We start from the raw sequence: 72,089 nt of genomic DNA on the forward strand, positions 1-72,089 counted from the left end.
GTGTATATATATGAATGCATGACTGATTCTTCAACCTTCATACTCAGAAAAATGAGATATTATATCCCATATGATTCAAATGTATGATATGTCAAGGTCATTGTACTGTCATGTGTAACTAATTAAAAATTTATTAATTTAAACAATAAAAATAAAGTAGGTAAAGATTTCAATGAATAACGAAGAATGCTCATTTTCTTCCCTAGTCTGATGTAATATATATTTCACAGCTATGCGCTAGTCAAGCAAGTATGAGCTACATGTATCTTAAGATGATAATGATAATAATAGTCATCATTGTTTCAGTTAACATCACTGACAAGTATTTTCTAGATGCTGAACTCAATGTTACATGTATCATCTTATGATCACTCATTAAGCATATATTTATCCCTTTTCATATTGGGAAACTATTTAGTGATAAGTAATGTTTCTAAGTTGACACACTTTGCAACATGGATATCTATAAAAGCAACCAAGTCATGCATAAATCCAAAGTCTCTTTTCTCATTATCAGATACACATGGCCTTTCTTCATTAAAGGCAATGTTTATTCCAGTAAACCTTTTTTTCTTCCTTTCTCCCATGCCAATTAAAAACTAAAGCATTGGGCTAGGGTTGTAGCTTAGTGGTAGAGTGCTTGACTAGTATGTGTGAGGCACTGGGTTCAATTCTCAGCACCACATAAAATAAATAAAGGTCCAACAACAACTAATAAAATATAAAAATCAAACAAACAAAAAAACAAAAACACCACAAAAAAGTAAGCATCAGGTAGACACTGCTGTTGCAGGCACAACTACCGAGACTGGAGATCTCTTCTCTGGGCACAGCCTCTGTAGCCTTGGTTACTTCAGATGTTACTTACAATGTTACTTTGGTGGTCTCTGTCTCTGAACCAAAAGTTTCCTGTCAATCAGCTGCCACCTGTTCCTCTACCACCATTGCTGCTGCCTCTGATTCTGCAAACTGGGGTCGCCTAGAGGTCTTCTTTCTGGGTTCTGCTATCACAGAAGTCATCTCTGCCATGGATGCAACTGAAGCCGACACTGCTGCTGACCCTGGGAGAATGCCTAGTGAGGTGTCCCCCACAGCTGCAGTGGTGACCCCCACAACTGCACCTGCTGCCAATAACTGCTGCCACTACCACTGCTACCAGGGCCTCAGGACTGCTTCGTGGGAGACTCCAGGTTTGGTTGCAGAGGGCTACACCCATTTTGGGACACCATCCAGGACCTGGGGACCTGGGCGCCAGCAGGTTTACTATCAAAAAAGCCTCAGTCTGGGGACTCCAGCTGGGACCTGCAGGTCCAGTGTGGGGGTGCTTACAGGTTTGGAGGTGCCTGGGGTCTTCCTGCTGAGACTGCTGATAGCCCTTGTCTTGCTGCTGCATCTTGGGGTTGCTCCTCTGGATGAGTGTATCTCTAGTGGTGTCTGCAATAGGAGCAGCATTGAGAACTTGAGACTGCAGCATGGCCAAGCCTGAAGTAGCTGAAGCCCAGATGGATGGGATAGAGACTGGGTTTGTGAGGGCTGATCTGGGTTTGGTGATCCCAAGAGATGTCAGAGACGGGGCTGAGAAACTGTTGAACACTGACACAGACAGTTTGACTTTCTAGCTACACGTATTTTATTTTTCAATTCTCTAATCTCTCTACCATATTTGGAACAGGATTTATTTATTGAATTTATAATTTGGTTTACTGATTCCTTCATATTGAGCACTTCTGCTTAGTTTTTTTCACAATCTCTTTAATGAAGTGGTCTTTCACTTTCTGTGTGGAGGATAATGATATATGAGTCAAATTTTTCATTTTTCTTGTATTCTTATGTCTTTAACTTTTTCTCTTTGTCTATATTCTTTCTCTCTCTTATCTACTTTCTTGGATTTTCTTTCCAACTTTTCTCCAATGAATAGCCAATCTCTGTCAGCTCCTCTTCCACTCTTCCTGTGAATTTTTACTTCTAGCTTCCCTCTTCCTCCCTCGTGAAAATGGAAAACCACATATTATATTACCTCTGTCTCTCATACATCATTTGAAATTATAAACTGTTTTAACAAATTTTCTGTTTGTACTATAGTTATTAAACTTATCATTTTGGTTTTATATGAGAAAGCAGTAGCTGCCTTAGTGTATTCTATTAGGTTTAAGGCTATATAGTGTACACTGGGTGCTGTTGATATTGGTCTCAGTATTAAAAGCAAAGTGCTGGAAACCTTCAGGGACACTATAGGTCTACAGGGTCGAATTTATGCTCCCTTAGATCCATCCATACTTCTAGATGGAAAAACACACTAACAACATAAAAAAAAAACAAGGAAATAAAGTACCCAAACAAACCAAGATGCTTCAACAACAGAAGCCACTGATCACACAGTAGAAGAAATGTTCAAGAAGGAGTTCAGATTATACATAGTTAAATTGAAATGTGAAGTAAGGGATAGTATAAAGAGTAAAGTCAAAGGAAAAATACAGGAAGTGAAAGACCACTTCAATAAAGAGTTAGAGATCATGAAAAAAAATAAGAAGAAATCCTTGAAATGAAGAAATCAATAAACCATATTATAAATTCAACAGAGAGCATCACCAACAGACTATACCACTTGGAATAAAGAACCTCAGACAATGAAGACAAAATATATAGGCTTGAACACAGAGTTGACCATGCAGAGAAAATGGTAAGAAACCATGAATAGAATATCCAAGAATTATGGAATAACATGAAAAAAAACCAAATTGAAGGATTATCAGAATAGATGAAGGAGGAAAGATACAAACCAAAGGAATGCACACTCTTTTCAATGATATAATAGCAGAAACTACACCAAACCTATAGAATGGAAAATCAAAAACAAGAGGTTTATAGGACCTCATGTGTACAAAATTACAGCTACCCCACACCAAGACACATGATAATGAGAAAGACTAAAACAGAGAATAAAGATAAGATCTTAAAGGCTGTGAGAGAAAAAAAATCAAATACTTATGTATAAGGGGAAACCAATTCACACCTCAACTGATTTATCAAACCAGATCCCCAAAGCTAGGAGGTCCTGGAATAACATATTTCAAGCTCTGAAAGAAAATGGATGCCAATCAAGAATTTTATATCCAGAAAAAAATGAGCTTCAGATTTGAAGATGAAATTAAAACAATAGTTAAACTATGGAACCAACCTAGGTGTCCCTCAATAGATGAATGGATAAATAAAATGTGGTATATATACATAATGGAATATTACTCAGTTGTAAAGAAGAGTGGAATCATGGCATTCACCAATAAATAGATGGTGTTGAAGAATATCATGCTAAGTGAGATAAGCCAATACTACAAAACCAAAGGTCAATATTTTTCTCCAATATGTAGATGCTAATTCACAATAAGGCAGTTGGAACTAGAGAAAAATAGCCTTACCTTAGATTAGGTAGAGGGAAGTGATGGGAAGGGAGAGGAAGGGATGTGGGGATAGAAAAGATAGTAAAAGGAAACAGACAAACGTTATTTCTGTATGTATAAATGTGGCTGCATGACTAATATGATTTTGCACATGTACACTCAGAAAAACGAGAAACTATATCTCATCTATGTATGATATGTCAAAATGTAGAAATGCATTCTACTTTCATGTGTAACTAATTAAAACAAGTAAAAAATTACTTAAAAAACTAAGGAATCAAAATACTTTAGAAAAAGTACAGCATCTGGCAATTGCAATTAATTTTCATTTAGGAATAATATAATATAAATTACTTCAAAGAAAGTAATTTAAAGCAAATAATCACCTAAATTAAAAAATGATTTTCAATGTGTATTTTTTGCTTAATATAGCAATTTCAAAGGGAAAGTGTTAAAAAGCTGAAGCTAAAAACACAAGAGAAAGGTTAAGGAGTTCAGTTTTGGATCAAAAATAAACTAAGTTTACACTTTAAAATCTTACATGAAAACCCTTTGGATAACACAAAATCATGTGATCCATAAAATCCCTTAAAAATAAAAAATACAGATAATATTGTAAAGGAATAAATCATACCATCTATCTATCTATCTATCTATCTATCTATCTATCTATCTATATCCCAGTCCAAGTAATCACATTTCTATCTAACAAGTGATTTGTACTTATATTTCTCACTCAATAAATATAAGTTATCATTCTTCTTCCAATTAATTTAATATTTCTGATTTGAGTGACTATCACCGCATCATTAAGGCTTTTTTTTTTAAATAAGATACCTTTTCTTCTGATCAACAGCATGTATATTTGCTTTCATCTGAATTCAAAATTTTGCCATCTGCTGTTTGTTTTTCTATTCAGCAATTAAAAGTGGCATGTGGCCTTTCTGGAAAACAAAACCAATTTATTAACAAAATTGCTCAGTTGAACTGAAAATCTGATAACAGACCATATGAACAGGAACATATGATATATAAAGAAGATGAAGAGCAGCCTCTTCCTTCTATGGCCTGTACTTACAGATGGGCTGCTCTTTCACTTTACAAAGCCCTCCTCTGCCTAGAGTGGCCACATGAACTCCAGTCATCTCCAAAACTTGCTTCAACTGTTTACTCCTCTCAGGAATCTTTGCCTCTGTCATAGCCTTTATCATGGTGTTTTGGAGTTACATAACTTTTTCCCCTTTCTAAAACTAAAACTAAAACTTTCTTGAGGACAAGGACTGACACTTTATTCTCAATAACACCTAAAGCTAAAACACTGTAGTAAGAGGATTTAAGAATCTTATTGAAGTTATGAGCTAAACTTTCATCTCTAGAGCAGGGATTATCAATCTATATTCCAAATAATGCCAACATTTCCAGAAATACCAAGGCTCATCAGAAAAATTCCTTGATTAACTGTCAGAAAAATATTATAAAACTGCATTATATGTTCAAATTTTTTAAATTGGTTTTATTTTTTAACTACATGACAGTGGAATGCATTACAATTCTTATTATACATATAGAGCAAATTTTAAGTATGCAATACAGTATTGTTTGCTAAAGGTGACTTGACTTCTTTTAAAATGCAAGTAATATTGCAAAAGACTTAAGACTATAGTCATGTGTCAGCAATGGTCCAATATTAAATCTCTTCACCAATGCTAACACCTATTTGATAATACTTTTTCATAGCAAACATTCACATTTGAGGAATTACAATAGCAGGGAGATAGCTTTGGGAGCTTTCCAATAATATGCAAGTTTTCTTCATGCTACACAAACCTATTTATAGTGTCACCATATGTGTCACTGGGGAAATGGGCTCTGTGTTAAAAGACAGGGACTTCAAATAAACTTTGATTGCTTATTACAATTATTGTTTTTTCCCCTGTGATATGTGTTAGAAAGCTCAATACCAATGTGTTCTCACTTAAAATGATAATCCTGGAACCCTAATTCATATCTCCTTTTCCAAATTCTTTTTTATATGGTTCCATTTATAATTGCTAAAATTATTTATAATTTTATGTAAAATTATGAAATTTTGTGTTTCAACAAATATTTTATACTGATACACATGGATTAATGTTAGCATCATGAAAAAAGTAGAAATCACTTGCATTTTAAGGGGCAATGCTGAAATAAAAGATACAATATTGCTTACAATGTGTATATGCTGTCCACCTCTAACCATGAGTAAACTAACAAAGTTTATGGAAATTCCAATGGGAATATCACTTATTGTACACAGAATGAAAAATATCAATTTCTAAATTCTAAAATCCAAGTTCATTTCAAAGAGATTAATATATTCCATAGCCCATATTCTTGTAAATGAGTAAAATTACCATGAAAACCATGAAATTTTAGTCAAAATATGTTATAAAACAAGAGTCATAAACTCCTCTATACAGGCAAAGTACAGGATTCTGAGTGAAAGCAACAGTGCACCAGCAGAAAACTGGGAGACATACATGCCCAGTATGAAGGGGGCACCCTGTGCACCACACAGTAGTGGTCTTAAAGGAGACCCCATGTGGTTCTTCAAGAGAACCTTGAAATCCATATTTCTGCATGAGTCTCCTTAAATTTTAATATTGACTCAATTTCTATGAACTAAATATATCTATGAGATTAGAAAACATGCTTCCGGCTGGGGTTGTAGCTCAGTGGTAGAGCGCTTGCCTCTCACTCTGAGGCATTGGGTTTGATCCTCAGCACCACATAAAAAATACACAGAGGTATTGTGTCCATCTAGTTTGCTATTAAATCAAATGTATTTCAAATATTTTGGAAATAAAGGTGGTTGATGAGACTTGAAATAAAGAAAACTAAATGTATTCATGAATATGCAACATGAAACCCACCATTATTTATAACTGACTCACATGTGCTAGACAAGTGCTCTACCATGGGCCACAACTCCAGCCCCTAAAATAAGGTCTTTTGAAAGGAATAATAAAATTGATATCATCCTAGCCAGACAGGACTAATGAAAACAGAAAGAGAGTTGAAATAACAAAAAGGGGAACATTATAGCATAATTAATAGCTAGCAAAAAATAAAGGACTATAATAAATACTTTTATGCCTAGATGAACTAGACAGATTGTTTTTCACGATATTTGAAAAATGCAACTTACTGATTAGGACCCATGGAGTAACAAAAATCTGTGCAGTTCAACCTCTGTTAAAGAAATTAAATTTGTCATTAAAAGCCAGGCTATAAAGAAATATTTGGGAAAACAAAAATTACTTAGGAACTGCAACATTTAGAGAAAAAAATAATAACAATCTTACAAAGACCTTTCAATTAAAAAAAACCTGACTTTTTAATAAAATAAACAGACTATTGGCACTGAAACCTCAGGAGATAGAGGAATTATTACCATTCCTGATGAGCCTACATGGAAAAAAAATCAAAACTTAAAAGAATTAGCAAATATAATCCAGTTGTTCCTTCAAACTTAACAATGTGTCTGTCTCCTCTTACAAGAGCACAGCAAAAGGGGCAGGAATACACTGGGCTTCTGGAGAACTGCGCTGCATCATGACCTTGGTGTTCTAAAGAACGGTCTTTCATGCTTCATGTGTTGAGTGTAAGAGAGCTTTAGCCACTGCACAAGTCCGTAGGAATAAGAAATTTGGCCTGTGGTTTTAACCGGCTTAAAGCATAGTTGTTAGATGTTTTCCAGTGGGTTCCGGTTTCTCTTCTGCAAAGGGTCACCCAGGAAGCCTGCGGCAACAGTTCCTTCTGAACCACACGGTGGCGCTGTCAGGGCGCTGCCGCTACACCTTGAGGAATTAGCCACAGGTGTGCTGGGCGCTGGAAGTGGGGAGACTGCGTGGAACCGAAGTACCGACGGAAGGAAGAAGGAAGCTGTATTTTCCCTGGGAAGAGAAGATAATTTCCTTGTTGAAATCGCACATACAAGTCTTCAGGAAACCAAAGCCACTACTGGGACAAAGGCCCGCAGAGAGAAACGTCACCGCCAGCACCCCACCTGATCGCTACCAGCAAAATTTGGGAATAAGTGCTTACCTCTCCTCCAGCGAGCCTGGAGTTCACCGCCAGAGTCTGGAGTCCACCGAAAAAGCAGAGGGTATGGGGTGTCCCGTGTGCTTCTGCCTTAAATGCTATAATCAAGAGGCAGATGAGGACCCTGTCCAGTGTGGGCAGAAACAAAAGTACAACAGGAAGAGCAAGCCCCCTCCAAAAAAAAAAAAAATCTCTTCCCTTTGTGAGCGAAGGGACTGTTAAAAAAGTCCCTTCCACCGGGAGCAGACAAGCTTCTCTAAGGACTTACAGGCAGGTCTGCACTGCTGAGCTCACACAGTGGGCGCCTGTTCTGGCCCAGAGCTTTCCCAGGGCGAGCTGCTTGTTCCTGGCTGTTCCTCCATTGAGAGTGACTGAGCCTGGAGAAAACTGATGGTGCAGGTGCAGAGGAGTGGATCCGCAAAAGCCCAACATCAGCTCCTTGTAACTGCAGCGTTTCTGTGGTGGTGAGCTATCTGAACTGAGCCACAGCTGCTGGAAGAGGGCTCTGACCCCACGTAGTGAACTTCCAGGAGGGGTAGAGGACACTGTCATAAACATTTCATGTACCAGAAATCTTCAACTTGATGTGTAACATTATGTGAAAATCAAATGAGATCAAAAACAGCAAGAGCACGTGAGTACTCAGCCTATTTCAATTCTTCACGGAATTTAGGAAATAAGAATGTGGAGTGAAAATATGGCTGAATTGGAAATTTTTGCATGACGTAATTTTAAATTCTGGGTTCTTTCTTGTAAAAGACATCTTGGCAGATTTTCACTAACTTACTGGTAGTGATTTACAAGGATGTTCAAACTAGAGCAAAAATCAAGTTTTCCAGAAAGATTTGTGTTGAAGCCTTTGTAATCAATCCAGTCTTCCTTGTCACTGACCTGTCATTAATGAAGATGGGAGTCAGGTGAAAATCTGTAGACCAATTTGACATTACCAGGTCATCCAGGTGTGATGAGGGTGTCTGATGATTCAGGTTACCCTTGTTAAGCTGGGTGACTCCCTCTTCTGAACTGCCAAAGTCTCCCAGATCTTATGCTAGCAAGTAGTCAGGTGCAGTTGGACAAGGTTCACAGTGGGGTGTGTTTGAAGGTTGGTTCTGCAACTGAAACCTCTCATCTCTATGAGGAATTTCACTTTTAAAAAATGTGTGTCATTCAAAACATTCCACAGTATGTGAAAACTTCTGAGGAACACTGAAGCAATTACTGATCTATATCCATTATTTTAAATACATATTCAAAACACTTTTATTTTTTATTACCAGATTACCAATGGCAATAATGTCATACATTTGAATTTTAAAAATTTAATATCTTACATGTTATTTGTTAAAAGCAATGCATTTGATCTCAGTAGTTTGAATCATTATCTACTGTACAATAAATATGCATAGAAATAGTTGTATATTAATTGAATAAAGGAACTGTGAACTAGAAGAACTTCAAGAAAGGTATATTTAGACATGGAAAACAAATAAAATTGTTGTGCCTTGTACTGCAGACTTAAATTCTCATTAGATATGTGTTGCATACAAACACACACACACACACACACACACAAATAATATGCTTAAAGTTTTAGCATCCAAGCAGTATAAAAAGATTCTTGACAATGTTTCCTACTAATCAAAGTAATGCTTTTAATATTTATTTTTCCTTCAAAAATTATTGAATAAATACTCAGAAGTAAATGATGGTAAAGATCTAGCAATCTGCTATATTGTCATATAATTAAACATTTATAATACTGATGAACATATATGTGAATGTACATTCTACCTTTATATAAATACACATTTGAATATTAAAGGTATATTTATTAAGTGTGCCACTTCAGAATAAACACTGAACAGTTTATTTGTTGGGAATTATACATGTATAAGTAATACCAAAAGGACATCACATTGATTCAATTAAGCTGAAAATAGTTTTTCAGATATTGTTAGTTTTTAAATTAAAATCCACTCTGGTAGGGAAATCTTTAGATTATTACCAATATGATCCTAATTCTTCAGATGAAAAGAAGAGAACAAGAAACCATTGAGGTGGAGAAAGTTATTTTGTTTTTAAATATTTTTTATAACATGTATACTATTTGTTTTTATACCAAACTGAATAATTCTTCCTATTAAGAAACATATAAGAAAAGTGTGCTTCTCAGCAAAACTAGATTGATCTAAAAAAATGGAAGAAAAGAAAAGATGTACACCTATACAACTGAGATGAGCTAGGGCTGACATTGACAAATGAATGAATGAATAAATAAATAAATACTCAGAACCACTCAAGTTAATTGCTTGATCACAATCATTAATGCCCCTCTGATTATAATATTCTGGGGGATGTATGTATGCCCTGAGATAAGTATTATAACATGCTGTTTTTTCCTCTTTTAGAGTTTCGTCATTGTAAGAGCATAGTGATTTGCTAGTATTCAGATGTTATCCATTCTTTCACCAGCTCATTCCCACTGTTATTAAGAATTATTAGAGCATTTTCTCAAATTTAATCTTCTGAAATTTCCTATGTCTGTCTTTGAAATAAAAGTAACTATTTGGAAAGTTGAAAGCGCAGAAGCATTGAAAATACATTTGCTTGATTCATTTGCACTGGAAAGTGATGAACTAAAATTTATTTGCAGCAGATTAAAACACACATCCACAAATTGACTGACTATAATGCCACCTGCAAATAGAATGAGGCAGAATAAATAGTAAGTTATACAGTATACAATGATACACACCAGATAAACATTCATCATGTGAAATTCGGGGATCTTATATGCTAAGTCAGTTGGAGTTAGTTCCTAGGTAATGAGAAATACTAATTTAGAAGTCCTTTAAATACTGTGCCAAAAATTCCTTATGAATCAGTGCTTGCCATTCTTCTGTAAAATATATTGACTAATGCCCTTAGCAAGCTTAATAGTGTTGTGGGGCAGTTGCTCAGAAAACACACCAAGTCCTAGTTTTGTCCAAATTGAACAGAATATTGTCTGATGGGCAGAGACTGCTTCTTACTGGACCAAGTTATCTCTGCAGGAAACAGCCCCCAGCTTCAACATTTTAGGGTATTTAAAGGCAGAAACAAAAACAAAAACAACAAAACACATCCAGGTTATGTGTCCTGTTGCAGGGGAAAGAAGCCCTAATGAAGAAGATAGAAGAAGCCCAAGTTGGGGAAACTTGTGCTGAGGCAGAAGAAAGAAAAGTTTGTTACTTTGAAGAAGTGAGAAAACAAAAGCACATGTAGGGGAAACAGTGCCCCAGGAAGGAGGCAAGGGAAGTTTTCTGGGAGGTAAGGGAGAGTGAAGAGGGGAGACAGAAAAGTAACAGGACTTTGGAGTCTAGCAGACTTTAGGTCACAGGGAGGAATCTTGAGGCTCATCCCACAGGTCACCCCAAAAGAATAAATACTGTACAGTGTGTCAGATGATCAGAGCTGACGCTATACTCCTTATCATAGGGACATTCAATGACAAGATTATAGATACCCTGGGTTTCAAGTTCTCTTGGTTAATAAGCTTGTTGACTTTTCCAAACATGTCTTAATCGTCCCGGCATTTATCTCACTTCCAGGCTCCCGAAGACCTAAACATGGAGTCCCATCCTGCTTTTGTGATTTTCCCAAAACATCCCTCTAAAAGCTGCAAGTTGTTTTTTGAGATCATTAAAGATGCCCAGGTGAGTAGGCACTGGGGTCATAGTCCAGAGCCTGAGTGTCCCTCAAACTACTGTGGAGGAAACAAATAACAGGGCAGCCAGAACCTGCCCTCTTTAGAAAGGCTTACCTGTAAGACAGGCCTTTGATTGGAGTCTCAGAACTTGGATTTCTTGAGTTCCCATCCATCCCCATGTTATGGTTTGGATGTGGGGTGTTCCCCAAAAGAAAGCTCACGCATGAGAAAATGCAAGAAGGTTCAGAGAAGAAAGGATTGGGTTATGAGTGTCTTAACCCAGTCAGCAAATCAATCACCTGATGGGATTAATTGAGTGGTAGCTGGAGGAGTTGGGGCATTGGGGCTATAACTTTGGGGTATACATTTGTATCAGGTGAATGGAGTCGCTCTCTCTGCTTTTGGATTTTCATAGGAGCTGTTTCTCTCCACCACATTCTTCCACTCTGATTTGCTGCCTTACCTTGAGCCACAAGGAGTGGAACCTGCTGTCTATGTACTGAGACCTCTGAAACCAACAGTGAGCCTCCAGGTATACTTTTCCTCCTCTACAGTTGTAGAGGAGGAAATTGCTGGTTGAGTTTTTTACTCACCGCCATGAAAAAGCTGATTAAACTATCCCAGAACGTCTCAGAGTGGCTCACTGTGCCTGAAGCATTGTATAAACAGTACTGTTTAGTCTAAACATCTATTTTACATCCAGAAGCCTGGAATTGCAGTATATTCTAGACAGAAACTGCCTACTTTACCAGCACCCAATAAATAAACCTGAATACTAACAAATAATCCTGAATACTAACAAATAATCCTGAATACTAAGTTTCTAATGAACTTCCTCAGTATGCCTTATAATACATGTGTTGTCACAGTTTCTTACTAGAGGCATTAAGCACATCCTTTGTGACGCCATCAGGAGAGGACCCTTGGAAGCTTGCACCTGGCCTTCTCCAGATTTCACCTTATGTGTTTCTTCGTTTCTTAATGTTTTCTGATTTGCTTTGTATCCTTTCACTAGGCTTAACCATGGCTGAGTGCTACCATATCCTGAGTCCAATGGTGACTCCTCCTAGTGACTCATGGAAACAGGGTGGGAGTAGTAACATAATGTGTGCCAACTACAAGTGTTGTGAAAATTAAGTGAGATATTGCCTACAAAGTAATCATCACACTGAGGCATATATCAGGTGCTTAATAAATGCCTCTTCTTTCTCCCTCCCTTTAATCTTTCTAAACAATTGAATTTTTCCTCTCATTAAAATTCTTATTACTGATTTCTTCATTATCAAATGCTTAACATGGTCTCTTCACAGCAGTTTGCAAGATACAGGTGAACACAGTGAATCAGATCCTCTCTCCTGACTTCGTAGTCTAGTGTCTGAAGTTGTCTGTCCCAATTTCTTTTTGTGTGTGTGGGCTGGCTCAATACCTCAGGGTCAAGAAAGCCCTAACCTCTCTTCAAGAGATATACATGAGCCCCTGATCCTTCAAGGACAAACCACCCTTCTATGGATCTCTAAAGAGGGGAGTCAACTTGGGGCAAATATTCCTGGGTCAGACACTCCTTTTTCTAGGCCTCTGTGTCTATCCTGTCTCAGTAAGCAATCCTTTTCTTTCACTGTTTTTTTCTGAGGGAGCAGGGGGATCACTCAACCTTAGGATACATTTTTAGTTGCTAATTACTCTCCTAAGTTCATTTTATGAGTAAATAACAGATTTTTCCAGGTGAGGGCCCTTGTCTACGTGGCTCTGCTCAGGTAGGGATGGAGCAGAATCATATGTGTGCACCTCTCTTGTCCCTAACACCATTCCACTGACTTGGCCTGGTTTCTGGGCATCCAGCTGATTGGGTGGAGCAATTGTTATAAAGCCAAGCCCTTTGGAACCAGCCTCCTCTCAGCATTTTTGCCAGAGAACACCTTCCTTAAGATTATGCTTCCCAAATTTGCTACTCGGTCATTCTTTTGCATGATCTCTACCTTTCCATCCTTGAAATCCTCCCCTAAATTCTCACCTTCCTACTACTGAGGGTGGTTGTGGGTGGTTGGCTGAGATTTCCAGACCTAAGTGGTTCTCTTAATGTTGAACTGGGCTGGGAGCCAGTTGGTTGTGCCTGGAAGGAAAGAAAGAAAGAGGAAAGCCAGAGGGGACCTCTGAGCCCAGAACCAGCCACGCCCACCCCTCCTCCTTCCTTGCCTGCTCAGCCTCTCCTATGCAACCCAGCTTGAGGAATCCTTGTTGTCCTTTCTGCACACAGAGGGCACACTCGGTGCACATATGGACTTGCTATGCACACAGACATGAGGGTGCACATACATGAAGATACACAGACACACCTATCTGCCAATTATCAGGGGACTCTGGGCTACAAATTTACCCTTCAATTTATGCTCTTGATCAAGGAGAGAATCCCTTTAAGTGTTTTTCAAGTGGGCACAGTGACAAGCTTTTCAACAGATGGTGCTAGAGAGATGTCACAAGAACAAGGGCTTCCTGCAGATTCTGGATGTGCCTCAGTAGGTTTGCTTTCTGAGCCAGAGCCTGCACCCTAGGGAGTCAGAGATATTAGAGCAGCTACCTGGCCTCAACTCACCCTTCCTGCAGTCCTAGAAACAGGGAAAGAGCCTGGGATTTCCCACCCACCCTGCCTGTGATTTCCTCTGCTTGTACCCTTCCCCCAGGTCTCCCATGGTCCACGCAGTGTTCCAGGCCTCCTACTGCACCTGCACCCCACTGCCACTGGGCAGCCATTAGGGCCACAAGTTTCAGTTTGCTTGACCTGCCCTGGTCTGCAGGGCTGATTCCTGACTACCCCATGATTGCAGAGCTACTCTGGCTCAGCAAACAAGTACAGTTCTTGGCCACTCAGTGGGTTCAACAACAACTTTTCCACTGGGGTCTGAACCACAGGAAATTGCTAATATCCTATTATTATCTTTTTAATCATAGCTTAATAATTCTATGCTTTAAACTTCCCCTCTTTAGATTACTTTGTGATCTCTGTCTCCTAAATAGCTCCAGAGTGTTGAATCACTTCAGAGTTCAAAATCCCAGGTGTGCGGTATGATCATAGGTGGGGCCACACAATTTATAAAAAGGCTTAGACTCACATACAGAAATCCCCCACACAAGTATATATATAAGTACATGTATTCGTACATACCTGGATACATAGAGTGTGAATTTTTTTCCCAAGTGCACAGTGTGGGATTTTGGACAATTAAATTGATGATGCAATTAGTTCGTTATTGAAAGAGCTGAACTTGCTGTCTCTGGTCCCAGGAAGATAACATAGGAGCTAAGAGAATATCAGGGAAGACATATTATGATGTTTTCTTGAGACTTTCATAATTTTTTTCTTCCAAGGGGTCCCCTTGTTCTTGGTTGAATCAAAGTGTGGCTATTAAATGAAGTTGGGTTTAGCAATCAAAGTGAGACAAAAACTGGGATGACAGAGGTATTTACGCCCAACTCCTTAAATTTCTGAACTTCCACTATATGCTTGCCAGTTGGGGTTGTCTGCCAGTATGACTATAGGGACAGATGAATTCCCTGATACAGTTGCAAATGGTATGTGTATTGTTGTATAATTGTCTTTGTTGAAAAGAAGGCCCATGATGTCTTTGGATTTGCTCAGGGTTTGTAAGAAGCAAGAAAAAAATACTCTAAGTGGAAACACAGGACAGTACAGGATGGAGAGTGTACAGGAGGGAGAGTATAAGAGGGAGAACATTCGAGCCACAAGGGGCACTGCTGACAGAGATAGCTGCTGTCATTTGTCTCTCAGACCACATTGTGGGATTCCCCGCCTACCATAAACAATTCCACCGGAGGCCAACTTAAAATAAAACCTCTCTGTATGAAATATGAAATCACTCCAAAATGTCTCTACACTTAGAGAAAAGAGACGCTCTGTGAACCACAAAAGTGGAAAACATGTCCTTCTCCTACTTAACATGAATATTAGCTACTCCTTTTCAAAGTATAGCTTTGCCTCACTCTACTCCACTCATCTCATAAAATTAAGATACCCAATTAGATTTGCCCAGCTTCCTGACAGTTTCTTAAACTTCCCCTCAAATTACCCAACACAAAACCAAATCCCATGAAAAAGTCTGGTGGACTGTTGTGTACAATTACCCTCCTGCAAAAGATAGAAAAAGCAAACTCAAATCTGAAAATAAAATAAAATAATTGACTATGACTGTGTTTTCCTGATAGCCTTGAGGGTAAAGACACTCCCACATATTGCCTCTGTGATGCTTGCAGCATCCTGTGGAAAAGGGAATGGGCTCAAAATCTTATTTTATACAGGTCAAGACCAACGTTGAGCCAGTATGTGGTTTGTCTAAACTCACAATCATGAGTCAAAACCAAGACTTCTGATTCTATACCCACCCTTTGCCTCCCAGATGGGACTGTGCAAGAACACAAGCTAAGAAAACTATGGCCCATCATCCTGCAGGTGAAGGCCTGTCAGAAGCAGACTGCCTTGGGGAGCTGTGCCATGCACTCTTGGAGTGGACCCCACAAGTGTGCAACAATGCACAGCCAAGGCAGTATGCCCTCTTTCACACAACAGGGAACTGAGGCCACAAAGGCATTAGAATCTGGCCAAGTTAGACAGACAGGAAGTGGCGGAGCTCAGATTCCACCCAGGCTACCAAAGGAGATGGGAGGAAGACACCTTCCTACAGGTCAGGGAGGCAATCATCTCTGCAGCCTCTTGGGGTGAGGGAGATTTCCAGAGGAGCTCTCAGAAGGGAGGCAGTATTGGGAAGTCCCTGAAATCCTGAAGAAAGTGGGCTTTTATGTGGGGTGAAGAGCAGAGTGTGTAATCAGAGGCTGATGCATGTAGAGAGAGGCATCTCATGGTGCAGAAGCTCTGCTGGAGATTGGAGAGCACGAAGGTGCTCATAAATGAGTGGTGCTCAAATCTGTGGGTCAAATGTCAGACTGACTTCCCACCCAGATGCACTCCCAACCCAGCCCAATCCTGGGAAATGTCATGTTTGGGCAATGCAGTTTCTTGGCCTTGGAACTTAGTACACAGTGAAGGCAAACACTGTGGTTCAAGTGAGTATCTCCAGGGTGACCTAATGTCAATGACCTCACTTACCTCCTGCACTGGAGCAGAAGGCAGCAGCTCTGGATAGTAAAGAGTAGCGATGAGAGATAAACAAGATGCCTGCTGAACCTCTGGGCCCCAAACTAATAGCCATCCTCTGCTTTGGCCATGTGACTCTCTACCAACATGGGCTTATCTGCAGGCACAGGGTCAGCAGGAAGTAAGGAAACCAGGCCCTTCACAAACCAAAGAATGGTCCATTGGGAGGGACCCTGGAGGGCATCTGGCTCACACACTTGTGGTATTTAGAGGCTCCTATAAGGCCGCCCATATGGGCCTGAGGCCTTGTGTGATGCTCATATTATGGGGTCGCTCAATGCCCCAAGCTAACGTGACATTTTCATGACAGCTGCTATTGTTTTAATCTAGAATATCCCCCAAAGGTCCATGTTTTAAAGGCTTGGTGCTCAGGCCACAGCACTTTAGGAAAGTTGTGGAAACTTTAGGAGGTGGGGCCCAATGGGAGGTTTTGGGTCACTGAATGCTTGCCCCTAAATGGGATTGTGCAGTGCTGAGTTCTTTCTCTCTCTCATCCCTGGCCATGGGGTGAACATACTTTCTCTACCATAATCTTCCACCATGATGCTTTGCCTCACTACAAGTACAGAAGCATGCACAAAAGCAACTGGAACAAGCAGCCACAGACTTCAAAACTGTGAACCACAATAAACCTTTCCTTTTTCATATGTTGATTTTTTTCAGGGATTTTGTTATAGTAATAGGAAACTGACTAACCCAGAAGAAGAGCTAGAAGAAATTTAGTTCAGAATTGAGTGAATTATGCTTCATAATATATATTGTTCCATCCCTTCTACACTATCCCAGTCGATTACTTGAACATGCTCATTTATCTACAAGATACCCATCCTCTTCCCAGATTTTCTCATCTTTTTTCCCACCCATGTCCCACAAAAGTGGTGGAAAAACAGAATTCCTCTGCTTGGAGTGACTGGCTGCAAAATAAAGCTAAGGGAAAAAATAAAGGTGGTGAAAAAACACCACAAGACACAACATCGAAAGTGATTTTGAAAGGTGAGGGCAGGACGGCTCTATAAACTTAGGAATTGAGCTTCAACACTGTAAAAAGAGAAAGTGAGAGCCCATGTTTGGTTTATTCATATAGGGGGAACACCAAAGATTTTTCAATAGAATGTTCTTTTGCCAAATAAGGTAGGAGGTGAGCTGTCCAGGCCCAAGGGGTTACACCCAATTCCAGAGCTAGGAGAGCAGATTTCCTAGCCCAGCAAAGACTGAGGTCACAGCATTGTGTAATCCATTAAGTGGGAGGAGCCATAAAATGACTTGCAATGCCAAACCGAAATCTCCTTTGCTCAAGTCCCAAGAAGATGCTAAATAGCTCAGGAGTGGCTTCCCACAACTTTGTCTTGGTTTTTATTTTAATTGTATGGTGCTTATGTATTTAAAATGGAAACTTGTGTGCCTTTGAAAATGGGACTGGGGATGTAGCTCAGTAGTTAAGTGGCCCGGGTTGAATTCCAGGTACCAAAAATTCTCTTTGAGTTAATTAGAAAATGTTTCAGGCAGCAAAACAGTTTCAACATAATGTTTAATTGTAAAGCACAGTGTCCTTCAGCTATTACAGTAGAATCAAAAGATTATGCTACTTTATTGTAGGAATGTTTTAGCCTTGCCATTTTAAAAGATAAATCATCATTAGATTTTATGACACAATAAAAATATATCCAATAAGATTGAAATAATTAAAAGAAGAGAAAATGAAATATTATAATACAATTTTATTGTATTTATCTTTCAAAAGTATTCTTTTTACTAAAAAATATATAGGAAAAAAAATCTATGTGAACTTGTATATGATGATGAATTTTCAAATACAACATCAAGGACATGATCTATGCAAGAAATAATTGACAAGCTAGACTCCATTAAAATTAAAATCTTCACAGTGATAATTAATATAAGAATCATGAGAAGAAGAACTATCGACTGGGAGAAAATATATGTAAAAGATACATCAGATAAAAGTTTATTATCCAAAATACCACCCAGGAACTCTCAAACTCAATAGTAATAAAACAACACAATTGAAGAATGTGCCAAAAGCCTTAACAAGACACCTCAACAAACAAGATATACAGATGAAAAATTAACATATGAAAAGATATCTCACATTACATCAGTGAATTATGAATTAAAATACTGATATCACTAATCAACTATTAGAATCTAGGCCAATATCTGGAACACTAACAGTACCAGATGCTGGTTAAGATGTGGAAAAATGGAACACATTCCTTGCTAATGCAATGCAAAACTACATAGCCACGTCAAACTGGTGTTTACAGGAAGTTGAAAACTTAAAAACAAAAAATCAGTACCCGAATATATAGAGGAGCTAATTGCCAAATTTAAGACTAAAACCAAGACATCCTCCTGTAGGTGAATGGGTAAACTGTAGTGTGTAAATCCAGGCAGTGAAATATTATTCCACACTACAATAACTGAGCCATCAAATCATGAAGACATCCAGGAAACATAAATGCAAATTATTAGGTGAAACAAACCAATCTGAAAAGGATACATACATTTAATTCCATCTGACAATCATGGAGAAGGCAAAACTTGGGAAACAGGGTAAAAGACCAGTGTTCCTAGGGGCTGGGTGGTAGTGGGGATCATGGAGGATTTTTATAGCAGTGAAAATGCTTTTCATTATAGTATAATGATGACTACATGTCCTTATGCATTTTTTTGATGTCATAAAGAACCAATAACAAGTGTGAACCCTAATGTAAATTATGGTCTTCAGGTAATAATAAGTCATCACAGTTTTATCAGTTGTAACAAATGTACCACTCTGCAGAGGAATATTGGTAATGGGAGAAGCTAGGCATATACCAGATATGTGGTATATGTGGGTTAAGAAGTATATAGTATATTGTTGTACCTTCCTCTTAATTTGGCTGTGAACCTAAAACTTCCCTTAAAATAATCTTTTAAATATAAAAAATGCCACAAATTCATTGTATATATTACATTGTATATATAAATGGTCATGATTCATTTTATTTATGCACAAGAAATCTTGTACTCATTCCTGCTGAATAAAAAATATTGAGGTAAATTTGCATAAGATAAAGCACAAGAAATCAAAATTTTAGTTACATGAGTTTTGACAATTACCTACCCCTGTGTAGATGCTATCCCCAGCACATAACAAACATTTTCATCAGTTTGGAAAGTATAATTCTCTTCTTCAGTCATTATTTATTTATTTGCCCATTGTTATCTTCACCACCATCATAATAATAATATTTAGAAACATGTAAGTTACGCATCCTTGTTGATATCCAGTCTCTTTTTTTTAACATTTTTTTTTAACTTATAGCCACAGTGCTCTAATTAGAGAAAAACTGGTTATGGCTACTCTCTAGAGAGGCCAGCTGGCCATTTAGGTCAAGCTTCAGTAGGTACAAGCACCTAGCTGGGGAAAGGAAGGTCCCGAGGCTGGTCCACAGATCTGGAAACACAGGTCTTTGGCAGCAAATCTGGATGTGACTGAACTCAGGAGGAAAGATCACAATAACCAAAACCATGTATGGCAACCGCTTGACAAAATGCAAATGTGTTTATGTATAAAAAGAAATGTAATTGGCAAAGAGACTGGAATGTATGAATTTGATAGACAATAATGTTTTCTACCTGCAGGTACACAGAAATTGGAAGCCAAGCTTCAATTCAAAAAGTACAATCAGGATTAAACTAAATAAAAGGAATTAATGGATGGTAATGGTTTGGGTCCCACCAGTTTTCCTAGACACATGATTCCATTTAGGTAGCAGGAATGGGTGGCTGAAGTGTTTGATTTAAAGCACCCTTTCCTTTGGCAGTGCTGAAGAGAAAGCAGCATATTCTTTCTCTCCAATTTTCATGGTTCACTTTCCCCTAAAAATGGGCATATTTCTTAATACATAATATCATATTTTCTAAATGTTGTAGACATTAATGAATGGCCATAATGTTGAAATCAACAATTTATAGAGTTTTGCTCTGTCTTATGCTAGGTTCTATGATAAGAATCTCTTGTGTTTTAAACTTAATCTTCATAAAAATCTAGAGATAGAATTATATTCCTATTTTGTTGATGAGATAACAAATACACTATTTTCCAGTCTCTCCTTAAGAGGTACCAAATAGTCATTTGGGAGGTTATATTCACATCTGGCTTTCTCATTAAAACAAAAAGATTTTTTTTTCTAGTTGGCCCCCTAATTCATAACAGGAGATATTCTTCATATGAAACTGAGTAAATTCAAGTAGCAAATTATATGGTATTCTTTTCTGAAGTTAATTAGTTAAAGTTTGCTGTGATTTTAGCCTGAACATTTTATTTGAAATAAACTATCTGTTACACTAAAGGTGAATCTGGAAATAGGGTTCAAAAGGCTCTCTCTGCTATTTTTTAACATGCATGATTTCTATTAGTGAAAAGATAATGCCAACTTTTCTCTAAATTTAGCCATATTTCTGAACCTTCTCAATGAGGAAAGGCAAAATTCAGTTTTGCCTTAAATTAGACATGCTCATTCACTCTAGTCTAAATTTATAACTTACTTTAGCATCTTGCAAGGAATCATTTCTGATATGTAATCATTTGGAATGAATAGATAAAACAATTTAAAAATTTAAGATTTTGGTGGATTCAGTAGCATGTGGGGAAAATGGGGAATCCATAAAAACTGCTGTGAATTAGTGTTTTATTTCGGGTGACTCAGCATTAATTAATTAATTTGTAATTAGGAAACAGCACTCTTGTTCTCTCTACAATTTTCTCTCTGTGTTCTTGGGAATAAGCCAATTAGCATCTCTTGGGGTTATTAATTTGTCTCTTTAATTTTTTTTTTCTTATGAAATAACCATCCAGATATTTAATTTCCTTCAACATGGAACAGATAACAAGATCTGTTATACATTTAATTTCTCAGAATGATGGTTGTATTTTTTTAAGTATTTTGTTATGGATGGACTGAGTTATTTTTTTTATTATTATTACCACAACACACACAAACAGAACAGAGGATGAATCCAGTAGCTGCCACATTATTAAACCTGAAGCTAAAACCCTAGTTTGACAAGATACTGTCCCTTGGTGAGGCAAGCTGATGATCTTCCTGTTAAAGGTATTGTTAATTGAGCTACATCCCACAGATGTAATGACTTCTTGCCACAATTATTTATCAAGAAACTTTGCAACTTTGCTTATACTCTTCAATGCACTTGTTACTCTTTTGTCAACTGAGCAGATAGTAATTTGGATACTACCTGACAGCTTGATATCTCCTGTGCATTTATTTTGACTGAAAAGGTAACATTGTACTGAGGTGGATTTGCATTTCTGTTGTCAGTTATACCTGGAAAATCCAGATGCTGACACAATTACACATGTAGAGCAGTGGCTTTATTCAAATACAAATGCAAACACACCAGAGAAAAAGAGTTGCAAAAGCAGAAATATTGCAGGCCATCAGATTGATGGTCTGTGATTTTGTGGTCACAGTAGACCCAGCTTTAGGATGATGGCATTAGCAATAACTGTGTGTATTTCAAAACCTGGACAGTAATGTAGATTTATTTTTAAAAAAGAAATGTACCAATGATAAAGTACATCAAAATAGTAATCAGAATACAAATTGTTTTAAAATCTGTGGTAGGGTTTCAAGTATCACTTTTCTTTTTATTAGGGATTGAACCCAGGGACACATAAGCACAGACCCACATCCCCAGCCCTTTTTATTGATTTATTTTTATTTTGAGTCAGGTACTACTTTTCTGAAATCCACAGACAAAAATTCATGAAGACAAAGTCATATAGAAAGATAAGTATGAAAAAAATAATTGACCTATCTGGGCTTAAAGAAGTCCTTACTTAATAGTTTTTTTTTTCAACTTGCAATTATTCAATTTCAGTTCTTCAGTTACATATATACAAAGATTAACACATACTTAATAGTATATACTCAATAATCATATGCTTTTGTACTTAATTTAATGCATAAGTAAAATACACAGTAACTTTACCTGTTTAAGTTAGGACTACTTTTACAGAGATAATGTAACCTAGAAAATGAAATATTACATTTGAAGAGAAATTTCACATGTCATCAGTTCATTTTACTAAATATTTTACCATAATCACTTGTAATTGGTACATATATATGGAAAATAAACAAAAGAAAAACTACAATTAGATTCTCATGAGCCTGATTTGATATGATCAGTTGCTTCCTTGTTTAAAAAAAAGATTTTTGGACATTTTAATTGTTCTATTTTTAGTAATACATGACAGTAGAATTCATTTTTATGTAATTATAAAAGTACAGAATATAATTTGTTCTGGTTCAGTCCCCAATACTTTCCTCTCCCCTCCCTTCCTCTAACCCCCCTTTCCCTTCCCTCTATTGTACATATTTTTTCTGCTGTTTATTTTTATTATTTGGGGGGTCTTCCCAATTTTTCTTCAAGAACTCATAGAAAATATTCCAAATAAAATAGTTTTAATACTCATCTCCCTCCTCCTCTTTATCCTGGTTAATCTATTAATCTGGAAATGACATAATTTTTACCTTTCTTTGCTCTTTGTGACTACTCACAACCAATCATGTAAATGATTCTTCAAATATTTTTGGTGACATATTTTAAATACCTTTTGGATGTTACAGTAATCTTGCTATTGCTCCTTTTGATGGTCATAACCCTTCCAATAAGATTCCCAACTTTTCTCTTCATTTTGATTCTTGGAGTAACTGCTCAACATCAGCAGAGTCCATGATTCCATCTTCTACAGGTACAATTGAGGTTGACCTTAAGAACCTGTTTCTTTTTAGTGTCTTCCTTTCACTACACCTTTTTCACTGGTGCCATCATGGGTGGAGGCAAAGAGGAAAAGTTGCTTTCTTAAGCCCAATGCACAACACATCATAGTCTTTTCACTAGATGACACTTTTGTTGATGAAGATTACATATCCTGCATTAAATATCGTGCCTGAGCTGGTTTTACCCCCATTTACTTTTGACCCTTGCATTTCTGTAATTAACATTTTTTGTATACATATTTTCAAGTTGCAAGCCTTCACTTGGAAAATCTGTTTCAGGACGTCTTTAATTTCTTTCTCAAATGGTGCCATTAATCTTGCATCAGATTTTATAAATATAATCTCTGGGTGCTTGCTTTGTTGTGAGTGTCCTCAGTGATTATTTTCTGGATTATTTCCATAAAGTCACAAGATGAGCAGCTATATGATGTTAGAATTTTAGTTAGGAATGTTATGTAGGTTTTATTTTTTTCTCATGATTTGCCTGTTTATTTTCACAGATTATTTTCTAATATCTCCTAACATTTGACTATATCTTCAATTTCATTTGCTTTGTTCAAATTACTAGAGTTTCTAAATCAGTGAAGAAGAAAATAATTCATATATTTGCTTATTCAAAATTTAAAAATGCTGTTGTGAATGGATAATTATGATTGCAATGCATTCCACTATTGTCATGTATGTACGAAATAAAAAAAATCAGGTAGGGAAGGTAATAGATTTACAGATTTTATAATGCATTTACTAGTTGACAAGAAGACATAGGTAATCCATCTTAAGGCATTGATGAAATTCGCTCATGTGAATCATTTTTGAAAAATTCAACACCCTTGAATATGTGGTAAATAAAGGGTGGAGTAAGTTTCATTAGTATCCTATGATTTAAAATTTTTATTAAGTATGCAAGCTATATTACTTCTAGCCATGCTGGAGTAATTTACTTATCCCATGAAAACTATAGAGCAAGCAATTTCTTTCATTTAAGCCTATGAAAATGTAGGGTATACCTTTACACATGACTAATGAAAAATTGAATATTTACAAATTGATAATCTTAAACAAAATTTTATTTCTGTATATTCTTTGATATGAAAAGTCTAATTCTAGTTATTACAGAATGTCTTGTATTAAGTCATAGACTAGTGTACATGAAAATATTTCTTGCAGCATTTTTTTAGTGAATTATAGGAAGCATATTAAATATCACTCAATTAGAAAATAGTTTATTGTTATGCAACATTATGCAATAATTTTAAAGAATTAGTTTCATGTCTATGTACTTGCAAAGTATCATCTAAAGTACTCTCAGGAACACTCACTGTTAGAAATCCCCATCTAAGCCAAGAAATATAAACAACATTAATCATACTTAAAATTTTGGAGAGGAAATTATCATGGTGATTTGAGTGGTTTCTGAAAAAGATTAACCCTAAAGTCATAATGTGCAAGAAATATTTTATGAACCACATTAGGACCATTGGCAGAAAAATATAAGCTGAGGCCCAAAGAATATCATTTCTAAAACAGATTCACATGATGAGTAAGCCCAAATTCTAAATTCAAGACAGTCAATGTCCAACTTTAATGCAGAAGGTCTTTTTTCTTGGGGTGGGGGAAGGTGTGAGTGTGTGTGTGTGTGTGTGAGAGAGAGAGAGAGAGAGAGAGAGAGAGAGAGAGGAAGAGAGAGAGATTGATTTTATATATCTTAAATATATAATAAGACATTATTAAAATATAAGAGGACAAGTTTAGCATTGTATGGAGTGGCAAAACTTATGAAATTAATCTAAATTATCTTGATACCACAGAAGAACAAGGGGGCACATAATGAACAAGCAGCTTGTATCTTGGTGTTTAGACTGAGTATTGCTTGAGGCCCTTCTAGGATATTGCCATGCTCACTTTATAAGGAAGAACTCACAGTGAAGAGATACTCAACACCATACAACTACAAAGCCTATAGGATGGAAGTTGGTGAATGTCAGAAATGTAGAACTAATTGGACATGGAAATATTCTTGTCCAAGGATACCTAAGAGTGTTCTGATAATGTTACTAGTTTGTGTTTAAAAACTCCATGGACTCTTTCTCTTTTTACTAATGATTATGGGGGCAGGACAGAAATAGCAAGACATTTCAAACATTTTGAAAAGAGGAACAATAAAAATGGGTACTTCTATCAATGAAGTGACAAGTTAAAATTTCCAATTTTGTCAAACACAGTTGAATAAAATTTTTGCTATTACCAAATCCGTAACTCTCTAGCAAAGAAAAATATTAATATATCTTGAAAATAACCCCAAATCCTTCAGGATATTGAAAACTCAAAGCAAGTGCCAATTGCATGCAAGTAGGAAGTATTCAAATTAACCTAGCAGATTGTGTTCATCTCTCATCTGTACAGTTATATCAAGGTTATGCTATTTACAAATTAGATGTGTAACACAGTGTAATGAGAATAAGAGCCTTTCAGAGCTTTATGTTTCACATAAATATTAGGTAGGCATTTCTTTCAGCCTTCATTTATCACTTTGTTTTTTTGAAGGGGTCCTAGGAATTGAACCCAGGAGTGCTTAATCACTGAGCCACATCCCAGCCCTTGAGATAGAAGATAGGTAGATTATAGATATATAATTATTATATATTATATATATATACACATATATATACAAATGTATATATATATATATATATATATATATATATATATATATATATATACACATACATACATACATATATATATTTCATTTAGAGGCAGGGTCTAGCTGAATTGCTTAGGGCCTTGCTAAATTTCTGAGGCTGGCTTTGAACATGTGATACTCCTGCCTCAGCCTCCCAAGCTTCTAGGGCATGTATCACTTCTTGTATGAGATTCAACCTATCTAATACTCATCTCCTTAAGAAGTCCAGTAAAGTAATTACTTTTTAATTGGGATTTCTGCTGAGTTCAAAATACTGTAGTTCCTATAACAGTCTTATGTCCAGGACTATTCCAGTGATATTAGCTATATAATCTCTTAGCACCTGCAAATTGACAAGTTCAGGTAAGCTGTAAATCCTGCCACCTCAGGTGATTTTAACCATGATTAAGGGACATTCTAAGAGAGATTGGTGCTCATTATGATATATTTCACTTGTTTCTTTTCCTCATCAATCTTGAAATGTGACAAAGACTAAAACTGGAATTTCAAGGGTAAGAATTCTAATATACATATTCAAGGCAAAGTTGATGTTTGGACAAGAAAGAGATAACCATGGTATTCTCTTTAAATGGGAATAGCAAGATTTAATACATTACAGCAACGATTAGGGGTAAATCAGAAGGTAACTCAGAATGCCAATAAATATATATAACTTATTTTTTTAAAAGCAAAGATTGTACAGGAAGAGAAAAGTCGTAGTAGACTTCACTATAGTGGTTGATGTTACTCTTGCCCCTAGGGAAGCTGAGCAAACTTTTGTCAACATGTTTATAGAAAAACTATAGCAGACATTTGGTCTTTAAAATTTTCACTAATATTAAGTCAGAACCCAAATGGCTTGTCCAGATTGCCTGTGTATAAATTAGTAGAAGATTTAAAATAATTAATAAGGTCAAGTTCATTTTAAATCTCAATCTCTCTCTCTCTCTCTCTCTCTCTCTCTCTCTCTCTCTCTCTCTCACACACACACACACACACACACACACACACACCACAAATCTGGGAAATAAATTGAGTTATTTAAAAGTTTAACTTAGGTCTTAAATGTGCAGCATGTTAGAAATTTACTGAAAAAGTTACTTATGATTGATTACTCCCCCCCCCTGCCCCAAAAAAGTACTTTATAAAATAGCTTTTCTTCACAAGTCAGGAAAAGTTTTGAATGGTTTACTGTCTCTAAAGAGGGATCAATTGACTCTGAGGGAGAGATTGCATGACTGTTGAGGTTTGTGAATTATATTACTACAACTGAGTCAAAGCACTTAATTTTGTCTTTTCATATTTAGAGAGGTTTTTTTTTTCCTTTAAACTTTAAGGATAAAATGGAAAATAGAACACATAATTACCTTGATATCAGAATTAATTTTCCCAATACATCCTTCTTATCTTCCACAGTACAGAATGATTTTCCAATGACTTTCAGGATTAGTTTTCTCACTCTCCTTACAGTTGTCAACCAACATTTTTATTCAAGAAACTTCTGTCTCCAGTGCTTGATGGATTGCATGGAAATATCCCATTTTTTCATCTGTAAGGCTATTTATTTGAGTTTTGTTCTGTTTTTGTTTCAATACTTTTTTTCAAATATTTCAATAAAAACTGAGTTTTGTCTGGCAAAGAGGCTATTTTTCATTCTTTTTTTAGGTATTACTATAATAATTTTGGCTCAGGACCTTTTATGATGAGAATTCAGTTCCTCTTTCTTTCAAAGTATACTACTAAATACTTTTAAAGGGTGCTCAAGAGATGGTTCCTAGAATTTGCAATAGATTCTCTTTGTTGTTGTTGTTTTAGAATTGGATAAGAATCCATTCAGTTTTCATAAGAAATCTTTTATGTGTAGCCTCCAAAATATTCTGTCCTCCCTGTGTACAGATTTCCTGAAATCTTTGGATTTGGAGAAAATTTAGGATCTCCCAGTCACCTCTGGATTATCCTGACTCTATCAATATTTTTAGCATCTAATTATTTTGCTAACTCATGAGCATTTATATAGACCTGGGAATGTAGAAATAAATATATATATATATATATATATATATATATATATATATATATATATATATATTGTTAGAAATATCCTGCATTCCTCTGCAAATGCCTATACCCCTTGTCTAGACTTTGGATGGTTTATCACAATGATTGTTAGTTCAAACTAAGATGTGGGCAAAAAATAAGAAGCTTGTTTATTTCTGAAAGATATTTAACTTTTAGAGGCAATTAATATTTCTGAATTTCAGGCTGGATAAGAGTTAAGAAAAACATGTCAGAAAAAGGAGTTAAATCTAGGCATGTTACATGCCTGTAATCCCATCATCTTGGGAGGCTGAGGCAGGAGGATCTTGAGATCAAAGCTAGCTTCAGCAGTAGCAAGGCACTAAGCAACTCAGTGAGACCCTGTCTCTAAATAAAATATAACATAGAGCTGGGAATGTGGCTCAGTGGTTGAGTGCCTGTGAGTTCAATCTCCAGAACCAAAAAAAAAAAAAAAAGAAAAAGAAAAATGTGTTAAAGGCTGAGAGTACCGAACAAACAATAGGGGAAATTTAAGCACAGGGTAAAATGGCCATTGAGTTCAAGTTGTAATAGGAATTTCACTTCCTTTCTACTCTAAGATTCATCTCAAAATAATAATTTTGTTTATATGAAAACTTCACAATGAAGTCCCTGTAATCTTAAGTTATTCATGGTGAGATAACGTCCTTTTGAAAGACAGTCATGTGACTAGATTGATAATGAAAACACATGCAGGAGGTAGGGTTCCAGCCTGTGAAAGACATAAATGTAGATTTAGAATGAAAGCATGAGAATATAGCAGCAGCTGGCAGTAAGTCTTGCTATTTACAGATTATTTCTCAAGCTTTCAAATGAATGGCCAACTTTTTAAAATCTCCAAGTCAACAATCTGATATTCTTGCTTAAACACACTGTTTTATTTATTTATTTTATTTATTTCACTGCAATGACAAAACGACTTGACAGGAACAATTTTAGAGGTGGAAAAGTTTACTTGACTCATGGTTTCTGAGGTCTCAGTCAATAAACTGTGACTCCATAGCTCTGGGCACAAGGTGAGGCAGGACATCACTGCAGAAGCCTATATACCCCAAAGACATGCTCCCAAGGACACACTTCCTTCAGTCACATCCTACCTGCTTTCATGTACCACCCAGTTAATCCTTAGCAGGGAATTAATTCACTGATTATGTTAAACTTCTCATTACCCAATCATTTCACCTCTAACTTTCTTGTGTTGCCTCACATGAGCTTTTCTGGGAACATATCTAAAGCACCACACATAAACTTTTCTCATAGAAGACATCTTATAGAATAAGATGCTCATAGACAAAGCTAAAAAAAGGTTAGTGATACCAGTCTGAAGAGGAAATTTCTAAACTCACTTGCCTCCGGGCTGGTTGGCTCTAGGAATCAATTCCTCAGGAACAATTAAAGCTTTTAAAACATCTTCCTCCTCCACACTCATAAATTATAAGGACAGAGTCAATGACCAATTTAGTAATAAGACAGATTTCCATCAAACATTAAAATTTTAAAAAGTAACCAAGAGTATATCTATTTTAAAATAGATCTTATTTACTATAAGACAGAATAAAATTAGCACTTAGAAACTTGAAAAAAATGTATCATAGTTCAGGTTCAACTCAATGCTTTTCATTTCAGTTAAAAAGATTCTGGAATCCCTAGGGATTCCCTAGTAGAGCATAATGTTTCCAAATCTTAGGCCATATCAGAGGGGAGAGTCAAGTAGAACTCAGTAATGCTTATAATTTATTGATCTCTTCATCAGATTGTCTATTCATAAAGCACTCCCGAGTATATTAGAATACATTACAAGTGAGCACACCACTTTGAACTTTAATGGTGTTTCATAGGGATCAGAGTAGGACATTTATAGAGCTTTAGGTTCTGAACTCAAATATTTAAAGCAGATTTTTCAAAGCCAGGAGATAAGTGGGACTGGGAAAAGTTCGTGATATAATAGTTTAAAATTGGTGGATATAGTGAGGTAAATAGATTAAAGAAATAAATGATCATTTCATAAATGAACTGTTTGTTCAGATGAACATGCTATTGTCTCTGATGAATTTATTTGTATGAAATTCATGGGAAAATTATTTACAAAAAAATAGTAGATAAAAGTTTAATGGAATCAATAATTATATTATGTCATGAACTTTAACCTGAATCAATATTGATTTGCCAATCAGCTCATTTCCACTATCATAATCTTCCATAAAATTAGTAAGAGTTAATACTCACATGACAGTTACTATACACTATGTGGCATCCATTTGGGAGTAATTGCAGGTATCGGAGTAGTCCAGTTAACAAGAGTCTTGAAATGATTTAGTTGAAACTCTAATTGATGTGGCTTACAGGGAAAATGCAAATGATATTTTCATCATTGCCTCTTACTGAAAATTATGTTGGCATATTTTATTTATTTTAATAATGTGCTTTATACAATTGAACAATAATTTACAGAAATTAAACATATCTCTAATCTCTATTTGTGAGCTACAGGGCAGTTCAAATACATTTTTGAGGTCTGAAAAAATTGTACTATATTGTTGTGAGAAATACTAGTATTTTTTAGGTGACTGTAAATAAAGAATATTGAAAAAAAGAGATTCTTAAAAATACAGATATTTTAGAAATCTGCTTGAAGTGTATACAGTAGTCAAAATGATGGTTCATTATATTTCAAAGTCAATTAATATATGTGTATTTCTCCAAGCAGGATAAGAGAATATGTTACTTAAAACGTTGAGTTGTTGTAGTATACCAAAGAGAAAATTAAATTTTGATGTAAGATAGTTTAATATCTAGGTATTTATTTTTATTACATTTTGACCCAAAATTATTCTTTTAAGTCATTTTCCAGCTGGTTAGTTTATTTGTTTTTAATGTGTTTCTTTCCTGTTATAATTCATAAATGTTTATTTAATCCCATAATGCCCAAAGCACACATATATTAAAAGCAGCTGCTATAACACTTTTAATTTCTAGATTAACATTCCTTTGATTTGATTTAGTGTATCTTGTTTTTGTTCAGAGGCAATACAAATTCCTTAAATCAATATGGATTCAAATTTATTCCTGCTGACTGTTTAAGTTTTTGTGCATGTAATGTTTTTTTTTTCTCCTTTAGCATTCAGAGAATTTAGTGTTTTACTACATTTGTTCAAAAAACTTTAGTGCTGGGATTGTGGCTCAATGGTAGTGTGCTCACCTAGCATGCATGAAGGACTGAGTTCGATCCTCAGAACTACATAAATGTAAAATAAAGATAATGTGTCCACTTAAAACTAAAAATAAATATTAAAAAAAGAGAAAAGAAAACAACTTTAGAGGACTGGTATTACAGCTCCATGATGGAATGTGTGCCTTAACCGTATGCGTGTTGTATGCGTGTTGTCAGGCCCGAGGGCCTCTTCCATCCTTGTCAAGGGGAGTGCTAACCTTCTCTCCTTTCATACAACATGGAATGTGTGCTTAGCATGTGAAAGCCTCTGGGTTTGATCTCCAATATCACAAAAATTTAAAATAATATAAATAAAACAATTTTGAAGATTAACATGAGCTTTACGTAAACAGATATTTTCAATTTTCTTTTATACTATGAATGTAATTATACCATCTATTAAAAACCACAAATACCAATATCCTTTATTAAAAATCATCTATTTGAAAAATTGCTGATATTTACTGAAAGAAACTCTAAGAAGATTCAGCTCTCCATTATTAAATATAATGTCATAGGAAGTTGATGAAGCAAGCAATCTATTCTTTAATTACATGACTAAATTTAGGATAGTGTCTAGTTTTAGTATATACATGGCCATCTATAAGTATATCATTAAATTTCCTTAAACTCAAAATTGTGATTTTTTTTCAGGAAAAAAAAATGATTTCTTTTTCTTGGGGGTATGTTGCTAGTGTTATTGTGTCCCTTTGTAGGGAATATGTTACCTTACTAAATTATCTTTATAAACCACTAATTATTTTATAATATGTCACATATATGAGTTTTTTATGGTTTTTTATGTCCCTACACTTGTATATGTACATATGGCATATCAATCGCCTGTACTAATTTTATAGAGTGGTTTTCATAGCAAAAGGGTTTCTCCTGGAGATATCTCCAAGGGTGAGGGTTATGTAGATTATGTTGGCTTTGGTTCAGGTAGGTACTTTTGTGTAGGGTCTTTGTAATTTCTAGTTTTGTGTAATGTCAATGGGAATCTATAATCCATGTTGGGGTAGTCCATGGATGTTTCAGTGTTCTGGGGTTCCATCAATATCAGGGATGTTTTTCTCTTAGATGGGGTGAGTTGGCTGGCATCTCCAGGAATATTATACATACATGTCAGATTGGGGACCTATCTGTTTTTATGGGTACCCTGAGAGTGGACTATTCTGGCAGCCCCCCCCCCCCCCCGTGCAGATCCATAGAACTCCAGGCAGGCAAGGTCTCAAGATGGTGCTGGGTTCAAGCTCAGGAAGCAGGGTTCAGGTCTCTGTAGGTGAAACAAAATAAGAGGCACTGTTGAGATGGTAGTAATTCTTTATTCGGAAAATGCAATAGCCCCAGCCAGTTCCATTTAGCCCTCAAACCCCTTCCAGAGGCCTTTTATTATAAGCAGGCCAGACAAAGAAGGCACATTGCCAACAGATAAATCAGTGGGCTCATGCCCACAAGTAAATGTTTATGACCTTGAGTACATGTACTGAATCAGAGTGTTTATGACCTTGGCTACACAATAAAAACATAGCCCATCAGAAACCTTGCTGAGAGTGCCTAACTATAGTCATTTGGGGCCTTCCCCACTGTTGGTAAAGGTACAAAGGTGAGCTGGACTCTCACCAATTCATACTACTGGTAGCCTTGCAGCTCCCCAAATTATGCTTAGGGCCTATGAGAGCTGGGGGCTTCTCTAGCTATAAGTACTCCTGGGATTTGTGGCATTAGTAGGGACCTCTGGAGGCCTCCATCTTAATCTCTCTCCAGTGAGCAGAGTCCCTCTTGGTTCAGGGTTGAGACAAGTGGGTAGATATTGTGTGCTTAATTCCCCTTTTTATAAAGTCTTGTGTATCTCCATGCTCCAAGATGCCTCTACTATATTCCCATTGCATTCCAACACTGCTTCAGACATTCCAGTTTAATAGGTATTTGTTTTTCTTTGTTCCTTATCCTGTTTTTTTTTTTTTTTTGCATGAGGAGGTAACATTGTTAGGCATCTATAGTAATGAATATTGCCAGTGTCCTATTTGTAAATTTGTAATAGTACCTTCTAAATAATCCAGAGATAAAGAAAAAAATCATAATCAGAGGAAAATTGTGATTAAATAACAATAATAAAAATTCAAACTTTTGAGATCTGCTTCTAAACTTCTTGAAGGACATTTTATAATCCTAAATGCTTGTATTTTAAAAGAAGAAAGCCTGAAAAATCAATTAACTATGCATCCATTTAAAATAATGGGAATGTGCTTTTGTATGTGGGTTTGTGTATAAAGAAGAATATGTCTAAAGAAGATCAAATAAATGATGAAGAGCATAAAATACTGAAATAACATAGCAACAAAGACAATGATTAGTTCTTTGATCAATTTGTTAAAAAAATGATCAATGAAAATAGAAATAGTAAAATAAACAATATTAAAACTCATATGGGACATATTATAAAATAATTAGTAGTTTCTAAAGATAATTTAGTAATATATGAAAAATAGGTGAAAATATTGGTGAAATGACACACTTCCTGAAAAGCATTAATTTGAAATATCAAGTATAACAAAATAAAAAATCCAAATTCTGGAAATAGCAATTACTATTGCCCTGAACAGAAAACTTCAGGCTCAAATGATTTTATAGAAGCAATACAAGAAATATCTAAAAATTATAATGTGAGACTAACTAAATATCACAGGAAAATTCTGCTACCAAAGCCAGTTTGGAACTATGAAAAAGAAGAATCACAGATGAGGCTCATACAATTAGTGATAGAAATTTTTCTAATACATCATTAAAACTGAGTGGAGCAATGAAAAGACATTAACAATGCATTATAGACCAAATTTTATTTATTTTGGGAGCACAAGTCATTTCATTATAAAACATTCTATTACCATAATTTCTCACATTCACTTAATAAAGAGAAAAAAGGCATTGTTTATATTAGTAGTTATAGTAATGTGTTTAAAATAATTTAATCATTACTCAAAAAATGCATGCACTCTCTGGGAGGGGAAAGATGTACAAGTTGGTCAATAGGTAAAATTTTACACTTAAGAGGAAAAAGTTTTGGTGCTCTGTGACTTAGTAAATATAGTTTAAAATAATAAATTGTATATCTAAAAAACAATAAAAAGAGTGAATTTGAATATACTCACCATAAAGAAAAATGTTTTAAGGTGATAGCTATGCTATTTTCAGTGACTTGTTCATTATATATATACATTGATCAAAAAAACATCATGTTATATTTTACAAATTTGTATAAATATTATGTGTCAATCAAAATAAACTTTATAAAAGCCAAAAGCACCATGATATTTAATAATAAATCAATATAATACTTATTTTCATAATCAGAAGAAAAGGATGTTATCTTTTATTTTATTGGACTCTTGACAAGTCCATTAAGGTAAAAAACAAAATCATTTGGATCTAAAAGGAAGAGTCAGTTACTGAATTGTGGACATGAGTTCCTTCTTTTATATTTCATTTTTATTAACTTATTGTTAATTGTGCAAGATAATAGGTTTCCCTGTGACATTTCCATACATGCATATTGCATGTCTTGACCATGTGAACTTTCCTTTCTACCACTCTTTCTCTTCCCACTTTCCTCCATGTACCAGCACAGCCCCCATCTTCTTAAGCCCCCTTCTACTTTCAGGTCATCTTTGTTGTTTTTCTTCTTAGTTTCCATATATGAGAGAAAATATTATATTTGTATTTCTGTTTCTAGCTTATTTAAATTAATATAATATCTTCCAGTTCCATCAATATCCCTGCAGATGACAGGATTTCAATCTTCTTTTTGGTTCAATAATAATCTAGTCTGTGGATAAACACACACACATACACACACACACACATGTACACATGCACACCATATTTTCTATATCTGTTCATCTGTTCCCAGGTACCTATGCTGATTTCATATCTTAGATAATGTGAATAGTACCTAAGTTATCTCTTTTGTATGCTGAATATATTTCTTTTGGGTAGATACCCAGAAGTAGTGATGTTGGATCATATGATAGTCAGGATTTTAATTTTTTGGGAAACCCCTTACTGCTTTATATAGTAGCTACACTAATTTATATTCCCACAAACAAATATATATTATTATAAATATAAATTCCTACACTAATCTATATTCCCTTCCTCTCCCTTCCATATCCTTGCCAGCATTTGTTATTCTTATTTTTTTTAAATAGTCATTCTTACTGGAGAGAGATGGAATCTCAATGTGGTTTTTATTTGCTTTACTTTGACTGTTAAAGATATTAAGATTTTTCATCTATTTTGGGGTATTTGCATTTCTTCTTTGAGAAGTGTCTGTTTAGATAGTTTTTCCTTGTTTTGATTGGCTTGCTTGTTCTTTTGCTAAGTTTTTGAGTTCTTTGTAATTCTAGATATTAATTATCTGTCAGGCGCATTAATGAAAAAGATTTTATACCATTCAGTAGGTTGCCTCTTTGTTCTGTAGATAGCTTTCTTTCCTGTGTGGAAGTTTTTTATTTGTTATAATCCAGTTTGTCAATGTTGCTTTTGTTTTTAAACTATTAGAGTCCTATTATAAAATTCCTGCTGTGCCAATATCTTGAAGCATTTCCTCTACATTTTCCCATTTTCCTGGCACCATTTGTCAGAGACTTTTTTTTTTTTTTAAATCTGTGTGTGTTGGCACTTTGGTTGATAATAAGTAGGCTCTAGATGCATGGATTTGTTTCTGTGTTGCCTATTGTGCTAAATTGGTCTACTGTCTGGTTTTTTTTTGGCTAATGCCATGCTGTTTTGTTATTAAGGCTTTATAATATGATTTGAAATCAGATATTGTGATACCTCCAGGCTTGTTATTTTTACTCAAAATTGCACTGGATATTCAGGATTCTTTGTGCTTCCATATGAAATTCAGGATTTTTTTTTTTTTTTTTTTTTTTTTTTTTTTTTTAGTGAAGAAAGTCCTTAGTATTTTGTTGGGGATTTCATTAAATCTGTGCATTACTTTAGGGATTATGACCATTTTAAGAATATTACATCTTATAATCTATGAACATAGGAAATCTTTCCATTTTTTAGTGTCTTCTTCAATTTCTTTCTTTAGTCTTTCATAATTTTCTTTGTAGAGATCTTTTACCTCCTTAGGAAGGTTTAACCACTGAGATGTACCCCAACCCCATTTTGAAAATTTTGAGACAGGTTCTCACCACATCGCTTAGGATCTAACTATGTTGCTGAGGCTGGCCTTGAACTTGCTATCCTCCTGCCTCAGCCTCCAGAGTCACTTGGGATTATAGGCATGTACCACCACACCCAGTTAGTCTTTACAGTTTTCTTCCTCCTTCTTTTGACTTCTTCCTTCCTGTTGTGTCCATTTTATTTCATTCACTTTTCTTATATCTATGGTAAAATTTCTATCACTATACTGAAAAAGATTGGTGAGAGTGAATATCTTTGTTTTCTTTCTAATTCAGTGTAGTATTAGGTGTGGAATTTGTCTCATATAACTTTTATTATGTTAAGGTATGATCCTTCTTCAATTTATTCAGGAATTTAATGATGAAGAAATACTAAATTTCATCAAAGACTTTTTCTGCATCTATTGGGAAGATTATATGATTTTAATCTTTAATTATGTGGTAAATTACATTTATTGATTACATGTGTTGAATTTTTCTAAATCCCTATAACAAAACCACCTTTATGATGATGTATGATTTTTTAAATATACAGTTGAATTTGATTCACGTATATTTTATTGAAAAAAATTTGATCTATTTTCACCAAGAATATTGGTCTGTAGTTTTCTTTTATGTGTTATTTTTTTTTAAGATTTTGGTAGCAGAGCAATACTGGCTTCATAGAATGAGTTTGGAAGGATTCCTTCCAATTTTATTTAATGGAATAGTTCAAGGAATACTGGCATTTGTTTTTCACTAAATTTCTGATAAAATTCAAAAGAGAATTCATCCAGTCCCAAGCCTTTTGGTTCACAGATTTTTTTTTTTTTTTTTTGTACCAGAGATGAACTCAGGGGCACTTGACCACTGAACCACATCCCCAGTCCTATTTTGTATTTTATTTAAAGACAGGGTCTCACTGAGTTGCTTAGCACCTTGCTTTTGCTGAGGCTGGCTTTGAACTTATTATCCTCTGGTCTGGGCTTCCTGAGCCACCAGGATTACAGGTATGCACCACTATGCCTGGTTCACAAACTTTTTTAACTGCCTCAAGTTCAAACGCCCCCTTGGAGTCTCAAAAGAATTACAATTGGATGGGGATGGCAAGACCATCCCAACCCACTGTTTAGGGTTTTGATGCTTCCATATTTGGTGTCCAAGTGAAATTATGCACAAAAATTTACTCCTTTGGACTCTGATGGACTACTGAACTACCAATTTTAAAGTGAAATTGTCTTCTTCTTCCTTTATATTTCAGTACCATTTCCTACCACATCCGTTTCTCTGCAAATTTGTGTTATAATCTTTTCTTTGAGTCATAGTGACTCTCTTTGTGGTTGTCCACTAAGCCAGTGCAGCTATACCTCCTCAGTGGGGCTGAGATAGGAAAATGCAAGGGTATTTGGCTCCCAGAAGAGTAATTTCAGACAGTATTACACTTCTGAAGGTGGCCCTCAGATACAGTACCAAAAAAATATGCTGGGAAGTATAGAGAACTTCTCCAGAGCCAGCTCACCATGCAAATTTTAGATTGCTTATCTGTTTAAACTATATATCTGTATGGTGCCAATTTTTTTGGTATTGAACCTAACTAGGTCTTTCTATATTTCTTCTATAGCCCTGCCAAAGTGATACTCCTGTTCTTCCTGCCATGCAGCAGGCTATAGGTGCTGAAACAGTTTCTCTCACTCTTTTACTATACAAATTCTCTGGGTTTCTATATTTAAAGTCAATGTGATTATTACTATAAATATTTTCCTCAATAAGTGAAACTCCTTTTTTTTTTCCAAAGCATACTATGGGACACAGCCACATCAATGTTTATAGCAGCACAATTCAAAATACCTAAACTCTGGAACCAGCCTAGATGCCCTTCAATAGATGAATGGATAAAAAAAGTGGCATATATACACAATGGAATATTACTCAGCAATAAAAAGAATAAAATCATGGCATTTGCAGGTAAATGGATGGAGTTAGAGAAAATAATGCCAAGTTAAGTTAGCCAATTCCCCAAAACCAAATGCCAAATGTTTATTTGATATAAGGCTGACTCATAATGGGGTAGGGAGGAAGAGCATGGGAGGAATAGATAAACTCTAGATAGGGAAGAGGGGTGGGAGGGGAACAGAGGGGGCAGGGGATTAGCAAGGGTGGTAGAATGTGATGAACATTATTTCCAAAGTACATGTATAAAGACATGAATTGATGTGAATATACTTTGTATACAACCAGAAATAGGAAAAATTATGCTCTATATGTATAATATAAATTGTTATGCATTACTATCATATATAAATTTAAAAAATTAAAATGAGTATAATTTTTTTAACTTTTAATATGAAAAGTTTTACAAATAAAAGCTTAAAAATAAGAATTTATATAACATGTCTAAAACTATGGAAAGCTTTTACTCATATAAACTTAAAATAAGTTCAGAAGCTTTAAAATTTGCTTTTTAACTTTTTTATCTCTCATTGGATTGATGAACATTGTATCAGAATTTCTTCAACATAAGTAGACATTTGTAATGGCTGATTAACTCATCATTTCATAGCACCCATGATAAACTCCAAGTGGCCTCTTTCATTTGAAGTGGATCTATTAACATGTGACAGGTGACTTAGGAGCAGGAACTGAGCTTGGAAGCTACATAGGTAAGATACAGAGAGCCAGAAAAATGCCTAACTACAATACTGAATTTTCTAGCACAAATCCCAATGGTGCAACATCCCCCACTCCTCTAATAGAGTACCTGGGGTACACTGGGCTAAATACTAATTTCTTTACCAGAGTTGACCCCATAGAACCACACACTTCTTTTGCTGTATCTGATTCCCCTTTGGCTCACTTGTTGATATTTTTTCTTCCAAAGGTCATGGAAATGTATTCTGCTTGGCAGATTACAAAATAAATGTCATCTGCAAATGGCTCTGGGAAGTATAGTTTTATGTTTTCTTGATTTGACATTATAAAAAAATACAGACATTAGACTCTATGGTCTAATGTATGGTATCTGTTCTATTTGCAAAGTATTTCAAATTATAATGTTTAATAAAAGTATATAGTGTTGACTTTTATAAGCACTTTTTGTATCAATGTATTCTTGTTTGATTATTTTATTAATGGAATAGTCCTTGTATTAAATTTCTGAGTTAAAGGGTCCTTTCTGAAAGTATTGCTATATTTCCTTTTAAATTTCTTTCTTCCTTTTAAAGATATAAAATATAACACCACAAAAATCATCTAAAATTGTTTTCTTATTTTCTAACAAATCCTTGATATTATTCTTTTAATCAAATGTTTGATATTTTGAAAAAACAAAATATCACTGCATTTTAATTAACATTTGTTTTCATAATAAGCCTTATGGCTTATATTTTTCTAAAATATATTATATATTTTCTATTATTCAAAGAGTTGTAATAAATTAAATATTATGTTATTAGTTAAGATTAACATAGGTTTTATTTAGTAAAGTGTTTCATAAAGCAGTATTGGAGCTATTTTAGTTAGAGAATGAAGTTTTTTTACTCCAGACAATTATGCTTTGTGAGTTCTTCTATCTAATCTAATAATTTTTACTCTTTTATTATTTCATGCATAATAAAATCTCTGCCTTCTTAAACCTTTTTTTCCCACACATTTTCTAATTTGGTTAGTGTTTTCTAATGTATTTTGGGTCTCTCCATAAGTGTCAAATTTATAAGCTTAGCAATACAGACATTTGGAATCTCGGGAATAATATTTATATCATTTCCTATTTTCTTCTTCTAGTTATGATAATTTAAATTTTCTAAGAGACAAACTTCTGATGATAGAAATATTATCGTTTATGGGGTAAAAATAATTCACAAAAAAATAATTCCAGCACCATATTTGAAGTAAATCCATTAAGGAAAGAAATAATAAAATGCTGTTAATGCAACAGAAATTCTGAAAAGTTTGATTTTTCACTCATTGGAATGGTGCTCACTTGTTGAATATTTTTGAGAAAATTACTGCATGCACACAGACACATAATACTAAGAATAAAAGGTTGATTTTAATAATTATAATTAGAAACCATATAGCTTAGAAAGCTATGGAAAAAGCAATGACCAACTATAAAATGTATGTGTGTGTGTGTGTGTGTGTGTGTGTGTGTGTGTGTGTGTTTTGGACTTACTGTTGGTTGGCAAAGGTATTATCTGAGCCAAAACAAAGAAAGAAAATGTAGAATCCTGTCCTTGAGAAGGTCTTGTAAATAGCAGCAGATCTTCAGAACTGTTGGTATCTGCATATAGAGGATTGTCAAAAATGAGTGGAAAAACCTGGCAGGAGATAAAGCTCTCTTCATATATTGTACATGTGGATAACAAACTGTTGAAAATATCATCTCTAAATGCCATAGGTGGCAAAATATTTTTCTTCAGTATTTTCAGTTTTTAAGAACTCTAAAGAAAATTTCCAAGTCTCCAAAAAATTCAATATATCAATAATTTGCTTTATTCTTATGGCCAATAGCAAAACTGTTATCCTACCACACTTTTCTTGAAGGAATTAATTTACACAATTTCATATTGCAACCTAAGGCCATAAAAGTATCTCTGTCAAACTTATCCAAAAGTTTTCTTTTTGTCAACAATAGCTGAGATCATATTACCAACTTGAGTTGGCTTAGATTTTACTCTCTATAAGGTTTATGATGCAGAAAGAGATTATTCATTAAATAATATATTTTTGATGCAGTTGGCACATGCACACACTACTCTCTGTCATCTCATTTTCATTATGAAAATGTGGTAAGAACATAGATTAATTTAGAGCCAGTCATTCTACATTCAGATTTCCTGCAGAATGACTTCTACCTGTGTAACTCTGAATAACCTGTTACTAGATAGTTATAGCAAAAAAAGCTCCGAGAAAGCAAAATGACACAGATGGAGAAAGTAGCAAATGATTGTTTTGTTTGTTTGTTTGATTTTAGGTTCTGCTAGTTCCATAACTTTCAGACCCAACCCATGTCTGTTTTTGCTTTAGTCTTTCCCCCTTCTGTTAAATGAACTACAAAAAACTCCATGACATTAAAAGAATTTTAAAAAGTAGGGCACTGAAGAAACATTGCTAAGTGTCTGTTTCTTGTATATATTCAAATATATTAATTTTCTCTGCCAGACAATGATAACTCTTCCTTTTAATTTTTTTTTCTGGGCTGTGATCAAGCTCAAGGCCTCATGCTAGGCAAGGACAACCCTGTAATTTTTTCCTGCTCTCTGTAATAACTACCCTGAGTCTTATGTAAGCAAAAAGTTAATTAACACGTTGGATATTAACACATTCTTTCAAGATCACAGGATTGTAAACCTATATTATTTCATTTCAATAGGAAAATTCCTTCAATACACTGTCACTCTAAATCTATCAGAATTGTTTCATATTGAAGTATGTCATATAATGTACAATGTGAAATTTTCATGAATATATCTTTCAAGTAAATGCTGATAAATTTTTTTCTTTTAATGAAAGCTTAGGTATACATAATTGACTTGTGGAAAAGAATTCTATTTAAGTAGGCAAAGTAGCCTGTAAACAAAGACTTCTTAAGAATACCTCTGTTTGAAGAGTGTAATTTTTAATAGTGCTGTTGATGCTATAGCTTTTATCTTTTGACCTTATTGAGTGTCCTGGTAAAAAAATCAAGATTGAGAATTTTCTCTGAGCCTTTCATTAAGAATAATTAGAAAATAAAATAACAAATTAGTTTTCAGAAACAATGTAGATGTAAACACTTTAACTGCTTACATAAAGTGTTTCTTGAATAATTTTGTTTTTTTCATGGACACAAAAATATATCCCTTTCTTACTGCCTTGTTTTTTTTTTTTTTCATTATGTAACATAAAGAAAAGTTGGTTAATGTGCAAAAAAATAACACAAAAACACATTTAGGGAGATTTTAGAATAATCGAGAATAAGATCTTATGAAGAACAGTTAGCAGGTTGTTGTTGTTTTTTTAATCCCTATGACAAAATACCAGAGGAAAATAATTCAAAGGATGACAGATTTAACTCGGTTCATGATTTCAGTCTGTGATTGGTTTGCTCTATCCTAAAGGCTGTGGGTACACAGAAACTCATGGTGGAAACGTAGGAGAAAAGCTGCTCACCTTAAAAGAGCAGGGGACAGGGATCACAGTAAATGCTTCAAAAGCCACAAAGACCTGCTTTCTCCAACTAACAGGCCTTACCTTGTAAAGATTCCACCAATTTCTGGTAGCGCCATTAGCTGGGGACCAAGCCTTCCACACATGACCCTTTGGGGAGACATTCTAAAACTACAGTGTTATAAGCTTTTAGAAGAGAGAAGCCATCTATTTTATATTAGATTATTATAAAAGTTATTTATTTTTATGCTCTGATGACATAAGGAAAAAGATATTTTGCATTATTTGGTTATCCCTACATATTCTGAACGATCTGAGGCCATAAAATTACATGTATTAAGTTACTATTCTAGTACATTAAATGAACATAAAAATGCAAACTATTCCAAGCTTAAATTGATGAGCTAATAAAATATGACGTTTTTAATGTAAGTATAAGAAACTGCTGCTGAAATATTCAAAAATATATATCACTGTTTTTAAAATGAAAAGATATTTGTGTATCACTTTCTCAAGGGTTAGAATAAAAATTTCCCTAACAATAACTTAGTAAGCATTTTTAAAGTCCAGTATTATTCTGAAAAACAAAATGACTTTTACAATTAATGCAACTGAGCTATGGCAGATTTAATAGATGTTCCAAGATCCAGAAAGTGGTTATATGTAGCTACTATTGAACCTGAGCAGACTCTGAAGGTTGAGTTTTAAGCCACAACACTGTGTGGTCTCTTCTGATGTTGGTGGTGACATTGGACCAATAGTTATTCCATCCTTTTTTTGACTCATCAAATGTAAGCGTGGTTATTTTCTGGAAGTTTCAGCAAATAAGGAAAAAATGTAACCATCAATGGAAGGAAAATGCAAAGAACTTCCAACTCAAACAGTATTATATTTAAGAATTACATATAAGAGGATTATAATAGGAGTTTGAGGATTTACACCTTTTGACATTGCATTTAGATGAAATCACAAAATAATACAATGTAGTAATGTGTATTCCTAGTGAACAAAAACAACCTGAAAATATTTACTTGATTTTCTCGGTCAGCCTTCACCTGACAATGTACTTCCTATCCTGCTTTCTTACTTCAGTCCCTGACTAACCTTTCTTTCTATTACTTAGATCCTTCAATTTTTTTTTATTGTCTGTTTATCAGTCTACTGCTGTTGATAGACCAAAATAGAATAAAATGAAGTAAATAAGACTTTTTAAGTATATACTGAGTGAGCCACGGCCTCTACAGTAAATGTAGTGAGGAACATAGGGTGTAGAGCAATAATCATTAATTACCTTGGTAGGTCTGACTAGATCATGTTATTGGAATATCTTAATTCCATCACATAATCCAATTAATGGTGACAGTGAGGGATCATAAATACCTTGTTTCCTCTGTGGAAAAAATGAAATCTATAAATGCTAATGTGAAAAGAGTAATCATCAGTAGCATATCCCAATCTTAAATTGAAAATGACTTCCTTTTTCTATCCTTTAGTTTACTCAGTTCATTTTGCTTTCATTCATTCTAGTTAAATTCCATGTCTTTGTTGCATGCAGTTTGATCCTATAAACTTCAAGATCAAACTCCTTTTCTTTTGGGTGAGACAGTCAAGATGTAAAACAAGGAGTCCCTGTCTTAAGATTCCACTCCTGTGTGTATTTTTCCTGGAAATGAATATATCAAAGATCAACAGGAAAAAATGTGAACAGTCCCTCTGCTGCTTCTTGTGACACAAATTGAAAATAAAATGTTTGTGTAGCATGAAATTTAAAGAGAGCTCATTGCTTCTGTGAGTGAAAGGCCAGATTGCTTTGAACTAAGCAACTGATTTAGTGAATGTATGTGTGCATGTGTGTATAAAATTGCAAAGGCCTGAGCAAGAGATATCAGATGACAGTGAATTTGCAAACAGATAGGAGAGGAATGTTGACAGATACAAAAATTTCAGATAATTTGTGATTCGTCCTTGATTTTTCTGTTTGATTACATAGGACCAAAAGCCAGCACTTTGCAGGACTAAAATGAGACCAGTAGGGACAGTAAATGCCCCATTCTAATGTTTTTTTTTTTTTTTTTTAAACCTCAGGTCAATGAGTTGTCTTTTATTCTAGTAAATTCAATCTGGGGTAGTGTATTGTGGTTGGTATTTGAGATAGAAGTTCCATCAGATTTCTCTCCATACAGATCATCACTGACATTTCATGTGATCCATTTAATTCTTAATAAGAATGTACTCTACCATCCCATACATAAAAAGATCAGCCCTCCGTGAATATTTAGAGAATCTGTACTATCTGTTCTTGGATCAAAGGAAAAAAAGGTAGAAAGGCTTACCAATTTTATTTCTTAAAATAATTATACTATAAAGATGTAAAGGTATAACAATTATGCCTAGACATTTTGTTAGGCACAATGCTCCGAAATTACTGGAGATTATCTCTTTTCATCCTTATTATGAAAGCATAAATGGGATAGTTTTGCTTACTATCATTCTCACTTATACAAATGGAGTACAATATGTTAGTAATTTGTCCAATATTATAAAACTATTAAAAACCAATTTTAGAATTTGAACTTATACTTCCAAATTTCAAATCACTAGTTCTTAACCACTACACTAAGGAATCAATTCCTTTATGAAACAGTTATGCAAAGGCCCCAGGATTTGATGAGTTATTTGTTTTATTCATTTGCCACAGAGGAGGAAATTCCTTAATTTGACAAATATAGAATAATTCTAAATCAAGTAATTTTCTAGGTGCTGGAACAATCCATTTTCAATTATAGGCAGCTGGTAAGAAAACAGATGAATAGAAATTACAATGATACAGTTTTTTTGACCACTAATATCAAACAATCTTTAGTTTGTGAGGACATTGAGTTTCATTTATTTCAGTTACAATTTAAGGGAATATGCTATCACTTATAATACATTTTACTATTTATAGGATATTTAAGCAAATTTTCTCCATATCATTTCTTCAGCCCATGCCATTGGCTCATCAGAGTGTGAATTCCAATATAAACTACAGAAAATTGGAGGAAGTGAACATTTTCTCCCTCTTTCTCTTCTCATTACTTTTCTATTATTGTGAGTTCTCTATCATCTGTCATAACAAGTTCAAAATCATTCCACTTTCTGCAGAATTTGCCATACTTTTCTTTAATTTAAAGGAAGACTTTTGTGTTTGCTAACAAAGCACTCATGGTACTACTTTTACACAGCAAGTTTGTTTCCCATTTTCCCCCCATTATTTCTACTTGAGGACATTTTAAATAATAAAAAATAAAAATAATGGAAAATTAAGTTATAGAGTATGTCAAAATTTTGATCATTATAAATTTGAGAAGTATTTTATCACTATAAATTTGATTGAAGACACTCATTTTTTTGGGGGGGGGCTACTGGGGATTGAACTCAGGGGCACTCAACCCCAGAGCCTTATCCCCAGCCCTATTTGTATTTTATTTAGAGACAGAGTCTCACTGAGTTGCTTAGCACCTTGCTGTTGTTGAGGCTGGCTTTGAACTCAGGATCCTCCTGTCTCAGCCTCCCAAATCTCTGGGATTTCAGGCACATGTCGTTGTAGCAGGCTACATTCACTCTTGATTTAACAAATAGTTGCTAGTAATCAATTATGTGTCATGAAATGCACTGAAAGGACGTAGGCATGAGGAGTAGAAACAAAGACTGGGTTGATACTGAGTTTTCTGTCTTTAGAAATCAGATAATCTTAAATTGATTCCATGGGGCAGAGAGTACATATTAGGGAAACTTACCTAGTCTGGGGACTAGTATGGGTAAGTGAAAGACAGATTTGTCTTAAAGATTAGGAATGAGAAATAAATGCAATATTGGAGAATCTTGTAGTGATTCAGGATGGAAAATAAAGTAATGAAATTACAGAAGTATCTGTTGGAAATGGTGGAAGCAAAATGGAGCATGGAAGTAGGTGAGATGGTAAAGGAAGGAGAGAACCCTGTATACCATATGAAACATTTTAAACTTTTGTTCTAAAATTATATTATGCAGTGGGTGGTGGGCCATAAAATATTTTAGTTTTTAACCTAAAAGAGATGGTAAATAATTAAAAAGTAAGCAAGCATGTACTTGTCAAAAATCACTCTGGTTATATAGAAACTTAAAACAAAACATTGGGAAAAGATTTCTTTTAAGACAATTAGGAAAACCTAGTAGGTGATCTAAGAGATTAGGTGATCTTGGTGCTACTGGAGATTGAAGGCAGTAGTATCCATGAGCAGTTTTTCTTCAGGAATTAAATCCAAGATTTAGCGACGAATGCGATATAGAAAAAATAGGAAATGGTCAAAGGTAACTTTCTATTTCCTTAGAGTGAGAAGTGCTGAAGTTTTTTGCAAAAACATTGCTTGATCAAAAAATGCAGTTTTGAGATTAGGATTATAATTCCTGAATGCACCCTCTTTTGGTAAGGAGAACATTTAACAGTTGTGGATTATTGCTTTTGTCTAATCTATCACTACAATGGTCTTAGGCTTCAGTCTACAATAAGGATAGAATATCATAGGTCTGGTATCTTTAAAACCAGTCTTTACATATGTTTTTAGTATAACTTTTTGGGTTTTAAATCCATCCTGTTGTGAAAGATTTTTTAAAAAATATATAGGTTGTTTTTAGCATGATGACACATTTGCATAAATCAGTCACACTGAGCATTCAGGTATTAGTATTCATATCCTAGGCTTCTTGACAAATTGGATATTAGAAACAGATAGAGGGCTGGGGATGTGGCTCAAGCGGTAGCGCGCTCGCCTGGCATGCGTGCGGCCCGGGTTCGATCCTCAGCACCACATACAAACAAAGACGTTGTGTCTGCCGAGAACTAAAAAATAAATATTAAAAATTCTCTCTCTCTCTCTCTCTCTCCCTCTCTCTCTAAAAAAAAAAAAAGAAAGAAACAGATAGAGGCCTAAGAGGTTAGAAATTTTAGGCATTAAAAACAATGATTTTGTGACTTAACCAGAACAGTCAAGGGTGAAATTAAATAGATTACAAAAGACCATTTCCAAGATACAGGGTCAGCAGCTAAACTATCTCCCTGTGGCAGACAGATTATTCATAGACCAGAAAGAACAGGATTCAATCCTCCAAATTGCTTTCTAGTCCTCACTCTGATCTTGATTATGATGTTTTACATTTATGATACATTTTAGCTATTCCATCCAAAATTATTTTCTGTTCAAGATAATTCTCAATATGCTTATTGTTATTAAAATGTTTGGTACATATCAAAACTAACTAATTATCCTTTCATTAATGCAACATTTAAAAACAAACACTTTGACTGTTATGAATAAGCTTATTAACAGATTAAGTTCATGTGCCTAATCAATCTCTCTTCATTAGTGTTGTGAGTTTAAAAAAGTAAATATATGTACATTAATATATGTATAATATATGCTTATATATTATATGTATTTTTATACATCAATATATATTATATATTGATATTTTGTATATTTATATCTTTATTTTAATATATTTCTATTTATATATGAAGATATATACATATCTATATAGATACATATACATACATACATACACACACACACACACACACACAAGCATACATATACATATATACACACTGATCTGGAATCCAGCAAAATCTAAAGTATCTGTTGACCTTCTATACATGATAACATCTTACTGGGGGCATCTGGAAATTGCAAGAATCAAACTTAGTGAGAGTTATCTAAAAGGATCTGACTTTGGGGAATTATAGTAGAGTCTTACTCCTGGGGAGTTTCTGCTAGCAAGAGAAAATGAAGATAGAGACTTATGGACTGCTCTCATGGAAGGAGGTTCAATGGGCAGGGCAGACCACAGTTCAGAAAAATTCAGAAAATATTCTTTCAGGATGAACCCTTATCAGATTTTTAGAGTTACTGGATGAATATGACACATACTTGGTTTTAATGAACCTATGTGAGAGAGACTATTGTAATTTATCTGGGGGAAAACAACATGTACTTCAGGAATATGGAAAAGAAGCATTTTATCCAGAATGGCAGCATAGAAAGTTTTCTACTAGTAGTGATGCCTTGACTGTTTCTTGAGAGAGGAGTAAAATTAGCTAGGGAAAAATGAGGAGAAAAATATACTTTGGCATATGTAAGATATAAATTTGTGTTGGTAAGATGGAGAGTGAACTATGAGAATGGAAAGAGTGGGAGAATTAGGCAGAGCTGGGATTTGGGCAGTATCATTTCGCTTATCCATATAAAGAAAGTTTACCCTTAAAGATAATAGTTACAAATTGATGAAAAACTTGTAAATATTCAACTCACTCACCAGTTTTTCCCTTTCCCTTCAGGCTACCTACACATAAAGTAATTTTTTTGTTTAAATAGCTATTCCTCTAGTGATATTTATTAAAATATATTCTTTTCTACTCTCTGTAGCCATAATGACCTTAACTAAGGCAGGGACTATGTATATATGGGGGAATGATCTTGAAAAATACCTATTGTCCACCATGCAACAGATGAGAGAGTTGGTAGTTGAATATCTTCTTTTAGAACTGATTGGGTTTTATCTTTTATATCCTTCACAAATTGCCTCCACCTTCTTGCTCTCCTATTCCTTCTCTCTACATGCATTATCTATTTTTTCAGTCATATGTTATTAGAAAATTTATTAAAGAAGTGACTTCACATATACAACATTCTACATACCTGTGTGGGTGTTTATGTATTTCTTCTGGTCTCTACCACTCCCACCTAAAATCCTTGAAGAAAAGCGCTCTTGATTATTTTTTTCTTTTAATTTCCATGCAATATATGATAATAATCTATATACTAGTACATAGCAATTAACTGATACGTTTGATTAAATTTTGAATATATAAAGGAAGGAAAATGAAACAAATATAACTTATGAGAACATGGGAATAAAAGATAATTATGAGTCAGAGATATGGAATAGGTGAAATTTATAATTCTAAAGGGAAGGAAACATCTGTTAAGCAGAGATACAGGCAAAATACAGGCAAAAACAAAACTAAGTAACAAAATGTTCCTACAGTTAAAAGATATGATGAAACTAGAGTAAGTATTTTCATGTGATAGAAAGGCAAGCTGCTTAATTCTAAGTAAAAGATGTTTGGGCTCGTATATGTCTTTTTATGTTGCTATAACAAAATTCTTGAAACTGGAAATGAATCAAATAAAGATGTTTTTTTTAACTCACAGATTAAGGCTGTAAACTCAGGATTGGATAAATGCATCTGTTTGACCTCAAATAAGGGCCTCCTGGTAACAGATAACATTTCAATGACAGGGATTTTTTTTTTTTTGTGTGTGTGTGTGTGTGTGTGTGTGTGTGAGAGAGAGAGAGAGAGAGAGAGAGAGAGAGAGAGAGAGAGAGAGAGAGAGAGAGAGAGATACACTGTTGCATACAACGCATACAACACCAGAGAGATTTAGGGGTTTTAGGACTAGACTTTGATCTTTTATATTAATTTAATTTAATGGGAATGAACCAGGGTCCCAAAAGAACCACATTAATCCCTTCTGAGGGAAACACCCCCTGTGACCCAAAACCTTCCTCTAGGCTCCACCTTTTAACAGTTGTACTGCCTCCCAACATTGCCACACCAAGGACCAAGCTTTCATCCTATGAACCCTTGATGGATATTTTCTTATATTGTTCAAAGAAGTGTTCTCCTTATTCCAAAGGAAGCATATAAGATGTTTCGTGTCATAATTTAGCTTTGATTTGGGATGAGAATAAAGCTTCTGGGAGAGTAGTGATAAAAACCTTGCAAGAGTACAGGTGACAAACATGAGGAGCTGAATGTTAGGACACCTGGGGAAGACAGGAGGAAGTGGGATGAGCATGGGTTATCATAGGTCTAAAAGCACTGTGACTTCAAACCCCCAGAACACTGACAAGGATGACGAGAGCAAAATCATACACCTCTCAGCTTCTTTGATTCACATGAGAGAATTCACACCTTACAATGCAGAACAGTGCTTGCTAAAGACCTTGTTATTCATACACATATTCATAAAAATGGAAAAAAATTAGTAAATAAATCTCGAAATCATATTTCAAAAACATAAAGTTGGAAGTCTTTATGCAAAGTTAATCTGATATTTGTACAGGAATATGTCAAATACTTACACATACATATGTCAGTATGTCAAATATATACAACACAGCTCTATCACTCTGACTTTGTATCTCCTAAAAGAATGTTTTTTGTCTCAGATATGTACATTTGACATCTTTCAGGCAAATCTTTCACATTGTAACTGCCATCTATATTATAGCACATGATACTATTTTTATGTTCATACCATGTGATACCCAGCAAGGTATTAGCAGTGTTTGAAATTATGAATTAGTTACCACTACTGATTGATATGCAATACAGAGAAAGTTTTTTCAACATTGCAGGTAATAGACTGTGCACAACTAATTTGTATTTTTGTAAAAAATTACAATGTTTTATGATATTTTATTGTCTATAATAGTTTCTACAATGCTAATTATATATATTATCACGTTAATGTGTTAATATTATCAGAATTATAACATCTGATAGATTTTATATCTTCCATTTCCATGAATCATTAGGCAATGTATCTGTTATTATATAGTGGTTTTTATATCGTGAATCTCTTGCTAAATATATACATATATTCTTTCTTCCTTTCTTTCTTCCATTTTTCTGATCTGCTTCCATTGATGACTCTATACTTTTGACTGCAGACTGGCAGTATGAGGGTAAGATGACAAAAATAAAAACCCCAAACAACCTCATGAGCATTGCTTGTCTGTCTTTGTTTTATTCTTTTTAGAACATTATTAAAATTCTATTCACTCTCTTTAATTAGACCCTTTATCACAATTAAAGTCCAATTATGTTTGTTTCTGTTGTGAAGCTTTAATTACCATTTATCCTTGTTAATCATTCCTTTATGTTATTTCTTTGGGTTAAATTATCATCTCATTATCTCTGTCCTGAAGGACTTCTTCTCTCCAGTGATCTCTGCTGGTGTTTTCTCAGTAAGATTTGAATAGTTTTTGGTGTACAAAGTGACTATGTCGTGATGTGGTAAGGAATCTGTGGTTCTTAGGAAATATTTTTAAAATAATGAAATATTTTAAATAATGATACATGTTAATTTGGTTGTATGATTTGTCTTTATAAGTATCAATGTATATCTCAATGTATTTGATCTTGGAGTGAGTTCTCCTAGAGTTGTTATTCTTACCTTTGATCATTCTCTCTCTTTAGATTGCAAACTAGCTAGGGGAGGACCACCAGCCACCATAGTTGCTATTGATGAAGAGAGTCAGAATAGTGAGTGAGTTGTTTTATCATTGTCTTATCTAAGAAGGGTTTATCAAAATTAAACTCCTGATTTGATATCATATGAGATGTTAAATCCAAATCCAAATTAATAAATAATTCCCTTCTAATTTGTCTATAGTATGCATTTAAATTATGCATTTCTGGAAGTGGTTTATTTGAGAGCTTCTTTCAGTGAACTCAAGTGTTTAGTTCTGATTGAGAGGAGGTGATTCTGAGTCAGCACAAGAATGCACATACCTATGGGCTGGGATATTTCTTTGTCAATATGTAGAGTTGACAATCATGCATATACTTCTCTAACTGAAACACAATATATTCCTTAAAAGTGATCCACAGGTAAGCCTTATACTGCAAACTTAAATTGTCTGAAATCTGTTGAAGACTAAGATTCAAACCTAATTAGACATAGTGATATAATCAGTGAAGGGGTGACTTGAACTTGCTTGAAGGAGTGAACATGACAAAAGTTGAAACCTGAGAAAGTCCCAATTTTCATGTGTAGTCTATAGTAATTAACAACTAAGATTGAACATATCTAAAGCTTCAAGGATAATTTTTCTTATCAAAATAAAAATAAATATTCAAGATTTTGTTTTGTAGCATTCTCATTGCATCTTTGAACTGTAATGTATGAATAAAGTTGTCTCCTTTATTAGGTAGAAGTAAAATGGATATCTGTGGGGCTCTGCTATTTCAAACTATTCTCTGTGTGAATGATGTCTGCTCATTTTGTCTGCTGATTCTGTGGTAGACCTTCCATTGGGTTTGTTTGATTTCTACTTCTCCTCTACTTTAAAAAGTGTTCTTCCAGATTAACATTTTTAAAAGGAAATTAAATTAAAGTGGTTTATTAGAAAGTGAGATTTTTCTGTAACTTAGCCTATGCACACTTAGAAAAATTTTATAATATATACATATAATACCTTCAATAGTTCACTTCATCACAGATTTATTTTACTTATTTGAAAAATTGGTACAATTTTATGTTTTTGAACATTCTTTGTAATCATTCAAAATGTCTTCAGTATTGCTATCTTCCATTTAAGTGAATTTATGTATCTACCCTAAATTTTTCTTGTATTAAAAAATCACATAAAGACAATATTCTAACTATTTTTAAAAAAACATATTGATAATGAAAGCATATGAACTTATAGTTATCATAACTCATTTAAGTAAGTTGGAAATGAATTCTAAAAGCATTTGCCCAAAATATAAGAAAATACTATGATTGGAAAATATTCTTTCTCACGTGTTTAATTACATTTATTTATGATTACCTACTTTTATTCCAAAGTAACCTATATTTTCTAAATGTTCTACAATGAAAGTTTAAATTTGCAACCAAAGAATAAAAATCCTATAAATATGACAAATGGTCTATGTACATTTTTAATAGATTAACTAATTCCCGCAAACATAAAAGCTGAGCTGAAATAAGACATTTATTTTACTAAATAAATTTTGTTTTAATATTTGATTCTGTACAGAATTTTGCCAACCAGGTAATTATAGCCACAGTAATGATGATGTTTTACCTTCTTCTGCACTGATTATATTACTACTTTTCAAAGGAGCTTGAGAATGCTACAAAGATGTTGCCATAGCAGTTCTGTACAAGAACATGTGGCGAAAGTTCAATATTTGTGTTTTGGAAAAATGTGACATGATACAGCGTAGTAATGTTGTGCTCCTTACTTGGCATATTTTGTAGAAACTGCCAACTACTCAGAATGCTGCCAAAGTTGTTGGAGTGCTATCCCAAGTAATATAAATATCGACCTACAGAATAAATGTTTTGCTTTTTTCTTTTGCATTAAGTTTTTAAAAATAAATATGGTCAAACTCCTGCCAGAAAATTCAATGTAGTGTGTAATCATTCTTGTCTTAAAAGTCTAAGGAAACAATTCATGAAAAAGTTTTCATATTTTTTTCTTTAGGCAATCCAAAAAACTTCTCAATAATAAGATTGTTTAAAACCGTGCTCTTAAACTTTAATTTTCTCCTTTCCTGCATCTTTTAATTGGTAAGAATAAATACTTGTGTATCCTATTTTGCCAGTAAGATGAACTCTCATTTTTAAGGGTTTGGGGCTTCTTAAAAGAAAGTCAGCTAGGCGCAGTGGCATACACCTATAATCCCCCAGCAGCTCTGGAGGCTGAGACAGGACAATTGTGAGTTCAAAGCCAACTCTAGCAACTGCAAGGGTACTAAGCAACTCAGGAAGACCATGTCTCTAAATAAAATACAAAATAGGGTTGGGGTTGTGGCTCAGTGATTGAGTACTCCTGAGTTCAATCCCTGATATCAAAAAAATAAAAAATAAAATGGTATATAGCAAATGCTATATTAAGCAAAACTGGTAAATTCATTGTGAATCAACTTGTCATTGGCTAACTTTATTGCTGTCTAATGCTAAACAACCTGTGTCATTTTATGTACATTTGGGAAATAAAAGATGATACTGAGGTGTCTCTATAATTTTGAAGCAACATCTCCAAAGGAAAGGGTGTCACAGCTGACTAATGAAGTTATGATTAACCGTTAGGACACCTATTCCCCAGTTTGATTATGATTGTGTTACAGCATCAAAGACACACTTGCCTCAGAAAGATGGAGGAAGTCCTATTAAGGAACACTAAATGTATCCAGTCACTCTGTTCCTGAAGTTTCTCTTGCCTAAGTATGTGGTTAGAAGAGAAAGGACCTGGGCATGAAGGCTGTTCATCTATTTGAAACAATTATGGTGTTAGGGAAAATTTAGGTGTTGCCCTATAGGATCTTTTCCTTCCATTGTCAAAATCAGTAGGCCTAGATAAAATTTTTAAAAATGTTTTGTTGGTATTTTTCTCTATTTTGTGGTTGTCAATTTTAAGACCATTAGATTAACAAGAAGTTAGACAAACCTTGCCATGTGCACATCCAAAGATGCAGTGGAAATTTCCCATGCATCTCGTACAAGAGGCTTTGGACTTATGTGCAGAATAATAAAACAAGTATTTGTAAAAATTCCCAAATATTAAGTAAAGTGTATATAGGAAAAATAGTTTGGGGCACTAGGTATTTATAAGCCTCCATTTTTGATGGGTTTATCTTTATTCTTCTCCTAAGTTCTCCAGAAAGATTAAAACTACCAGAAATTTTTGGAAGAAAAGCATAGTGAAAGAAGTATGGATTCTTTATTCACAGCTCAAAAGTCAGAGATATGACACAACTAAAACCTCAATGAGAAACAGCATAATATTAAGAAGAAAAGGAACTGATAAACCAAGATTCAGAGAGCAGGCAGCCTGGGCGACAGTGTTGGGGAAAGCAAAATGCTACCAAGATGTTGTAAGTCTAGGAATTCATAGGGGATTAAAATATGCTTCAGTAGGTTTTGGAAAGATATTACTAAATATTAAAATCCTTACCTGGACCTCGCCTTTGTTCTTCTATCTTTCAATGTGTGACAATGAAGATACTTGTATGAGACATTTCTGACTTTCATTATCATCCCTTCTCTGTTTCTCCCTTAGTTCTGTGATAGTTACTTTGGTTATTTCAAAAAGGTACATAATATCAGTTTTGCTATATAATTTCCACATTTAAATAAAATAAGAATAGTATACTGATTATAGAAATGAAGCTTTTAAAGATGCATAAACTTTTTGCTGAGAAAAAGAGGGTTGAAGTGCAAATGTCCTTGTAAGGGATAGTTCTGTTTTTAAGCAGTTTCTCTTGTATGTATTTTTGTCTCACTGCTGTTTTGCATGATTGCATTATAGTGAAGGTAAACAGACTTTATTTGATAGTATTCATTATCAAATCCCAGAATTATCTTTGAGCAAAAGATCATTACCTCCAGAATACAGCAAAAGTAGAAGGCAAGTTTAAATGAATAGAAGAAAATATAATTTTGTATAACAAACTATTGACTAATGAAACTGAATGATTTTCATGAGAAAAGTAGTTCTGTAAAGATTTCAGCTAATTAGCAATGACTGCATCATCTTATAAGATATTAAAACAAGTCTAATATATTTACGGGGATACATGGAATTGTAAATGTTGACATCAAGCCAAAGACCTTTAGCAAAATATGGTAGTTCTATTTTTCTGGATAAATAGGAAAAATATTTCCTTTTGTTATATAATTTTTAGTATACTAATTTAATTTTAACTACAGAAAAATTAAATATTTTTATAAAACATTAGTTATCCTCTGGCTAAATTGCTTGTAGAGGTTGCATAGCACCAAGGTTATGATTTCAAACTCATTTATTATCATTACTGCATTTCCTTTTCCAACTCATTAAGTCATTCTGAGTTATTGACAGTAAAAGCTGTACACAGTGATGAAGAAATAGGGTTTTTTCATAAATCATGAAGAAGTATTCATGTCCATTTTCTTGGGTATTTTATTTTTTTTTTTTTTTTTTTTTTTTTTTTTTTTTTTTTTAATTTATTTTTTTTTATTGGTCGTTCATAACATTACATAGTTCTTAATACATCATATTACACGGTTTGATTCAAGTGGATTATGAACTCCCGCTTTTACCCCGTATACAAATTGCTGTATCACATCAGTTACCCTTCCATTGATTGACATATTGCCTTTCTAGTGTCTGATGTATTCTGCTGTCTGTCCTATTGTCTACTATCCCCCCTCCCCTCCCCTCCCCTCCCCTCCCCTTTTCTCTCTCTACCCCTTCTACTGTAAATCATGTCTTCCATTTGTATTCTCTTGACTTACCCCTCCTTACCTCTTATATGACATTTTGTATAACCCTGAGGATCGCCTTCCATTTCCATGCAATTTCCCTTCTCACTCCCTTTCCCTCCCACCTCTCATCCCTGTTTACTGTAAATATTCTTCTCAAGCTCTTCGTCCCTACCCTGTCCTTGTTTACACCCCTTATATCAAAGGAGTCATTTGGTATTTGTTTTTTAAAGATTGACTAGCTTCACTTAGCATAATCTGCTCTAATGCCATCCATTTCCCTCCAAATTCTATAATTTTGTCATTTTTTAATGCAGAGTAATACTCCATAGTGTATAAATGCCACATTTTTTTTATCCATTCATCTATTGAAGGGCATCTAGGCTGGTTCCACAGTCTTGCTATCGTGAATTGAGCTGCTATGAACATCGATGTAGCAGTGTCCCTGTAGCATGCTCTTGTTAGGGCTTTAGGGAATAGACCGAGAAGGGGAATAGCTGGGTCAAATGGTGGTTCCATTCCCAGCTTTCCGAGAAATCTCCATACTGCTTTCCAAATTGGCTGCACCAATTTGCAGTCCCACCAGCAATGAACAAGAGTGCCCTTTTCCCCGCATCCTCTCCAGCACTTATTGTTGTTTGACTTCCTAATGGCTGCCAGTCTTACTGGAGTGAGATGGTATCTTAGGGTAGTTTTGATTTGCATTTCTCTGACTGCTAGCGATGGTGAGCATTTTTTCATGTACTTGTTGATTGATTGTATGTCCTCCTCTGAGAAGTGTCTGTTCAGGTCCTTGGCCCATTTATTGATTGGGTTATTTGTTATCTTATTGTCTAATTTTTTGAGTTCTTTGTATATTCTGGTTATTAGGGCTCTATCTGAAGTGTGTGGAGTAAAGATTTGTTCCCAGGATGTAGGCTCCCTATTTATCTCTCTTATTGTTTCTTTTGCTGAGAAAAAACTTTTTAGTTTGAGTAAGTCCCATTTGTTGATTCTATTTGTTAACTCTAGCGCTATGGGTGTCCTATTGAGGAATTTGGAGCCCGATCCCACAGCGTGTAGATCATAACCAACTTTTTCTTCTATCAGATGCCGTGTCTCTGATTTAATATCAAGCTCCTTGATCCATTTTGAGTTAACTTTTGTGCACGGCGAGAGATAGGGATTCAGATTCATTTTGGTGCAAATGGATTTCCAGTTTTCCCAGCACCATTTGTTGAAGATGCTATCCTTCCTCCATTGCATGCTTTTAGCCCCTTTATCAAAAATAAGATAGTTGTAGTTTTGTGGATTGGTTACTGTGTCCTCTATTCTGTACCATTGGTCCACCCTCCTGTTTTGGTACCAGTACCATGCTGTTTTTGTTACTATTGCTCTGTAGTATAGCTTGAAGTCTGGTATCGCTATACCGCCTGATTCACACTTCCTGCTTAGTATTGTTTTTGCTATTCTGGGTCTTTTATTATTCCATATGAATTTCATGATTCTTTTATCTATTTCTACAAGATATGCTGTTGGGATTTTGATTGGCATTGCATTGAACTTATAGAGAACTTTTGGTAATATCGCCATTTTGATGATGTTAGTTCTGCCTATCCATGAGCAGGGTATGTTTTTCCATCTTCTAAGGTCTTCTTCTATGTCTTTCTTTAGGGTTCTGTAATTTTCATTGTATAAATCTTTCACCTCTTTAGTTAGGTTGATTCCCAAGTATTTTATTTTTTGGGGGGATATTGTGAATGGAGTAGTTGTCCTCATTTCCGTTTCAGAGGATTTGTCGCTCATATACAGGAACGCCTTTGATTTATGCGTGTTGATCTTATATCCTGCCACTTTGCTGAATTCATTTATTAGCTCTAATAGCTTCTTTGTAGACCCTTTTGGGTCTGCTAGGTATAGAATCATATCATCTGCAAATAGTGATAATTTAAGTTCTTCTTTTCCTATTTTTATGCCTTTAATTTCTTTTGACTGTCTAATTGCTCTGGCCAGTGTTTCGAGGACTATGTTGAACAGAAGTGGTGAGAGAGGGCATCCCTGTCTTGTACCAGATCTTAGAGGGAATGCCTTCAATTTTTCTCCATTCAGAATGATGCTGGCCTGTGGCTTATCATAGATTGCTTTTACAATGTTGAGGTATGATCCTGTTATCCCTAATTTTTCTAGCGTTTTGAACATAAAGGGATGCTGTACTTTGTCGAATGCTTTCTCTGCATCTATTGAGATGATCATATGGTTCTTATTTTTAAGTCTATTGATGTGGTGAATAACATTTATTGATTTCCGTATATTAAACCAGCCTTGCATCCCAGGGATGAATCCTACTTGATCATGATGTATAATTTTTTTGATATGTATTTGAATCCGATTCGCCAGAATTTTATTGAGGATTTTTGCGTCAAGGTTCATTAGAGATATTGGTCTGTAGTTTTCCTTCTTTGATGTGTCTTTGTCTGGTTTCGGAATCAGGGTGATGTTGGCGTCGTAGAATGAATTTGGAAGTTCTCCCTCTTTTTCTATTTCCTGAAATAGCTTGAAAAGTATTGGTGTTAGTTCCTCTTTAAAGGTTTTGTAAAACTCTGCTGTATACCCATCCGGTCCTGGGCTTTTCTTAGTTGGTAGTCTTTTGATGGTTTCTTCTATTTCCTCTATTGTTATTGGTCTGTTTAGGTTGTCTATATCCTCCTGGCTCAATCTGGGCAGATCATAGGACTCAAGGAATTTATCTATGCCTTCACTATCTTCTATTTTATTGGAGTATAAGGATTCAAAGTAATTTCTGATTATCTTCTGTATTTCTGAAGTGTCTGTTGTGATATTGCCTTTTTCATCCCGTATGCTAGTAATTTGGGTTCTCTCTCTTCTTCTCTTCGTTAGCATGGCTAAGGGTCTGTCAATTTTATTTATTTTTTCAAAGAACCAACTTTTAGTTTTGTCAATTTTTTCAATTGTTTCTTTTGTTTCAATTTCATTAATTTCAGCTCTGATTTTAATTATTTCTTGCCTTCTACTTCTTTTGCTGTTGTTTTGCTCTTCTTTTTCTAGGATTTTGAGATGAAGTATGAGATCATTTATTTGTTGGTTTTTTCTTTTTTTGAGGAATGAACTCCAAGCAATGAATTTTCCTCTTAGAACTGCTTTCAATGTGTCCCATAGATTCCGATATGTTGTGTCTGTGTTTTCATTTAACTCTAGGAATTTTTTAATTTCCTCCTTGATGTCTTCTAAAACCCATTGATCACTCAGCAACCTATTGTTCATTCTCCAGGTGATGCTTGCTTTTTCCTTTCTTCTTTTATCATTGATTTTCAGTTTCATTCCATTATGATCAGATAAGATGCATGGTATTATCTCTACCCCTTTGTATTGTCTAAGAGTTGCCCTGTGACATAGTATATGGTCTATTTTTGAGAAGGTTCCATGTGCTGCTGAGAAAAAAGTGTAGCTACTTGATGTTGGGTGGTATAGTCTATATATGTCAATTAAGTCTAGGTTGTTAATTGTGTTATTGAGTTCTATAGTTTCCTTATTTAACTTTTGTTTGGAAGATCTGTCCAGTGGTGAGAGAGGTGTGTTGAAGTCTCCCATGATTATTGTATGTTGGTCTATTAGACTCTTGAACTTGAGAAGAGTTTGCTTGATGAATACAGCTGCACCATTATTTGGGGCATATATATTTATGATTGTTATGTCTTGTTGGTGTATGGTTCCCTTGAGCAGTATGAAGTGTCCTTCTATATCCCTTTTGATTAGCTTTGGCTTGAAATCTATTTTATTAGATATGAGTATGGACACTCCTGCTTGTTTCCGCGGTCCATATGAGTGATATGATTTTTCCCAACCTTTCACCTTCAGTCTATGTATATCTTTTCCTATCAAATGCGTCTCCTGTAGACAGCATATTGTTGGGTCTTGTTTTTTGATCCATTCTACTAGCCTGTGTCTCTTAATTGGTGAGTTTAAGCCATTAACATTTAGGGTTATTATTGAGATATGGTTTGTTCTTCTATCCATATTTGTTTATTGATGTTACTAAACCTGATTTGTTATCCTCTATGACTACTTTCCCCCCTTTACTGTCCTACCTCCCATTGTTGGTTTTCAATGTTGTTTTCCATTTCCTCTTCCTGTAATGTTTTGCCAAGGATTTTTTGAAGAGATGGTTTTCTAGCTGCGAATTCTTTTAACTTTTGTTTATTGTGGAAGGTTTTAATTTCATCTTCTAACCTGAAGCTTAATTTCGCCGGATACACGATTCTTGGTTGGAGCCCATTGTCTTTCAGTGTTTGAAATATGTTATTCCAGGATCTTCTAGCTTTCAGAGTCTGTGTTGAGAGATCAGCTGTTATCCTGATTGGTTTACCCCTAAATGTAATCTGCTTTCTTTCTCTTGCAGCTTTTAAAATTCTCTCCTTATTCTGTATGTTGGACATCTTCATTATAATGTGTCTAGGTGTGGATCTCTTATGATTTTGCACATTCGGCGTCCTGTAGGCTTCTAGGATTTGGGATTCTGTCTCAATCTTCAATTCTGGGAAGTTTTCTCGTATTATTTCACTGAATAGACTGTTTATTCCTTTGGAATGGAGCTCTGTGCCTTCCTGTATCCCAATGACTCTTAAATTTGGTCTTTTGATATTGTCCCATAATTCTTGGATGTTCTGCTCATGGTTTCTTAGCAGACTTGCTGAGCTGTCTATGTTCTTTTCCAGTTGAAATACTTTGTCTTCATTGTCTGATGTTCTCTCTTCTAAGTGATCTACTCTGCTGGTAGTATTCTCAATTGAGTTTTTGAGTTGGTTTATTGTTTCCTGCATTTCTAGAATTTCAATTTGTTTGTTTTTTATTACCTCTATCTCCCTGTGAAATTGATCTTTGACTTCCTGGATTTGTTTGTCAATGTGATCTTTCATTGTCTGATTTTGCTGTCTCATGTCTTCCTTGAGACTCCAGATCATCTGAAGCATATATATCCTGAACTCTTTATCTGATATTCCATCTGTTGCAGCTATTACCTCTTCTAAAGTTGAGTTGACCTGCATTGCTTGTGGTCCTTTCTTTCCTTGTCTTTTCATACTGCCCGCGTTTCTTTCTGCTTGGTGCAACTGTTGTGTTTTGAAATTTACCCCCTATTTATTTATGTTGCTCTTGTATACTTGAAAAGTCTCCCTTGCAGGTGCGGGCGGCGGCTGTGCCCCTACTCCAATTGGGGTGACGTGTCTATCACGCTGGCGGCTCTCTGGGCCTGTTCCGGGAGTGGAAGGCGGCTCTGCTCTGTCCCTATTCCAATTGGGGTGTCGTGACTACAATGCTGGCAGATCGCTGGGCCTCTTCCGGGCGTGGGCGGTGGGCTTGGCTGGCGGGATTCCACCTAATGGCAGTCCCTAACCTCCCTGCTTGCTAATTAATGGCTTCTCTGAGGCGCCACGCCTTCTGTAGCTGCGGGGCAGGCCGCGCGAATCAGTTGGCCTGGATCTCCGGGGTCCTGCTGCTGGCTGTTTTGATGTTACAAGCTGTTGGAGAGTGGTGGTATATCCTTCAGCTTTCCCAGATGGTGGCCACTGACTGCCTGGATGGAGTGTCCGCTGTTTTGATGTTGCACTCTGAAGGAGAGTGGCGGTGTATCCTTCAGCTTTCCCGGATGGTGGCCGCTGACTGCCTCGGTGGAGTGTCCGCTGTGGGGGATGGGACTGTACCGCTTCCTTCCCCTTCTGAGAACCCGAGCTCGGCCCAAGGGTCCGTGTGGGCTTGGCTGGTGGGATTCCACCTAATGGCCTTCCCTAACCTCCCTGCTTGCCAATTAATGGCTTCACTGAGGCGCCACGCCTTCTGTAGCCGCAGGGCAGGCCACGCGAATCAGTTGGCCTGGCTCTCCGGGCCCTGCTGCAGGCTGCTGGGATCCCTGGCACTCTATCACTTTGATTTTTTCTGCTTGCCCCTCCCCCAGCGCTGGCTAGCCAGGTTTCCTTTTGGCTGCTACTGGGAGGAGGGGTTGGAGGTCAGGTGTCTCTGGTTTCCCCCTAGCCTGTATGGAGGCTCAGCTTGATACTCCCTCTCCCGGCAAGCCTAGGAGAGATTTTATGCGAATTCCCGCTGTCTGGGGGGTGAGCTGAATGACACCGACCTGTTTTGATGTCGCACTCTGAAGGAGAGTGGCGGTGTATCCTTCAGCTTTCCCGGATGGTGGCCACTGACTGGCTCGGCGGAGTGTCCGCTGTGGGGGATGGGACTGTACCGCTTCCTTCCCCTTCTGAGAACCCGTGCTCGGCCCAAGGGTCCGTGTGGGCTTGGCTGGTGGGATTCCACCTAATGGCCTTCCCTAACCTCCCTGCTTGCCAATTAATGGCTTCACTGAGGCGCCACGCCTTCTGTAGCCGCAGGGCAGGCCACGCGAATCAGTTGGCCTGGCTCTCCGGGCCCTGCTGCAGGCTGCTGGGATCCCTGGCACTCTATCACTTTGATTTTTTCTGCTTGCCCCTCCCCCAGCGCTGGCTAGCCAGGTTTCCTTTTGGCTGCTACTGGGAGGAGGGGTTGGAGGTCAGGTGTCTCTGGTTTCCCCCTAGCCTGTATGGAGGCTCAGCTTGATACTCCCTCTCCCGGCAAGCCTAGGAGAGATTTTATGCGAATTCCCGCTGTCTGGGGGGTGAGCTGAATGACACCGACCTGTTTTGATGTCGCACTCTGAAGGAGAGTGGCGGTGTATCCTTCAGCTTTCCCGGATGGTGGCCGCTGACTGGCTCGGCGGAGTGTCCGCTGTGGGGGATGGGACTGTACCGCTTCCTTCCCCTTCTGAGAACCCGTGCTCGGCCCAAGGGTCCGTGTGGGCTTGGCTGGTGGGATTCCACCTAATGGCCTTCCCTAACCTCCCTGCTTGCCAATTAATGGCTTCACTGAGGCGCCACGCCTTCTGTAGCCGCAGGGCAGGCCACGCGAATCAGTTGGCCTGGCTCTCCGGGCCCTGCTGCAGGCTGCTGGGATCCCTGGCACTCTATCACTTTGATTTTTTCTGCTTGCCCCTCCCCCAGCGCTGGCTAGCCAGGTTTCCTTTTGGCTGCTACTGGGAGGAGGGGTTGGAGGTCAGGTGTCTCTGGTTTCCCCCTAGCCTGTATGGAGGCTCAGCTTGATACTCCCTCTCCCGGCAAGCCTAGGAGAGATTTTATGCGAATTCCCGCTGTCTGGGGGGTGAGCTGAATGACACCGACCTGTTTTGATGTCGCACTCTGAAGGAGAGTGGCGGTGTATCCTTCAGCTTTCCCGGATGGTGGCCGCTGACTGGCTCGGCGGAGTGTCCGCAGTGGGGGATGGGACTGTACCGCTTCCTTCCCCTTCTGAGAACCCGTGCTCGGCCCAAGGGTCCGTGTGGGCTTGGCTGGTGGGATTCCACCTAATGGCCTTCCCTAACCTCCCTGCTTGCCAATTAATGGCTTCACTGAGGCGCCACGCCTTCTGTAGCCGCAGGGCAGGCCACGCGAATCAGTTGGCCTGGCTCTCCGGGCCCTGCTGCAGGCTGCTGGGATCCCTGGCACTCTATCACTTTGATTTTTTCTGCTTGCCCCTCCCCCAGCGCTGGCTAGCCAGGTTTCCTTTTGGCTGCTACTGGGAGGAGGGGTTGGAGGTCAGGTGTCTCTGGTTTCCCCCTAGCCTGTATGGAGGCTCAGCTTGATACTCCCTCTCCCGGCAAGCCTAGGAGAGATTTTATGCGAATTCCCGCTGTCTGGGGGGTGAGCTGAATGACACCGACCTGTTTTGATGTCGCACTCTGAAGGAGAGTGGCGGTGTATCCTTCAGCTTTCCCGGATGGTGGCCGCTGACTGGCTCGGCGGAGTGTCCGCTGTGGGGGATGGGACTGTACCGCTTCCTTCCCCTTCTGAGAACCCGTGCTCGGCCCAAGGGTCCGTGTGGGCTTGGCTGGTGGGATTCCACCTAATGGCCTTCCCTAACCTCCCTGCTTGCCAATTAATGGCTTCACTGAGGCGCCACGCCTTCTGTAGCCGCAGGGCAGGCCACGCGAATCAGTTGGCCTGGCTCTCCGGGCCCTGCTGCAGGCTGCTGGGATCCCTGGCACTCTATCACTTTGATTTTTTCTGCTTGCCCCTCCCCCAGCGCTGGCTAGCCAGGTTTCCTTTTGGCTGCTACTGGGAGGAGGGGTTGGAGGTCAGGTGTCTCTGGTTTCCCCCTAGCCTGTATGGAGGCTCAGCTTGATACTCCCTCTCCCGGCAAGCCTAGGAGAGATTTTATGCGAATTCCCGCTGTCTGGGGGGTGAGCTGAATGACACCGACCTGTTTTGATGTCGCACTCTGAAGGAGAGTGGCGGTGTATCCTTCAGTTTTCCCGGATGGTGGCCACTGACTGGCTCGGCGGAGTGTCCGCTGTGGGGGATGGGACTGTACCGCTTCCTTCCCCTTCTGAGAACCCGTGCTCGGCCCAAGGGTCCGTGTGGGCTTGGCTGGTGGGATTCCACCTAATGGCCTTCCCTAACCTCCCTGCTTGCCAATTAATGGCTTCACTGAGGCGCCACGCCTTCTGTAGCCGCAGGGCAGGCCACGCGAATCAGTTGGCCTGGCTCTCCGGGCCCTGCTGCAGGCTGCTGGGATCCCTGGCACTCTATCACTTTGATTTTTTCTGCTTGCCCCTCCCCCAGCGCTGGCTAGCCAGGTTTCCTTTTGGCTGCTACTGGGAGGAGGGGTTGGAGGTCAGGTGTCTCTGGTTTCCCCCTAGCCTGTATGGAGGCTCAGCTTGATACTCCCTCTCCCGGCAAGCCTAGGAGAGATTTTATGCGAATTCCCGCTGTCTGGGGGGTGAGCTGAATGACACCGACCTGTTTTGATGTCGCACTCTGAAGGAGAGTGGCGGTGTATCCTTCAGCTTTCCCGGATGGTGGCCGCTGACTGGCTCGGCGGAGTGTCCGCTGTGGGGGATGGGACTGTACCGCTTCCTTCCCCTTCTGAGAACCCGTGCTCGGCCCAAGGGTCCGTGTGGGCTTGGCTGGTGGGATTCCACCTAATGGCCTTCCCTAACCTCCCTGCTTGCCAATTAATGGCTTCACTGAGGCGCCACGCCTTCTGTAGCCGCAGGGCAGGCCACGCGAATCAGTTGGCCTGGCTCTCCGGGCCCTGCTGCAGGCTGCTGGGATCCCTGGCACTCTATCACTTTGATTTTTTCTGCTTGCCCCTCCCCCAGCGCTGGCTAGCCAGGTTTCCTTTTGGCTGCTACTGGGAGGAGGGGTTGGAGGTCAGGTGTCTCTGGTTTCCCCCTAGCCTGTATGGAGGCTCAGCTTGATACTCCCTCTCCCGGCAAGCCTAGGAGAGATTTTATGCGAATTCCCGCTGTCTGGGGGGTGAGCTGAATGACACCGACCTGTTTTGATGTCGCACTCTGAAGGAGAGTGGCGGTGTATCCTTCAGCTTTCCCGGATGGTGGCCGCTGACTGGCTCGGCGGAGTGTCCGCAGTGGGGGATGGGACTGTACCGCTTCCTTCCCCTTCTGAGAACCCGTGCTCGGCCCAAGGGTCCGTGTGGGCTTGGCTGGTGGGATTCCACCTAATGGCCTTCCCTAACCTCCCTGCTTGCCAATTAATGGCTTCACTGAGGCGCCACGCCTTCTGTAGCCGCAGGGCAGGCCACGCGAATCAGTTGGCCTGGCTCTCCGGGCCCTGCTGCAGGCTGCTGGGATCCCTGGCACTCTATCACTTTGATTTTTTCTGCTTGCCCCTCCCCCAGCGCTGGCTAGCCAGGTTTCCTTTTGGCTGCTACTGGGAGGAGGGGTTGGAGGTCAGGTGTCTCTGGTTTCCCCCTAGCCTGTATGGAGGCTCAGCTTGATACTCCCTCTCCCGGCAAGCCTAGGAGAGATTTTATGCGAATTCCCGCTGTCTGGGGGGTGAGCTGAATGACACCGACCTGTTTTGATGTCGCACTCTGAAGGAGAGTGGCGGTGTATCCTTCAGCTTTCCCGGATGGTGGCCGCTGACTGGCTCGGCGGAGTGTCCGCTGTGGGGGATGGGACTGTACCGCTTCCTTCCCCTTCTGAGAACCCGTGCTCGGCCCAAGGGTCCGTGTGGGCTTGGCTGGTGGGATTCCACCTAATGGCCTTCCCTAACCTCACTGCTTGCCAATTAATGGCTTCACTGAGGCGCCACGCCTTCTGTAGCCGCAGGGCAGGCCACGCGAATCAGTTGGCCTGGCTCTCCGGGCCCTGCTGCAGGCTCTCTTGGGTATTTTAATCTTCTTATAACTGTTTTAATAGAAAACAATTTGACTCTGGTCATTTTTGGTGAAGCTCCATCTGCAATAATGCATTCTGCTTTTTTTATTTGTGCCAATGGATCATTTCCTAAAATGTCAGCAGCTACAAACCTTCTGAATGTGTAGCAAAAATAAATAAACATAAAACTTTATAAGAATTAAGAAAATAGGTTGATATTTATCTCCTCAAATTATGTACAATTTTATAGAAATTTCATCATGTCATATGCCTTTTCTTGCTCATTAACTATATAGCACTAAGGATGGGGTGGGATAGCTGGAGCTAAGGGAAGGACAATAAAACAAGGAACAAAAGTATGCGAAGCAGACAGAAGCCAGAAAGACCAGCAAACTAGGGAAAACTAACCAGCAAACTAACTGTAGAATTAGTGACACCTCAATTACTGTTTAAACTTCAGGATGCTAATGTTATTAAATATGATGAAATATGTGGCAAGGAATTCTCTGTTTCTCAGGAAATAAACATCACATTTAAGGAAAAAGATTCTAATTTTATTTTTTTCCTTTTCATCTCAAACACTTATTTTAATCTATGTTTAAAAGGAATAAGCTTGATTATATAAAATTAAATCATGTCACACAAACATAAACTTTATCCCAAATGATGCTACTATAATGGGCAATTTTTCTATAAATGCAGATTTTAAATAGCAGGTCCTTGAGGCAAATGACTAAAGCTATTATTGATTTTAGTTACATAAGTAGCTGAAACGTGGGTCATAGCAAGCAAAAAAAAGTGGACTTTGTTGTATAAGGAAGGAAGTTTCTATCCACTTTTAACCTGGTAGGAAGGCAAATTTTCTAAGGTTTTTTTCCCCCACTACAATAGTAAATTCTTCATTTTAAAAATATGTCATCCTAATGTAAATTTTTCTTTTCTTTTCTTTTCTTTTTTTTAAGCTAAAGAAAACATATCTGTGTGCCTCAGGTAGCCCACAGTCACCAGTTTTGGGGAAATAATCCAGGCCACAGAGATGGAAGAAGTGAATTAGAACAGTATAAATAAAAGGCAGAGATTATTGTAGAGGGAGAAAGGAGCATCCACAGGGTTGCATTTTTATGAGACGGGAGTGAGGAGAATTCCCTTTTAGCTTTTGCACATCCAGCTCAATGTTTATATTTAGATTATGTGATTTTTGGAGGTTGTGTAAGGAGTGAATCTCTGATGGAAATCACCAAGGAACTTGGTGGTGCAGAAAGCACTGAAAGTCAACTTCAGGCTTTAGAATGGGGGTTTTCTCTGAACACAAACATTCTAAGTGTTGTGTGTCCATCTGGTCTTCCTCAAGTACACTCTCTGGAAGCTTTACATTGCACCTTTCCCTGCCCCGTAAGACTTATCTTACTATGTTGAACAGAAGTGGTGAGAGAGGGCATCCCTGTCTTGTACCAGATCTTAGAGGGAATGCCTTCAATTTTTCTCCATTCAGAATGATGCTGGCCTGTGGCTTATCATATATTGCTTTTACAATGTTGAGGTATGATCCTGTTATCCCTAATTTTTCTAGAGTTTTGAACATAAAGGGATGCTGTACTTTGTCAAATGCTTTTTCTGCGTCTATCGAGACTATCATATGGTTCTTATTTTTTAGTCTATTGATGTGGTGGATAACATTTATTGATTTCCATATATTGAACCAGCCTTGCATCCCATGGATGAATCCTACTTGATCATGGTGTATAATTTTTTTGATATGTATTTGAATCCGGTTCGCCAGAATTTTATTGAGGATTTTTGCGTCAAGGTTCATTAGAGATATTGGTCTGTAGTTTTCTTTCTTTGAAGTGTCTTTGTCTGGTTTCGGAATCAGGGTGATGTTGGCCTCGTAGAATGAATTTGGAAGTTCTCCCTCTTTTTCTATTTCCTGAAATAGCTTGAAAAGTATTGGTGTTAGTTCCTCTTTAAAGGTTTTGTAAAACTCTGCTGTATACCCATCCGGTCCTGGGCTTTTCTTAGTTGGTAGTCTTTTGATGGTTTCTTCTATTTCTTCTATTGTTATTGGTCTGTTTAGGTTGTCTATATCCTCCTGGTTCAATCTGGGCAGATCGTAAGACTTAAGGAATTTATCTATGCCTTCACTATCTTCTATTTTATTGGAGTATAAGGCTTCAAAATAGTCTCTGATTATCTTCTGTTTTTCTGAAGTGTCTGTTGTGATATTGCCTTTTTCATTCCGTATGCTAGTAATCTGGGTTCTCTCTCTTCTTCTCTTCGTTAGCATGGCTAAGGGTCTGTCAATTTTATTTATTTTTTCAAAGAACCAGCTTTTAGTTTTGTCAATTTTTTCAATTGTTTCTTTTGTTTCAATTTCATTAATTTCAGCTCTGATTTTAATTATTTCTTGCCTTCTACTTCTTTTGCTGTTGTTTTGCTCTTCTTTTTCTAGGATTTTGAGATGAAGTATGAGATCATTTATTTGTTGGTTTTTTCTTTTTTTGAGGAATGAACTCCAAGCAATGAATTTTCCTCTTAGGACTGCTTTCAATGTGTCCCATAGATTCCGATATGTTGTGTCTGTGTTTTCATTTAACTCTAGGAATTTTTTAATTTCCTCCTTGATGTCTTCAATAACCCATATGTCACTCAGTAACCTGTTGTTCATTCTCCAAGTGATGCTTGATTTTTCCTTTCTTCTTTTATCATTGATTTTCAGTTTCATTCCATTATGATCAGATAAGATGCATGGTATTATCTCTACCCCTTTATATTGTCTAAGAGTTGCCCTGTGACATAATATATGGTCTATTTTTGAGAAGGTTCCATGTGCTGCTGAAAAAAAAGTGTAACTACTTGATGTTGGGTGGTATAGTCTATATATGTCAATTAAGTCTAGGTTGTTAATTGTGTTGCTGAGTTCTATAGTTTCCTTGTTTAACTTTTGTTTGGAAGATCTGTCCAGTGGTGAGAGAGGTGTGTTGAAGTCTCCCATGATGATTGTATGGTGGTCTATCAGACTCTTGAACTTGAGAAGAGTTTGCTTGATGAACACCGCTGCACCATTATTTGGGGCATATATATTTATGATTGTTATGTCTTGTTGGTTTATGGTTCCCTTGAGCAGTATGAAGTGTCCTTCTTTATCCCTTTTGATTAGCTTTGGCTTGAAATCTGTTTTATTAGATATGAGTATGGACACGCCTGCTTGTTTCCGCTGTCCATATGAGTGGTATGATTTTTCCCAACCTTTCACCTTCAGTCTATGGATATCTTTTTCTATCAGATGCGTCTCCTGTAGACAGCATATTGTTGGGTCTTGTTTTGTGATCCATTCTACTAGCCTGTGTCTCTTAATTGGTGAGTTTAAGCCATTGACATTTAGGGTTATTATTGAGATATGGTTTGTACTTCTATCCATATTTGTTTGTTGATGTTACTAAACCTGATTTGTTATCCTCTTTGACTACTTTCCCCCCTTTACTGTCCTACCTCCCATTGTTGGTTTTCAATGTTATTTTCCATTTCCTCTTCCTGCAATGTTTTGCCAAGGATTTTTTGAAGAGATGGTTTTCTAGCTGTGAATTCTTTTAACTTTTGTTTATCATGGAAGGTTTTAATTTCATCTTCTAACCTGAAGCTTAATTTTGCCGGATACACGATTCTTGGTTGGAACCCATTTTCTTTCAGTGTTTGAAATATGTTATTCCAGGATCTTCTAGCTTTCAGAGTCTGTGTTGAGAGATCAGCTGTTATCCTGATTGGTTTACCCCTAAATGTAATCTGCTTCCTTTCCCTTGTAGCTTTTAAAATTCTTTCCTTATTCTGTATGTTGGACATCTTCACTATAATGTGTCTAGGTGTGGATCTCTTATGGTTTTGTACATTCGGCATCCTGTAGGCTTCTAGGATTTGGGATTCTGTCTCATTCTTCAAGTCTGGGAAGTTTTCTCGTATTATTTCATTGAATAGGCTGTGTATTCCTCTGGTATGGAGCTCTGTGCCTTCCTGTATCCCCATGACTCTTAAATTTGGTCTTTTGATATTGTCCCATATTTCTTGGATGTTCTGTTCATGGTTTCTTAGCAGACATGCTGAGCTGTCTATGTTCTTTTCCAGTTGAAATACTTTGTCTTCATTGTCTGATGTTCTCTCTTCTAAGTGATCTACTCTGCTGGTAGTATTCTCAATTGAGTTTTTAAGTTGGTTTATTTTTTCCTGCATTTCTAGGATTTCTATTTGTTTGTTTTTTATTTCCTCTATCTCCCTGTGAAATTGATCTTTTACTTCCTGGATTTGTTTGTCAATGTGATCTTTCATTATCTGATTTTGCTGTCTCATGTCTTCCTTGAGACTCCAGATCATCTGAAGCATGTATATCCTGATCTCTCTATCTGACATTCCATCTGTTGCACCTATTACCTCTTCTAAAGTTGAGTTGACCTGCATTGCCTGTGGTCCTTTCTTTCCTTGTCTTTTCATACTGCTGGCGTTTCTTTCTGCTTGGTGAAACTGTTGTGTTTTGAAATTTTCCCTCTATTTATTTATATTGCTCTTGTATAGTTGAATAATCACCCTTGCAGGGCATGTAGTGGCTGTGATCCTCCTCCAATTGGTGTGATCCGTCTAGGCCCTAGGTCTGCTCTGCTGGTCGGTCAAAGGTCCGCCTACCCAGCAGGCACGAGGGGCACCTCTATCACTCCGCAGGTTGCTGAGCCTAACCTCCCGATGGGTCGAAGGTTCGCCTAGCTTGCAGGGGGCTGCTCCCGGAGCGAGAGCTAGGCCTCCCGGGGGAGCCTGGATGGTGGAGGCCGACTGCCGGTTCAGGCGGGGCCGGCCAATCCGCACTGGGTGCCGGCGGCTTGCAAACGCGGCTGGTATCAGCAGGACTTAACTCCTGCACCCGCTGCGGGGGCACCTTTATCGCCAAGTAGCTGCGGTCGCGTGATTGGGAACCGGGCGGGTGGGGCCGCTTCTCCCAGGGCGAGAGCTGGGCCTCCCAGGGGAGCCCGGATGGCGGAGGACTGCCGGTTCAGGCGGGGCGGGCCAAGCCGCTCCGGGATCCCGCGGGTTGCAAAGGTGGCTGGCGTCTGCAGGACTTAACTTCTGCACCCGCTGCCGGTTCGGGCGGGGCGGGCCAAGCCGCTCAGGGATCCCTCTGGTTGCAAAGGCGGTTGGCGTCTGCAGGACTTAACTTCTGCACCCGCCGCCGGTTCGGGCGGGGCGGGCCAAGCCGCTCAGGGTTCCCGCGGGTTGCAAAGGTGGCTGGCGTCTGCAGGACTTAACTTCTGCACCCGCCACTTGGGCACCTTTATTGCCGAGTAGCTGTGGCTGCCTGGTTAGGAACCGGGTGGGTGGGGCCGCTTTTCCCAGGGCGAGAGCTAGGCCTCCC

At 36.9% G+C, this 72,089-nt stretch overlaps 1 pseudogene; it reads right to left on the reverse strand.

Annotated features, from left to right (window-relative positions):
* Positions 1-31,195: 31,195 nt before the first annotated feature.
* On the reverse strand, positions 31,196-31,355 carry LOC144251801 (U6atac minor spliceosomal RNA; annotated as a pseudogene).
* Between the last annotated feature and the right edge of the window lie 40,734 nt (positions 31,356-72,089).

Source organism: Urocitellus parryii, unplaced genomic scaffold (assembly GCF_045843805.1).
Source record: "Urocitellus parryii isolate mUroPar1 unplaced genomic scaffold, mUroPar1.hap1 Scaffold_2260, whole genome shotgun sequence".
Classification (NCBI taxonomy): Eukaryota; Metazoa; Chordata; class Mammalia; order Rodentia; family Sciuridae; genus Urocitellus; species Urocitellus parryii.